At 42.7% G+C, this 60,948-nt stretch overlaps 2 protein-coding genes across 2 annotated transcripts; one reads left to right on the top strand and one right to left on the bottom strand.

Annotated features, from left to right (window-relative positions):
* Positions 1 to 1,859: 1,859 nt before the first annotated feature.
* LOC102972092 lies at positions 1,860 to 45,857 on the top strand. Its single transcript, XM_042998352.1, has 17 exons — positions 1,860 to 2,341; positions 12,403 to 12,437; positions 12,553 to 12,639; positions 15,148 to 15,204; positions 15,534 to 15,563; positions 18,995 to 19,039; positions 19,401 to 19,448; positions 19,813 to 19,859; positions 19,969 to 20,018; positions 20,293 to 20,510; positions 20,622 to 20,872; positions 23,924 to 24,058; positions 27,000 to 27,138; positions 39,228 to 39,281; positions 39,762 to 39,842; positions 42,628 to 42,897; positions 44,431 to 45,857. The coding sequence occupies exons 1-17, from the start codon at positions 1,860 to 1,862 to the stop codon at positions 44,448 to 44,450; spliced, it is 2,049 nt and encodes a 682-aa protein (XP_042854286.1). The 3' UTR covers positions 44,451 to 45,857.
* Positions 45,858 to 53,179: 7,322 nt separating this feature from the next.
* On the bottom strand, positions 53,180 to 60,468 carry IL12A (interleukin 12A). The gene is made up of 7 exons (XM_007086254.3): positions 60,141 to 60,468; positions 59,344 to 59,498; positions 55,890 to 56,003; positions 55,506 to 55,547; positions 55,389 to 55,430; positions 55,142 to 55,285; positions 53,180 to 53,390 (listed from the first exon to the last, which is right to left on the bottom strand). Exons 1-7 carry the CDS (start codon positions 60,154 to 60,156, stop codon positions 53,235 to 53,237), a joined length of 669 nt encoding a protein of 222 aa, XP_007086316.1. The 5' UTR covers positions 60,157 to 60,468; the 3' UTR covers positions 53,180 to 53,234.
* Positions 60,469 to 60,948: the final 480 nt, after the last annotated feature.

The following is a 60,948-nucleotide window of genomic DNA, read 5'->3' on the forward strand; positions in this document are numbered from 1 at the left end:
TAACTAGGCTTATCGTGGTGATCGTTTCACAATATATACAAATATCGAATCATTACATTGTATGCCTGAAATCAATACAATTTTATATAACAATTATATCTCAAAAAATACCAGTTCCTAGATACCACCCCCCTGCTTTTTGGGGGGTAGGCAAGGAAGCTGAGGTTGAGAAAAGTTAAATAACTTGCTCAAATTCCCATAGCTAGAAGAGGGCAGAGCTGGGGTTAGAGCTCAGGCGTATCTGGAAGCCAAAGTTTGTGTGGGTAAGCAACATACCAGCCTGGTTCCCCACAAGCCCATGTGAACGTGAACAAGCTCTCCACTAACAGCTGGTAGCCCTGTGTGAGTTCCAGTTATATGATCTATAAGAAGGTAGCTTATATGTAAAGAGAGTATAATATTTACCTTGTGCTGTTACTGCGATGATTAAATAAGATAATTTGTTTTTAATATCCTTTTGCCCAGAGACCACTTGGAATGCACCTATAGTTATACAAGCTGGATTACTCACTACAGTGAGGGAAATGCACACCATGGGAAACCTTGGAGGTGTCTCAGTGAGAGGGCGTGAGAATATATTATTAAAGGATTTGGGCTTTTATTAACTAACTAGGGGGCAGGCTTAAGAAAGCAGGGGTAGTTCTACGAATATGTATCTTCATAAATGTTATCCATAGAGAGGGCAGACTAGAGTGAGGCTAAGGCTGTGACTGGCCAAGAAGCAGCAGTCATTTTTATTAGCCAGGATAGCTATGTTTGGTATTTTGTGGCTTGGACAATGTTCACATTTTGTCTGTGTTCAGACAAGATTACATAGTGGTCTTGTTCTTGTCTTGATCCATCATGGTCACAGAGAGGCCATATCTGATGTTGATGTTCTGTGAAATTGTTTATGTTCAACAAAGAGAACATCAAGGCCCAATAACAGTGCCCCAGGTCAGTTCTTTCTTAGAATATATAAGTACCTACTATGGTGTTGGATTCATGGGTGCTCCACCTGTAGGGGCTAGGACTTTCATTGTACTCACCCACACTGCCAGCACAGGACCTTTGAGTCACAGTGAGGCAGGTGGGGGGCTGAGACTTTTGGAGGAATCTAAAAGACAGAGAGGTCTCTTCAAGCTGCAATGAGCCATCTCCCCCAGCTTCAGGCATTACATGAGGCCATTTCCATGAGCTCAGGGGTATTTCAGTCTGTGGAGAATTCCAAAAACAACAAAGAGAAGGCTGCAAGTTAGACAGCCCATCCTGGATTCTGCCTTTGCCGCCTTCCTGAATAACCCTATAGTGAGCACTACTGAGAGCCAGACCTGGGCTAGAGCCTGTGACACCCACCACTTCATGTAAGACAGACGAGCAACCATACTGAAAAATGGAATGAAAGAGAACAGTGTGGTGAGGGTCACCAACAGCCTAAGCAGTGGTTCCCACACTTTCCCGAGCTTTGGAATCACGTGGGAACTTTAAAACTATTGATGCCTGAGTCCCACTTCACCGAATTAATTGGTGCGGGATACTACTTGGGGCATTGCGATTTAAAACAAAACAAAACAAAACAAAACAAAACAAAACAAAAAACTCCCTTGGTGATTTAATGCATTGCAAAGTTTGGGAACCGCTGATTTAATCCATACACCTTCACGGTTTGGGGGGGGGGGGACGGGTCACGCAGCTGTTAATCGTATGAAAGCTGTGGCACCTCACTCCAGGCACCCGTACTTTGGATACAAAACTTGACCTAGAATTTCAGGGGGGTTATAGATCTTAAGAAGCAAATCGGGGAACACCTTGGGCGGGTATCTCGTGGTCCCCAGTGAAAATTCCCAGATACAGGAGTAGCTAACCCTAATCATGGTGCCATGAGTTCTCTGATCCCTCCAGAAAGAATGGCCCTTGTCCTTCTCCTTCACAGAAGCCTCAGCTTCGTCTCATCAAGCCGAGTTCCCTTAGGGCAAGGGCGCCGACAAGCAGCAAAGGCTAGGAAGATTTGCGCAAGTGTGCGAGTGTGCACGCTGGTGTGCACGCCAGTGTGCACGCGCGGGCCGCTGGCAAGCGTGCGTTTCCGTTACCGGAGCCCCGGCAGCCTCAGACTGCGGCTGCAGCTGCGGATGCGCGCCCGGCACCCCCTCCCAGTCAGTCCCCTCCCCCGGTGGCTCTCGCTCGCCCTCTTCCCTCCCCCCGCAGCGTCGGCAGCCTCCGAGTGTGCCGGGCAGCGCTCAGCACGCGAGCCCCTCCTGCAGCCGCCCCGGCTTGCACTGAGCGCGGAGCCTGGCGCGCGCGTGGCGCCCCCTCCCAGCGGCAGAGCGACGATGAGCCGCGGCGTGGGGGTCGTGGAGAGCAGGTGAGCGCATCTGCGGAGGTCGGGGGATTCGGAGGAGAAAGGGCAGAGCGGGATGGGGGCCGGCTGGGCCCAACGACGACGCGTTGCAACAGAAGCTCTGCCCCCTTGAGCACCCCCACCCCTCCCGGGGCTCTGTCCTTGCCCTTGCGGGGGAGGGGGCGAGGACTCCACTCCCGTCCAGGCACCCCCGCTCCGGCCACACAAACAAAGCTCACTTCGGTGGCGCCGCCTACCCCGCGCGGGCACAGAGCATGGGGGGAGCGTTGGCTCCCCCCATGCTCTACCCCAACCCTCTATCCCTGGCCGGGGGTCTGGGTGCACTGCACCGCACCTGCGTAAGGCAGGCGGCGCCGGGGTCGCGCGCAGGTGCCCGCGCGAGAGGCGGCGGCGCGCAGCTCCGGAGGCCCCGCGCTCAAGGCCCGGAGGCGGGGCCTACAGGCGGCGCTGCAGCTCCCTGCTGCCGCGTTTTCCCCCGGCACCTAGCTCCCCGGCGCTGCGGCGGTGTCAGGTGGGCCCGATTTATTCACATCCTCCAGGTGGAGGCGGCTGCGGGAGGCCTGCGGGTGCGGAGGAGGGCAGGTGGCGCTGCAGCGCCCCCTTGCTCCCCGCGGGCGGATTCGCGCTCTTCCCGCCTCCGCGGGTGACTCTCCGCCCCCCGAGGTTGGGTTTCTGCTGTCCTCATCTGCCCCTAGCTCCTGGGCTTCCGCTCTTGGGAGCCCCTGCACCCTCTGCACCTGGAGGAGGACTTGGGCGGTCGCTCCGGGCGGATGTCCGAGGTTTTGTTGAGCACTGTCTGCGCTTGGGCTCCCTAGCTTTAAAATGGCTTGAATCGAGGGCAGGATTAGTTCCCTTAACGCCCCCCTTTGCCCTTGTATGGAGGTTCTACCCCGCGGCAGGCAGTCCATCATGCCCAATGTGGCACTAAAACAATGCCTCACGCACAGAAGGCTCAAATCAGTATAAGCCTGAAGGATTTCTATTATTGTAAAGGTAGCCAGTGCCTCTGTTTGTCACCAGCGTTCCACAGACCTTTAAAAGCAGCTGCTTTTTACATGGGAATGTTTATTAAGAGCTAGTTTTGGGACGCTCTAACGGTATTGTGGTCGTGTTCTCCAGAGTTACTGTCATCTGCAAAAGGAGGCTTTTAGCATTGGATGTAGTGTTTCAGTAAGGCATGTGATGGGCGGTTTGTGAAATATATACTTTAGGTAATCCTCTCAATTGCAGTTAAGTGCTTGCAGGAAGTGACCCCAAGTAGGCAGAAACGCTCAGCAAAGATTCAGCCTGCAGAAAATTTTCTTTTAGGACAGTCACTGCTGCACAACAAAGTTTCTGCACGAACAACTAGAGCAAGGAGAGACTGCCAAGGTTTAAAGTGTCCACGACTTCAGTTTTTTGTGAATCATTAAACATTAGGCCCAGTTTCTCACAGGGTGGAGAGAGGTTTGTTTTTCTGCCACTGTCCTTTCTTTAAAACACTGTTGCAATCAGCAAGGCAGCCCGGAAAAGTCTGTGTGCAGATAGGTTTTACTATTTGATTTCTTGACGTAAGGCTCATGAATAAAACCACAGTGGGACACAGACTGAGTCCACATTGAACATCAAAAACACTTCTTTAGAGGGCTTCACCCAACAGTAAGTCTTGGGAATAATTGTTAAAGAGAACTTTTGAATTAAATTATGGCTAAAAGTAAAGTCCCCCCCAAAAGAAAACAATAAAGAGAGGAAGTGAAATGAAATATAGTATGTGAAATTAACACAGTTATTTACACAAACAGAGCTAACTGAACTTTTCTGCTGGCCACCCAGAAATACGAGCCCTTCCTGGTATTTCTGTGAGATATGGACCCGCCCTACCTCTTTCCATGAAAACCTGTTAGTTCACCATCTCTGATCTTTCTGGCCTCTCAGGGAGATTGTTGCTAATGTGTCATTTTCATGTTTCAGTATGGCAACAAAGTCGGTATAATTCTGTATCAGACAAGGGTGAGGTGCAAATTGTCTCTGTAAACTTATGTAAAGCACCCTACAGATGATGGCTATTGTTGCTTGTAATTTTTAGTAGCTGCACAGGATTCCATTCTCACATTTTTTGGCATTGTAAGCTGTTTGTTATAGATTTGTTAAATACTGAGGAATAGAGAATCTCTATGTCTACCATATTCTTTCATTTCTTTGTCAGTGAACTTTTTTTTTCAGTGCAAATTATATGCCAAACCATGTGTTGGATGCTGGGGATATGGAATCCTTGGCTATACACATGCCCTAACTCACATCTTTTTGTTTCTTTTCAGTTCCCAGACTTGTAAATAAATTACAGCAGAGCAGTGCAATAACCCCATTAATCCAGGTGTATATCAGATGTTGTTGGCTCAGGGAGGGGAACAGAGAAGTGATTCCTTCTCCAGGGCTGACTCATGGGAATTCCCCTACCGCATACATCGTCAGCTCAGGCAAGCTGTCCTTCTTGTCCACCCCGGGCACTTAACGATTTCTTTCTCTTTTCCGCCTACCCTCCTTCTCTTCTCACTGTTAGAAATGTTCTAGCTTGGTTCCAGTCCTTTTCTCTGCTGGCCCCACTTCCCTTTGGAGTATATTATGCAAAGTTCTCATTGATAGTTATAAGAAGGAAGAAGGGAATAAACCTCAAAACTGTTCCCCCCCAATTCCTGTCACCCCATAGCTGCCTTTTAGGCCATATCCCCAATGCAGTTTAGCATTGGTTTACCTTGCTCTCGCACCAGCCGGGGTCATCCTCCATTCACAACTGTGGCCTGTAAAGCTGAAGTTCTAAATACTTTACTTTTCCTTTCCGAAGATGATGAAAATCCCTTGTGTGTATGTGGGTGCGTGGGTGGGTGGGTGCGTGTACACAATCATGTAGAAAACACAAGCTTCTTAAGTGACATATCACAAAGCGAACACGTCTATGTAAACACAACCCAGGTCAAGAACTAAAACATGGCACCCCAAAGCCCCTCTCACTCTCCAGTCCCTCATAGTCGTATTTCTCCTCCCTAAAGGAAAGAGAGCTTAATTTTGCTTGTTTGTAAACTTTATAAACATAGAATCATACGGCATATAATCTTCATGCCTGGCTTATTTTATGTGACACTACATTTGTGAGAGTGATCCACATTGTTGTGTGTAAGTAGTTCCTTCCTTTTCATTGTTTACAGTATTCCATTTTACGATTGTATCGTGTTTTTTGATCCATTCTACTCTTGATGAGCATGGTAGTTTCCAGTTGTTGCCTACTACAAAAAATGTGCAATCAATCCTTCAGCCTTTCAATACCCAAAGGCCTACCAGTTTCACCATTATTTTTTCCTATTGGAGTAACCTAAAAAGGGATAGGGGTAGGTGAAGGTGCCGGCTGGGTGAGCCAGCCCTGTGGATTTTTCATCTTTGCTAGCGCTAAGTACCTTTGGAGGGACTGAAGACTGTGTTCTCATTCAGTGACCTAAACATAGAAGAAAAAAAAACCGTGGGATGGCTTCTTTCGTGAGTAAGCTGATTGGAAGTGGTGATCTTTAGAAAAGAAAGAAGAAAAGAAACTAGGTCATGATGGGAAACCAGCTTGGTTTGGGAAGTATCCCCAAAGGGATGGACAGCTGGTGGCCCAGGGTACCCACATCTCTCCTGCCCTCCTCTCTCTACCTTCCCTTTGTTGAGTCTTTCATCTACCCCAGGGCTAGTCGTGGAGGGCTTGCCTCAGAGGAAGTCTTTCTGTCCTGGCTTGTATGGAGGGGGACTGTTGGCTTCTAGAGCACAGTTCTGAATGAAGGCAGTTTCCCTGGAGTGTGCTTTAAGAATAAGTAACCCCCTGGAAGGTTTTTGTCACCTAGTACTACAAGGCCTTGGGCTTGGCTGGCTCTTGTGGTCTGGGGGACTGAGGTTTTCTTTAGAGAAAGTCTCAGGCTTCTGGGCTCAATACAAGCAGTGTGTGAACCTGCAAGTTGTCAGGGGGTCGGTTCTGACAAGTTTAGGCAAGTCCCCATGTGAGATGCTGAGGACAGTGGGTTCGGGGACCTGTACTATTGACTTCTTCCTCTGCTTTCAAGTTTTAAATCTTCCCAGGGTGGAAATGCAGAGACTACTCAGCAGACTGAATAATTGCCACTTTGCATCCTGGCAGTTGCTATCAGTTTGGTTATAGAGTTAGGATTTGTCCACCTCCCTGACCTTCCTCATCTCCTGCTTCTTTCCCTCTGACCACACTTCCTCTCCCCCTGTTCCTGGACCTTGATCTACTCCTTCCTGTCTCAGACAGGAGCTGCCCCCACTACTCCCATTTCTTCCCTCTTGTCCATTTCTGCTTGTCCTTTGTGGCCCAGCTTACATGTCACTTTCCCAGGGAGCCCTCCCCAATTCCTCAATCTTAGAGGAGCTCTCTTGTCATTCTCTCAAAGCACTTCTTGTCTCAGATACAGGAAGTCAGGCTTCCCTATCAGGCTGATGGGTTTTGTTGCTTTGTTTACTCGTATCTGGCACATACTCCACATGTGTTAGTTGAATGAGTGAATTGATGAGAAAACCAAGACCTGAGACAAGTTGGGAGATTGTCTCTGCTTATAACTTGTTGTGTGATTTTGGTTATTTATCCACGTACCCTCTCCTAGGTTCCCATCTCCTCTTGTAAAATGATGCATTGGATTGGAAGATCCTGTGGGTTCCTTTCATTTGCAGCTTTTTCTGAGCCTAACAACTAGAGGATTCTGTTTGTGGGGAGGCAGCACTCTTTGAAAATGCAAGATGGACTTAGCATCATGGTTTAATTGGCTGTTTTGTTAGTCACATGCTTGTGATCTTAGCATCAGAGCTCAGTTCTTCCTGTTCTCATAGCCTGCTCTGGGCTAACCTATAGCTTATGTTTGTTTTTATTTTGCTCTTCTGGCATCATATACATATGTATTTGTTTTCTGATTAGTTTCCCTTTTCCATTAGGGTGCTCCATGGGGACAAAGTTCATGTGTCTTGTGTTACTTTTATATCCCCTCTGCCTAGCACAGCACCTGTTGTACAGTAAATAGTTAGATGTTTGTTAATTTGAGTTGATAAAAAAGAGATCTGTATTACAGAGAATATTGATTGCATTGGGGTTATTCCCTGGGAAATATAGTTATTTCATGATTAACTCTAGTTTGTGGCTAACATAAACTCTTTTCCACTTTCCTTAACCCATTTGCTTATAGGTTTTACTTTGCTTTTTATGGTCCGTTTTCTAGAAGGTTAATAGGGGCTGAAAGGGGTAAGATACTGGTTGGTTTCATTCTGGTGAAAAGTTAGTTAGAGGAGGATTTGGGGCTTATTATGGATTTAATTATACCAAAAAAGTCTTTCCTATATTTGAAAATTACCTTCACAGGCAGTAGGAACCTTAGTAGGAAGAGAGACTGGTGCTCTGTCATCTGCTTGGCAGAATTTTTTGCTTTTGGTTGTAAAAAGGTATTGATAAAAGCTTGGGCTCTGCAGTCAGATGGACCCGGATTCTTGGGTAAGTTACTCAAGATCTCTGAGTGTTATTTCCTCACCTGTGAAATGGAGATAATGCTAGCCCAGTGACCGGCACTTGAAAGATTGTCGTGATGATTAAATAAGCTCTGATCGACGCATGCCAAGTCTTTGGCTGAATTTCCAGTACACGGTAAACATCTAATAAATACAGGCCATTGTCATATTAAGGTTTTATTTTTACCTTAAGGATTGTTAAAAAAAAATTAAGTGGAGAATTATTACTTCTTGAGCCAGATTTGGGTGAAATCATTCCGATGCCTGATATCAACCTGTCCAGGTGGCACAGAGTCAAGCCGGGTGGTGAGGTTGGAGAACGGGCTTCCTCAGAGGTTAGGATTCTTGAATTCTAGTTGCATCTCACCCTTCACCAGCCGGTGCCGGCTCAGCCAAGTGACTCAATACCTCCCGAGCGGCAGTGTCCTCATCTGCAGGTGGGGAGAGCGGCAGTGTCCTCATCTGCAGGTGGGGATGGCAGTACTGGCCCTGCTTCCTGCTTCCTGGCAGAGCTGGTATGAGGAGCTGGTGCTCTCATGAGTTTGAAAGCACTTTGGAACTTTTAAGGTAACTGCACCCATGTGAGAATTTGGTGTTGCTCTCAGGTTTCATTTCGTTGCAGCTGTGACTTAATTCCAACAATAATTGGTTTTATCCATTTGCACATATTTTACTATTTTATTTTATCTTTAAAGATTTATTTATTTTTGAGAGAGGATGAGCTGGGGAGGGGCAGAGAGTGAGGGGGACAGAAGATGCGAAGCGGGCTCTGTGCCAACAGCAGCAAGCCCAATGTAGGGCTCGAACTTAAACTCATGAAACATGAAACATGACCTGAGCCGAAGTTGGACGCTTAACTGACTGAGCCACGTGGGTGGCCACACATATTTTAATATTATCCACATTTCCCAACAAACATGCAATAAATACCCTCATTGAATATCAGCCCTTTGAGGTTTCAAGCCTGTTCTTTCAGTCCTGTAGCAGCTCAGGGATTTTACTGTGCCAAGATGCAGGGTGTTTTTGTTTGTTTCCCCCCCTCCTGTAAGGGAAAGCTCATAATCCTGGGAAGCTCATAGGTATGAGGCAGCATTTATATTTGATGTTGATGTTGGAACTGCAATAAAATTTTACCTAATAATAATGATTAAGTCCAGATCAAAATTTAAGGAGCTTTAAATGCTAAGTAAATGTCTGTGCCCCTTTCCAACTTATCTTCAGTCCCTGAATTACACTGAGAATATATGGAATGGGTGCTATCTCTCGATGGTTGCTGTGGTTTTAAGTTAGAGCAATGCACATGGCAAAAGAGAGTGTGGGGACCTAGCATTCATGTAGTGGTAAGGAGCCCTGTGGGTCCACTAGGGTCTGCCTCCTCCACGTGGCTGGACTGGGCAGGTGCGCTGCCTTGCGGGCGGGTTCCTCCTCGTCGGGTCTAAGCCCTTCCCCCTGAGCTGCTCCCCCTGAGTGTCTGGCCACTAATCTCATCTCAGACACCACTCACTCTCATCCACTTCATGGAGAAAATAAAGGATTTTATACAGAGGCTTTCTGGGTTTTAGCAAAAGTTCTAATATCTAAGTAGATGTATATATGTCTGGAAACAGAGATAAGCAGCTGTAGAAAGGGGAAAATGAAAGCGCTAGTGAAGAGGAAAGCATGGTTTTGTTGAGGACACAGAAGTGGGTTTTAACCAGGCATATTTTGTGCAATATGAATGGCTAACTTTCAATCCATGTTCGCATAATTATTTTCAAATTAAAAAGCATAGCGACTGCATTATAAGAGGCATGAGTCTAGAGGAAAAAAGATGTAATGGTTGACTTGTTCTTTTATGCGTCTCACTAAAGACCATATTTTAGCCATTCTTAGTTTCTTGAAGCATTTCCCAATTACAGGATCACCACCACCGCCCGACCTTTTGAGCAGGAGTTGAGGATTAAAAAATGAGAGGATTTAAGTCTGAAAATGAGAATATGTGTATCTCCTAGAGTCGTGGAATTTGGGAAATAGCAAATACTTGGGGAAGCTTACCAGTGTAAAATCTTGAGTCGAGGAGGTTTACCACGTCTGGGATCCCAAATAACTTGGGGGTGAAGAGGAGGGAAGGGAAAGCGGTTGGTCTGCTACTGCTTTAGCCGTCGTCACCCTCAGTTTACCACCAGGGTTGAGGGTTGGGGGTGGAGTGGTGGGCAGTGACAGAAGTCCTGGTAGCAGGCAAGTACATGGGTTTAGAAGTTCTAATGGCCTAGAGTCAAGTGCTGCTTTTCTAGCTGTTAGCTCTGTGGCCCTGAGGGAGTTAAGTAACCTGTCTGAGCCTCACTCTCTGCATTTGTAAAATGGCCTTCACAGGATTATTGGGGTGATTAAATGAGAAAATAAAGATTTTAAACACTCTAAGTGCAAATAGCATCATTGTTTTCTTCAGAATCATCAAAGATTCTGATTCAGTGGGCCCAGAAAAACTGTTTTTGGAAGTCACCTCCCATAGTTCTAATGTTCCTCAGACCATACTTCGAGAAGTGCTCTTCTTAAAGGATGAGTAGGAGTTTTGACATCAGCGGGAGGGCAGGGTGTCATTTACATGCACTTACAACTCCAGGGGGTGACCTAACATCATAGCACGTGTCCATGGAGCACCCAGAGTTGGGGTACATGACTTGGAAGGCCAGAGGCAGTGACCCTGTGTGGGGGATAATGATAGAGTGAGATGTGTGTGTGTGTGTGTGTGTGTGTGTGTGTGTGTGTGTGTGTGTGTTAGCCAGGGTGTGCTTGGGACACTGAAGATCTTTCACTCTGGGGGACCACTTAGGGTGGGAGACCAGGGAGCAGGGTGGAGGTCCTTGTGTGCCCTGCTAAGGAACTTAGGCTTTAGCCACAAAGCAGTGAGAAGCACAGAAGGGTGTAAACAAGGACATGATTAGACCTCACTGATGGTCACATGATGGGTAAGCCAAGAGAGTGAGACTGTAGTTATATATAATATTTATGAGGAAATTACAATCAGCTAACCAGGTGGTGAGAACCAATGAGAGAGAGAGAGAGAGCGCCCCAGTGAGTGAGTACACACATGAACTGAGATAGAGACAGCATGTGTTGAGGAGGGGGCAGATTGGAGAGATATATAGAGGGAGGCTCAGGAGGACAAGGACCAGCTGCCCGATGAGGAAAAGGGGGCAGGAGCTGGTGCTGGCTGGTTCCAGGTGGGTGATCTAGGGATGGAATTCTCTGCAAAGGCAGATCAGGAGGAGCAGGTTTTCATGAAGAGGGAAAGCAACGATTAGTTAAGTGCTGACCGTATTTAATTTAAAGTGCTGAAGTGACCACCAGGTCCCAGGCACCTAAAACTCCAAGGAGAGGCCTGGGAAGGAGGTGCGGATTTAGGATCTGAAATGTTGGCATGAAGGTGAGCCCCGAGGCAGTGTGAGGAGTGGGAAGAGGAGGGTGCACAGATGTGCTTCCGGGTTACATCGATGCTCCAGAGGCTGGAGCAGATGGGGCCAGGGGATGAAGCACACAGAGAAGAGAGGTCACTGCAACAGGGGAGGTGGGAAGTGGTGGCAGACCAGGTTAGAAGGGACGTGGAAGCTGTGGAGAAGCCTGTCACCTTGGTCTAATGAGACAGTGGTCACTAAGGACTGAGGAGGCCCACTGGGTCTTTTGGGCAGTAGTCACTGGTAACGTGGGAGAGCAGCAGCCAGGTGGCTTTGAGTCTAGGGGAAAATAGGGAGGAGAGTGGAGATCATGTGTTCTCTTGTGAGACTGCTGCATGTAGGGCACAGAGAGTTCAGCATTGGTGAGGACAAAGGAGAGACCTACTTACGGGGGAGCTATGTGCGCCCTCAGTACTCAGAGTGCCATATCTGAGGGAGGAGGCCAGAGAAGCAGAGCGAGACGACCTGGGAGAAGGAGGGTAGAGCGAGACGACCTGGGAGAAGGAGGGTGACTCACCGAACTGGATGGAGGGTCTAGAGGCCAGTGCAGGATTGGAGTTAGGATTGTGTTCCTGGAGAGGTGACAGAGGAAAGCCAGATGGCTGGGCGTGGATGGGCAATACTGTGAATCTTAAAGGTGCTGTGATGTCTCCCCAGGGTGTGACAGGACAAAAAGTCCATCAGGTGCACACCTGATAAGCTCCATTGAGTGTTTGGCATGGAGTCAGGCCATAGGTGGAGAGTGAGAGGGCCAGGAAATCTATTGGGGAAGGAGAGAGTTCTTTAATTTGCAACATTTCTGGAGAAGCATAGTATAATGATCATTTTGAAGATTTTCATAATTATTTTATGTAAAATTAGTATCCTGTTTTTAAGTTTATTCATTTATTTTGAGAAAGAGAGGGCTCAAGTGCATGAGCAGGGGAGGGGCAGGAAAGAAGGAGAGAGAGAATCCCAAACAAGCTGCATGCTCAGTACAGAGCCTGACGTGGGGCTCAACCTCACAAACCATGAGATCATGACTTGAGCTGAAATCAAGTCAGATGCTTAACAAACTGAGCCACCCAGGCGCTTCTAGTATCTGTTTTTAAAAGTCTTTTTCTTTTCTTGCTCTAGTGATGATCATCACAATGCCTCTTCAGAAGAAAAAGGTATGGTACTCTAAGTCATTGTTGAGTTATTAAAAAACTTAATCTATACTGTATAAAACATTTGAAGTCTTAGAAAATGATTATTTATTGACTGCAGCCACTTTGTTCCATTCAGGCGTTCACTGGCTGTTGGCCTGCAAGCCAGCCTCCTTCCATGGGGGTCAAGAAGAAACCGAAGAAGGAGCCAAACCACTCAAGATTGGTAGGTGGCAGTTTTAATAAGCAAGAGAACTGACTTATGAGGCTTGTCTCCATCTGCTTGGTACTTTTAAGCTGGGCATATGTGCATTCATGCATTGAGCGTCTGTGTCAGGATGGGTACTGGCGAATCAAGGTGATAAGACACAGCCGTGGTCCTCCAGGGACCTTGGAGGACCTCCAGACCTCGGTTTGCCAGTCGGATAAATGTGATAGGGTAGATCACAGAGGAGGCATGGCTAACTTGGCGGGGTGAGGGAGACTTTCAGCAGAAGTGACTTGGGGCTAGGTCTTAATGGATCCCTGGGAACTCTGGACCTGGGGCCTGGGAAAGAGACTTCCATGCAATGGGGAGGTATCTGTAAAGGCTTGGAGAAGGAGTGGCAATCATCCTATTTGGGGAACATTCAAATTTGGGGAGCAGGGGAGTAATTAAAATAGATTGATTCTAGCCCAGTGGTTCTCAATCCTGGCTACACATTGCAGTCATCTGGGGACTTTAAAGATCAATACTGCTATTCAGGCCCCACCTCAGACCAGCTAAATCAGAGGGTCTAGGGAGTGTCTGAGTCCTGGGCTTGGATGTGTTGGGAAAGCTCTCCAGGTGATTCCATGGTGCAGCCAAGGTTGAAAATCACTCTTCTATGCTTCCAGCCCTGGAGGACCAAGGCCATGTCCCATCAGTTGATTTCCTAGCACCTGTTCCTACACAGTCAGTGCCTCACCCTCCACTCAGGCATCCTCTCATGCAGGAACCTGCCTCCTACTTCCCCTCTACACCCACATCCAGTTAGTCACCAGCTCCTGGGGGTTGATCTGCTGAAGTAATAATGAGCATGTGTGTAAGTCTAACAACATGGTTGAGAGTGCAGGTTCCCACCAGACTGCCTGAGTTGAAATCTTAACTCCAGACTTCCTGGCCTGGAGTTGGGCGGGGGGGGGGGGGGGGTGGGTGAAGGGGAGGATGGTATGGAGGTGGTGGTCTTGCTTAAGTAAATTAACTGGCCTCAGCTTACATCACTGGACAGTTGTGAAGATTAATGTGTAAATATACGTAAAGCGTTTTATATAAGTATATGTAAAGTATATATACACAAAATGAGTAAATACATGTAAATACGTGAATATATATATCGATGTGCCTGGCACATGGAACACTCAAAGCCGCTCTTAGCTACTATTATTATTGTTCTCATCATTATTCTCAAATCTTTTCTTTCCTCCATGTAACTGCTGCCAATCCTTTGTTCTGGATGAAGGGAGGGAGGATTTGAGAGTGATGCTAATAACTTTCCATGTATGTGCTTGCTGAATCCTGATCCTGCATGGGGGCTGGGGCAGTGTCTGTAAACTGGGAGGAGGAGAGAATGCGGATTGGTAGTGGGGGCTGAACCTGGCCAACAGATTAGGCCTCGGGCACTTCTGGGGTCTGCTGGGAGAGTCAGGGTGCCCCTGGAGGTGGAGGTTGGAATCCAATTGGGAAGCGGGTGCGATTGAGGGCTCTTAAGGTGGAAGGGAGGCTGGGAATGGGGAGTGGAGGCTGGGGCGTTAGTAATTGGGGGGTGGCAGAGAGGAGCTGCAGGGTGGGCGGAGGGCACGCAGAGAGGTAGGAGAGCCAGGACCGACCTCACGGGAGCGCCATGTGAGAGGGGGTGGTAGGTGTCTACCTGTGGGAGTCATTTTCTGGGGGTTCATGGTCCTTCAGGGACATCACGGAGAGGATTCCTAACTAGTGATGGGAACAGAAGCCTGATTGCAATGGGCTGAGACACTGAGTTGGGGGTGAGGAAGTGGAAGGAGACCAAGGACACAAGGTCCCCATTCTTGGGGACTACTCTTTCCAGAAGTAGTTGCATAGTGTGGACTGCGTTTGTCCTGTGCTTCAGTCAGTGGCATTTACTCTCCAGAATTCTGCCCTGTTGTGTCATTGAACTTGTGCATGTGAGCTGTCCAGAGGTGCAAGTATAGGAGGAAGACAGGAGCAGTAAGGGCAAGTCAAGGCTGGGTAGGACTTGAGTGACAACCAAATAAAATGATTACTGCAGGCAAAGTGTGATTTGAGCTCCCACTTAAACAATCAAAGTATATTTTATCCATTTCCAAAGGAAAATCAGCCCCCTTTTATATGAACTGTAGTTTTGGACTCAGTAAGAATTTATTAAATTAAGAAGAAATTAGTTGAGTTTGAATCTGTTTTATAATATATATAAATACGGGGCACCAGGGTGGCTCAGTCAGTTGAGTGTACAACTCTTGATTTCAGCGCTGGTCATGATCCCTGGGTCGTGGGATCAAGCCCCTTGTCAGGCTCCATGATGAGCATGGAGCCTGCTCGAGGTTCTCTCTTTCTCCCTCTCTCTCTCTCTCTCTCTCTCTCTCTCTCTTTCTCTCTCTCTCTCTCTCAAATTAAAAAAAATAATATGTAGAAATTACTTCACAGAACCAGAATTAAAAAAAAATAGTTCCTATTTTTTGTTCACTGTGTACTTCCCCGGCATATGCCTCTATTCAGGAAAGGACAGCAGTTCTGAGGACAGCAGTTCTGAGGACAGCTCTGAAAGTGAATCTGGTGAGTCACATATGTCTTTTTTAAGTTATAGAATTCTAGTTAAACATATGAACCTTTATTTGTATTTTAAACTAATGCATACATCCCTTATACGGTGTGAGGACACATTACTAGTGTGGTTTTGTGAAGTCCTGAAAAAAAATACTTCCATGGTAAATACTTTCTAGCTGGCAAGCAAAGCGGCCGAACAGGATGAGCTGAAGAAGAAAGACAGGAAGTGGTTGCTATTGGCAAAAGGCAAACATTTTACCTATTCTCCCATTAGCCCGGGTTTCCTCTTGGTTGTCAAGAGAATTTGATTTAGACTTTTTTTTTTTTTTTTTTTGTAGATAATGAGGAACCAGAACCAGAAAAAACAAGTAAGTATATCCTTCCTCTGAATTTTATTTTTTGTTGTTGAAAGGAAGAAAGGGAAGGATCGCCTTTGTTGCCAACTGCTTGTTCTTTATCTTTTAATATGCAAAATTAAGTTAAACATTGGGAAATTTCTGTAAGCGTTTTGCAAATTTGAGCTCCCTGCACTAACAGTACGTGGCATATGTTCTTGATCTGCACTGACCGCAATCTACAGTGCGGCCACAAGCGGGCCTGGCTTCCTTCTGTGGTGGTCGCTGCTCACAGATTACAGCAGAGTGAACTCTTTGCTGCTGCAAATGTACCATTTGTGGTTTAGAGTCTCCTGGCATGCCATTCTAGTTATTTGTGAGCAACTTGAGTATGAAACCACTTGAGGGGCATGGATTCTAAATATAAAATACGGTTTTGGTCAAGAGTTTTGTAAGTGACTAAGCTTTTATTTTAAGTGATTTTATTTTACTGTAGGATTTTTTTCCCAGTTCTTAGACTGGGATCTGCCCATGAACACTGTAGCAAGGCAGTCAGAGGGCTCCTTTGTAATACTATTAAATAAATGAAATCACTTCACTCGGAAGTCCTGTGTAGAACCTGATTCTCTCTGCAGCTTCCCAGTGGGGAACCTGTGATAGTAACTGTAAGTTTCTTGCAATCGTGTTATGCATTGATAAGAACCTGTAATAATCTGTGTATCACCCTTGCAGAGATGTCATATGCTGATACCTATAAAGAAAAAATGTGTGCCTCAGGTCTCTATACATTATGGATGATTTTCATCCTTTAAAAATGCAGTCAAAAGTCTAGCCTCTATAGAATGGTTTAAGATAGAAATGAAATTAGAGAGCTGTGCATTGGGATCAGGTCTCTGATGTTATCCCTGGTAATAACTGGGTAAAGGGCCATAGGGGTATGGAGTCTGGAGGCAGGACGCTCAGGCTGCAGAAGCTAGGCCTGGCCCAGGGCCTCACCAGGGCAGGCAACCTAGGAGGAAGGCATTTGGAGTCGGTGAGGCTCAAGATAGGCTCAAAATTGGGTGGGAGGGTGCGGTCGTTCTCAGCAGGGTGTGTGTGGAGCAAGACACAAGCCCTGGCCATTGGCTGGATTAGACTTCTTGGTATTCTTTGGCAGTGAAAGTGGCCTCGCATCTTCTGTGGGCTGGCTGAGGATGCTTGTCCTAGGAGTGAGCCCCAGGTCATGTAAGGGGTCCTGCCTCCCCACAAAAGTATTCTCTTTGTTAAAAGAGAGTTTTTATCCTTCCCGTTAGAGGAGAGATCAGAGAGGTACCCACCCATTCACCTCCATTCTCAGGTCAGGTGGAAAGACTAGGTAGGCCACCTTGGAGTATTTGCTCCTCTGTGGGCTAGCAGGCAGCGCAGGCCCACTCACCCTCCTCATGAGTGGATATGCTTTCTACTCATGGGCATGAACTCTGGGGCCACCCTCGTCATATGGATTGAAGGGAAGCTGCGATTTACAAGTTGGGGAGAATTGCATCACTTTTCTCTGCTTTGGCTGGGAAGACCTGGTCAGAGACTGTGTATTTGCGGGCTGGTTAGGATTCTCGAATCTCTTTCCCTTTCTCTGCTCCCAAGGCAGAAAAACATGGGGTGTGGATGAGATACAATGTAGATATACAGCCCATAAATAATTTATAATTTTATGATCCTTCATAGGATAGTAGCTGAGGAAATATGATTGGAGGATTGTGTGGTGTAGGGTTTGGGTATTTCACATCTGTAGTATTCTGAGTCCAGGACTCTGAATATTTATAGTCTCTGTTTGCCACTTTATCTTAATGCTGTTTTTTTTTTAATTTTTTTGTGTGTGTTTTTATTTATTTTTGAGAGAGAGCGAGCGCGAACGGGTAAGGGCAGAGAGAGAGGGAGAGAATCTCAAGCAGGCTCTGCACTGTCAGCACAAAGCCTAATGTGGGGCTTGAACTCACAAACTGTGAGATCATGACCTGAGCTAAAGTTGGAGACTCAGCCGACTGAGCTACCCAGGAGCCCCTTAATGCTTTCTTTTAAAGCTGCTTCTGTCTTGTAAACCCTGGTCCCTGGATAGTGCCCCAGTAGGCCAGGAATCAGGCAACTTGTGTGTCTTGGGCTGGAGTGCTCTTCTGGGGAGTGTCTGTACCTTCTGGGCATTGTGATGGCATAGGACCTTGCATATGTGTTGAGGAGCGCCTTACCCATGGGGTGACCCTCCCAAAGGTTGTTCAGACCTTTAAAATATAAGTGACAATGTTGTTGTCTAGAATTCTTGAATTTTTTAATGAGTCCCGCTTATCACCAGAGCAAAATAATAGTTAATAATAGTTATCTAACACTTACGGAGCACTTAGGGAATGGTAATTTGTGTTCCTAAATTTTGGGGGGTGATATTATTCTAATCCCCATTTGACAGATGTGGAAGGCAAAGCATGGGGAGACTTAGTAATATAACTGCAGAGTCCAGGCTCATGCAACTAGTGGCCAGTGTAAATAATAGAAGAACTTATTGCTTGCTTGCTTTCTCTTTCTTTCTTTCTTTCTTTCTTTCTTTCTTTCTTTCTTTCTTTCTTTCTTTCTCTCTTTCTTTCTCTCTCTCTCTTTCTTTCTTTCTCTCTCTCTCTCTCTCTCTCTCTCTCTCTCTCTCCTCTCTTTCTCTCCTCTCTCTCTCTCTCTCTTTTCTTTCTCTGTTCCCTTTCTTAATATTATTTTTGTATTATGGAATTGTAATCATTCAGAAAAAAGTCACTGAGCGCTTACCAGGCCCTAGAGATACAGTCCTCATGAAGCTCACATTCTAGCAGGGAGAGAGACAGGAAGCAGGAAACACTAAACTGTACAGTGTACCTGGTTGGGGAGATGCCCTCAAGGAAAATGAAGGGCGAAGAGTGAGTATGTCAGGCAGGCCCTCTTGCAGGGGAGTGTGTGTGTGTGTGTGTGTGTGTGTGTGTGTGTGTTTATGTGTTTGTCAGGAAAGCCTTTCAGATACAAGGATGTTTGAGAGAGACCACAAGGAAGTGAGGGGAGGAGTAGCATGAGCCTTTGTAAGAGGAGACAGTATGGGCAAAGGCCCTGAGTTAGGAGTGTGCTTTGGGGATGGAGAAATGGCAAGCAGTGACGGGAGGGCAGTAGGTGTGGGGAGGCAGGCAGGAAATGAGGTAATGGGGAGCCAGATCATATAGGGCCTTGAGCCATATGGAAGGAGTCTGCATGCTGTATCAGAGAGTCTTACAATAGTTCCGGTTTAAATATGCTTAAAATAGGATGTTGATTCCTTTCTCCCAAGCTAATCTCTAACTCTAACAGCTTGAGGGCTGACGCCAGCCAAGCATTTATGATGGGCCACGAAGGAGTCTTCAGTGGGGCTGCAGCCCTCCAGGAGAGACACTGGCCTAGGTGAGGAATAACTAATGAAGAGATTGCTCATGCCCCTCTTGTCTCCACAGATGGGGAGCCAGGAGAGTCTTCCACTGAGGAAGCTTCTGCTCAGGGTAAGAACCAGGCAATATGCTTACCCTGCCAGTTTCCTCTGTTTCTCTCCCATGACATGTGGGTCAGGTTTGCAGGATGGGGACAGAGCCTTCACTGCTGCATAAAAAGATCACATAAAGATTTATGTGCCAAGAGGGGGTGCACTGAAGTCACATTCAAGCTAATTTTCACACCTTAGACCTGCAGTGGGATTGACAAACATGATGTGTCATGTGTCATTGGATTAACTCCTGCAAGTGTTTAAATACATGTTTAAACTCCTGTCAGTTGGGAAGCTGAAGGTGGGTAGGTACTTAAGTAGTACATGACTTACCCTGTGGATGACTTGTGCCAATACATGTGTGATGATCTCTTTCACAGTGCAAGAGTGGGAGGATAAAGACTTGCCCAAGGATCATGTACATTCAGGTATAAACTTACATGTTCCAAAATATTCTTTTAGATCTTGTTATCGCTGAGGGGCATGTACTTTTGAATTTTGTGATCTGGTCATATCACATATATTTATTAAAAAATTTATCTTTGAGGGGCACCTGGGTGGCTCAGTTAGTTGAGCATCCAACTCTTTACTTCAGCTCAGGTCATGATCTCAGGGTTGTGGGATCGAGCCCTGCGTTGGGCTCTGAACTGAGCATGGAGCCTGCTTAAGATTCTCTCTCCCTCTGCCCCTCACCCCTGCTCTCTCTAAAATAACAAAAAAATTAAATAAAAAAATTTTATTTGAAAATGCCAATCACATTCATATAAGTAAAACCGTTTTTCTATTATTTAGAACTTAATAAAATCCAACCTTCCTGTGAACACTGTAATGCTGAAAATGTAAGTATCTTTTAATTATAAAATATGATTTCCTAGTTTGCTTTAAGAAAACAACATTTACTTATATATTACTCGCTTATGTGCATATGTGTGTATACTTTTTCTTCAGAAACAGAATGAGCAAGTGACCCCCAGGCTCCTTTCCCGGGAACAGTTTTTGTAAGTAGTTGTGAATACAGAAGACTTAATATCGTTAGTAATTTAACTTTGTACATAAAAATGACCCCAAATAGGGGAAACACAAAGCAATATCACTAATTTCACACATTTTATGTAACTACTTGGGTTGTTTTCTTTGATAGTGATGCTTCTTCAAAATGTGGTAGAATTTCATTAGTGCTTTTGAATGAAATTAAAAACCTAAATAATTTTAAAAAGTCCTTTGCTGACCAAATGTTAGGCCTAAACAGGTGTTCTTATCTGTCCAATGCAGGCTAAAGTTGGACGCGGAGGGAACTTACCAGTGCACAGAAACTGGCCTGATATTTGAGGTTAACAGAAAAGTTGACATCAAGTATTGCGTTTTGTCCTGGAGCAAATACGCAGACCTGGTTGTTAAGCCCTGGATTGTTGGTGGACCCTTGTTTGATGTTAAATGTGACCCAAACTGTCTTACTTCCATTCAGTTTCCACATTCCCTCTGCTTGGGTCGTAAGTACTCGTTTTCTAAAAGTCTCATTAGTGTGTGCATGTGCGTATATAAGAGTATGTGTGCCATCCGTATACTGCCTGGAACACTAATTTACCTTCGTGCTTTAACAGACCATGATGCCAATATGACGTTCAAAGTCTTACATGTTAAAAGTTCTGGGGCCTCGTTAGAATCCACTGTGGATCATTCTGCAACCCATGTCAAGTGGCATGTGAGCTCTCTTTCTCCGGTGGGACCTGTTATTCAAAGTGAAGAAACAGTATACCACCATGGGGCCGTGATTCTCTACAAAGCCATTGACCATAATCCATCCTTGTCTTTTCGAGTGTACATAGCAACCAATAATGAGTCCTTCATCAAGGTAAAGTTAATGAAAATGAATAATAAATGTTGAATACTCTGTGTTCAAACGTTATGCCATGTTTATGTGGGTCCTGTCCCTGTTCATTTAAGTGTCCCCCCACTGTGGGTCTAATTTGGCATAAGGTTCTAAGGTCAGTGCCTCGGTGTGTGCCAAGTCCTCAGGTTTATGGGGTATGGTTGTCTGTACGTGTAAATAGTGTCAAGAAGATAACAGATGGGGAAGTAGCTCTCCATAGATGAGGATGGCCCAGACAAGTAGGCCTGGCTTTGGAGAGGGTTGGCTGATGTACAGTCTAGGCCATTTGTTTTCTATAGCCGTGCTACTCAAAATGTGGTCTGGGACCCAGGGGGCCAGGAATGTTGACATCAGCAGGGAGCTTGGTAAAATGCAAAAGCTCTAGCCCACTCCAAACCTCTAGAATCCGAGCCTGAACTGGGCAGGATTCCCAGGTGATTTGCGTGCACATTAAGAGTTCGAGGAGCACCTGTTCTGGAACACACGGGGGAGCCATTTGAGGCCTTTGGGTCAAATGTAGGATGACTTGAGGTTTCTCTTTGCCTGAAGTTCCTCACATAAGATCCACCTCCCAGGTTAACTCATTGCAGAGGAAATTTTTGGATAAAAATTGGCCTGTGGTTCACATTCTGAGTTTTGTAGAGCAGATATTCATGAACCACTTAACTGTGTTTAAGGCAGCGAGGCCTGAGGGGTGGGGGTTTGGGTGTTCATAATGGAACCAGTTTTCCAGAATCAGGATGTGGTGATTATCCCGCTTTCTGAATGCTTACATAGTTAGAGCTGTGGCAGTTAGATCTCCTGTTATACCTTTAACCATTTTCTGTACAATTGTAATGGTTTAGAGGTGGATGGAGAAATGAAATAAATAAAGTAGACAGAAAAAACCATGACTCAAAATTGTCCTTTCAGATTTGAAATGAGAGTTTGACAGAAGTTAAGAAAATAAACATAAGATCTGTGATAAAGTGTACAAAATGATAAGTTGTAGTTTGAGTTACAGAATTTACATTGACAAGGAGGAAGAATTTCCTCTGCCCTACAAGATCCTTCTGGCTGCCCTTCAAGAATCAGGTTGACATGAGACAGATTAACAGGAGAAAATCTAATTTAATTTTGTATGTATGGGGAATCCACACAGATGTGGAAATTCCAAAGACACTCTGGCAAAATGAGGTATATATGTCATTGTGAACTAAGGAGAAGGGGGCAGCATTCTGGGACTTCAAAGGGAAGGAATACACTTTGCAAGAAAATGAAAAAGTAAATGCTTAGTAAACAAGTGCTTGCTGGGCCCCTCAGAAGCAATGGAACATAGAGGACTTTGATGAAACAGGCCTTGCAGGGTTCCTCTCTGTCACCATACCTGGTTCATGTCACGTAATGTAGTTTTCTCTGGTGATAGTTCTCTTCCTGGAGGAGGTCCTCTATCCAACTTCTTCTAGGCAATTGTAGGGGAGGTAAAGAGTGTTTCCTGAATCTGCTGGGTTTTGATTGCTTTTTCAAAAAATTTGTTTAAATTAATTTTTTTAAAAATACAAGTATAATTAATATACAGTATTATATTAGTTTCAGGTGTACAATACGATTCAACAATTTCGTACATTACACAGGGCTCTTCATGATAAGTGTACTCTTTAATCCCCTTCACCTATTTCACCCACCTACCCACCCTTGATTGCTTTTTAAATCAAAATAGCCTTCATGCCAAAGTAGTCCATCTTGGGGTAGCCTTCCCTTGGCCCCCTACAACATGAAACTACCTATTTCCAGTGTTTTTAGGTTGTAGTGTTTGCACAGCTTTAGAAACGTAAGTTATATTGATTATAATTGGCAATATATATTAAAATTTAAAAATTCTATTAAGTAATAGGTTTTTAGTTTCTTCCTAAGGTAAAATATGCTTCCTTTAATCTTACTAAAGTTAATACTTTCAGTTGGGAAGCTAGTCTTCAAAATAGTATAAAAATAACCCTATCTAAAGTAGAATTACCATGGATTTGGAATAAATATATATATATATTTTTTGAGAGCAAGAGAGAGCCAGTGGGGGTAGGGGATGAGGGGGTGAGGGGGGCAGAGAGAAAGGAGGAGAGAATCCTAAGCAGACTTCCCACTGACTTGGGACTCGAACCCATGAACCATGAGATGATGGCCTGAGCCGAAACGAAGAGTCGAGCTCTTAACCAACTGAGCTACCCAGGCACCCTGGAATAAAGTACTATTATTTAATGAAGTTCATATTTCAGGAAAGTAAATACAAGTAATTAAAAGGGTATTATCTGTACTTCCTGGGAAGCTGGGGTGAGGGGCTGATTGTATCAACAAATGTAGAGGAAGACACCACTAGAACGATAGGGAGCATAGCATGGTTAAAAGGCAGGATGTGCTTCCTGTTGATGTTTGGTTTTTACACCTTCCTGGGTTGTTTTTTTCCCTACATAGGAAGAACTCCTTGAACTTTGTCTTCAGGAAACCTAAATTTCATGTTCAGCTACTCAGCTGCTTTACAAGTGAGCCTGGGCCAAAGTTTCCTTTAACCTCTTTGGGGCATTCAAGCTATACATATAAAATCAGGGACCCCTCTGGGACAGTTGTGAAAATAAGGATGGGAACATGTAAGGTGCTGGGTAGAAATAAACTTCAGGTAAAGCAGAACTGTTGACAATAAAGTAGCTGCTCTCTGTTCACATCATTGGCATATAATCAATACGAATGTGTAACACTAGCCCTAATTTAATTTTCTCAAATCCTTCAGAAGCAAATTTTAGGTGCCATGCAGGGTGGGTGCTTTGGCTGTAGTGCTTTGGCAGAAAGATGTTTGGGCACCTAGAAGCCTGAAGTGCAGATCAAAGGTGCCTTATTCGCCTCTATGGCATTTCTTTTCAGAGCACCGTGAAAGTTTCTCCCTTGCTGTCATTTTGTACAGGGAAATGAAGATAATGCAGGGCAGCACATGCACTGCTCGGATGCTTAGAGTCCTTACAGTTGTTGCTGATGCATTTCAAAACCAAAACCTATTTCTACCTTCAGGATATTTCCAAGTCTGTAAAGCACTCCTCCAAGAAATTCATGAAAATTGACAAGCCTCCTGTTTGCCAGAAGTTATTGCAGAATGGGAAGAAATACAGACTGATCAGCGAACCGGAAGCCGAAATTACCCCAGAGGTATATATATTTTGAAAACCACTTGGAGTAGCAGCAGGATGTATATTTTGTAGATATGTATTCTGAAGGTTTTAAAATAATGTGTTTTGTTCTCATTTTTTATTTAAAAGAAAGCAATTGTTTTGCTAAACTTGAAGCTTATTCCAGAGATGCTGTTGAATTTCAGAATTAATCTGAAAAATCGACTTATCTAATCTCTTTCCCTTTAAAAAGGTTTTAAATTTTCTCGAGTTTTTTTTTTTTTTAATTAAATTCAATGTTAGCTTCAAAGGAATGAAAACCTTAAGCTTGATTTTAAGTCACAGAGCACTGAAGGTTAATGGAAAAGAGTTGCTAACAAGGGTACTGGCTTTTCTTACTGGAAGGCATTTGAAAAATAGTTATGAGAACAAATTGTCACTAGGTTTCAACTATTCACTGTACACATGACATTTGTAAGTGATTTTGGTTTCCTGTAAATGACTAAGTTATTTTTAAAACTTATTTTCATTATGTGCTCTGATTGTGTGCCATACCTTATCTAACTAGACATCTGTGTGGAAATTCTTTTTGTACACCTTTTTATGTTTGTTTTATAGTTTATGAAAAGTTGAGAACAACGTTTTGATTCCATTACATTAAAAGATGAAGCAAGAGAGAGCTGATTGCAGTGGCCCATGTTGCATTATTTTCTTATATTCTCAGGGGCCTGGTGCCCTGGAGAAGTAGTCAGGTTGATCAGATGGCCTTCTATGACCTTCCTTTCCAGTTTCAAAGGGTCTCTTTCCACCTGGTGTGTTTTGAGCCTTACAGTAGCATGGCTGAAGAAACTAATGTGCAAAGTGGGCCAGTGAGCCACTGAGTCCCATGGCCAGGCGGTGGGAGAGCCTGGCCCTGAGCCCCGTCTGCCCTTGGGTCCTAATTCCACAGTCTTTCCACTGGGATCTGAGAGGTTCTCAGCCCTTGCAAGCTGATCAAGCCCTGGCAGATGCTACCTCAAGATGATCACAAGAAGCCAACTGCGGTCTTGCCTGGGAGGTGGAATTAAATGTGAAGGGCTTGCTTAGAACAGTGTGATTCTTGGCCTTTGCTGCAAAATGGAATTCCTAGGGGAGCTTTAAAAAAGTCTGTGGCCTGGGTTCCATCTCCAGAGATACTGACATAATTGGTTTGGGAGTGGCTTCGGCATCGGGCTTGTTAAAGCTCCCAGGGTGACTATAATGTGCTGCCAGGATTAAGAGCTACCAGGAGAGGGAATAGTACACATTCAGTGGGTAAATCTGTCTAGGAAAGGACTGAGATCGTCCCCAGAGCTCTCGTTTACACAAGATGATGGTGGGAGGGCTTTAAATAGTCTAATTCTGCCACCAGTTGTGTGCTCTCTCTCAACCAAATTTCTGGGCTATAAAATGGGGGATAATCTCCTAGTATTGCCCAAAGGATCATAGAAAGGTAATGGTTTTGGGGTTCTCTGAGAGTTGTGAAACTCTGTAAACCTAAGGTATTCTTGCTGATTTTATACCATTAATGATGTGTTTAACAGTCATTTATCAAAATTACCTATTAAAAGTCAGTCTGGGATAAGAGCTAAGAGTGTCATGATCTTTTCCTTCAAAAGATGCCAGTATAGAAAGAGACATACTATATTCATGTAAAGAAATAATTTTAACTTGTCATGTGGTATTACCATAGAGATGGGTGTGGTGAATTTCAGGAAGGGTTCCCATGTGGTGACATTTGTTCTGGGTTTGAAGGGAGAGAGATTCACCGGGGAGGCAGCTCTCCCAGAAGAGGAAACCATAAGTGCCCAAGTGAGGTGATGGGGATGTGCAGCTGGGCTCAGGGCACCAGAATAGTTCCAGGAAATGGGAATGCAGAGGGCTTTGGGAAAAGTGGGGCCACAGGAGAGAGAGAGAGAGAGAGAGAGAGAGAGAGAGAGAGAGAGAGATCTTTGCTTTGTAGGCCTTCGTGACCTATTAAAGGTTGTGAGGATAATGCTAGTGATTTGTAATGGGAAAGAAGAGGGGCAGATTAAGATCCCTGGTTTTTAAAGGTGGTGCCTAGTACATTCCAGTGATTTTTTTTTTTTTTTTTTAAGTAGACTTCTCCCTCTAGGCTTGTGAGTCAGTCTGCAGAGGAGCAGAGGAGGTCCAGGACAGGAATCAGTCTCTGTAGTAGTTAAGAGGAGTCAGAAGGTGGGGCACCTGGGTGGCTCAGTTGGTTAAGCATCTGACTCTTGGATTTTGGCTCAGGTCACGATCTCATAGTTTGTGAGTTTGAGCCTCTCATTGGGCTCTGTGCTGATGGCGCAGAACCTGCTTGGAATTTTCTCTCTCCTTCTCTGCCCCTCCCCCACCCGTGCTCGCTCGCTCTCTCTCTTTCAAAATAAATAAATAAACTTAAAAAAAAAAGAGGAGTCAGAAGGTGTGGATTCAAATTCAGTTCTACCATTTCCTAGATGTGGATTTAGGCAAGTTTATTAGCTTCTCTGAGATTCTTTATCCATAAAATAGCAAAGAAAGGGTTTGTTGGGGGAAAGGTGGTATTCAGTGACAGAGTGTGGCTAAAACACTCAGTGTAGTTCTGTCAATGTTTTAAATCAATTCCGGGCTGTGGAATGATCGAAGCAAAAGGTGGTGAGGAAGTTTAAAAGCACCTACAAAAGGGTGATTAGTTTGGGAACGTGAAACACTGAAACCAAGAAAGGGCTGAAAAGTTACATCTTAAAAAAAATAGGGCCAACATACTGGAAGCCTCAATGAAGTAGAAAAGCAGGTTGGAGTAATGAGGGTCTAGAAGCAAGAGAATAAGAGGGTCTGTGATTAAGGAGTGGCATTTCGAGCATCAGAGTTTCAGTAAGCGTTCAGGTCAGCACTAACCCTTCTAGTATTCCTTATTTGACATTTGTTATTGTCAACTAATGCAACTTTTAATTTTAAAAATCCCCCCCCCTTTTTTTAAGGAGATCGAATTTGTTGACGGTTCACTTTTAAAATTGAAAAGTTACATTGAAGTGTATTTGGAGCAACCAGTGGAGTTTAAATTACTTTTGGTTGAAATGGATTCTGAGGAAATTGTATGGAAAGCAAAGCTGAGAGAATGTAAGTGTTTTTGTGTCTTGAATGAAAACTCTGGTTTGTGGGTTGGTTGGGGTGGGAAGACAAATAGAGTAATTGTCTGTTTCATTACCGTAACATTTAAAAATGTGATTAAGAGACACAAAAACCCCAGCTAGGCTCTGATTCTCAGGCACCAATGTCCAGACCCCTTGGTCAGTGGGTATAGTTCAGTGAGTATGTGGAAACTTCAGGCAGTGGGTGGGCATAGCCAATAAAGTGTTGTTTTTTTCCCCCCTTACCATTCTGAGGTTTGGGTCTCAGATATATATATATATATATATATATATATTTTTTTTTTTTTTTTTTTTAAATATTTATTTATTTTTGAGAGAGAGAGAGAGGTGGGGAGGGGTAGAGAGTGAGGGAGACACAGAATCTGAAGCAGGCCCCAGGCTCTGAACTGTCAGCATGGAGTCCGAAGCGGGGCTCAAACTCATGAACCACAGGATCATGACCTGAGCTGAAGTCAGATGCTTAACCGACTGAGCCCCCCCGGCGCCCCATGGGTCTCAGATACTTTAATGTGAATTAGGGGTACCCTGACAAAGTCCCTCTCGTGACCTGGAGGTACATCGATGTTTTGTCCGACCGCCTGTCTCGTTTGCCTCACGAGCTGGTGGCTCCTGCTGGGTATGATCACAGCTGTGCTGTGGGAATGCATTTCCCTCTTCTGATATTTTGGTGCTGGGAAGTCCTCTGACAACCACCTTTTCAACATGCTCTCCTGCTCTGGGAGGAGTTGAAGAGGACTGCTGCTGCTGTGGACCGCCTCTGGGAGAGGGGAGACTCAGGGGGATACCCCAGATCTGCCCCTGGCCTCCTCCTCAGGCAGGTCTGAGCTTGAACTCCAATTCTATTGAAGGGAGTTATTAAAACAGCAGAAATGTGTATAGTGAGCACATTTTGGACCCAGAAGGGAGGCAGAACAGTGGGTTGGGAGTGAGGTCCTATGGGTTCTAGTTCCAGCCCTAGAATTGACCAGCTGTACGTGGGAGTGTGGGCAAGTCTCCCAACCCCCTTGTGGCTGTTGTATCCTCATCTGCAAATGGCACTGAGGTCCCTCCTGCCACCGTCATGTGTTTGTAGTAGAAATTATTTTTGCGTCATTTGCATTTTGGATTATGATACCTTAATTCTGTCCTGGTATATGTAATACAGTGTCATTTCAAAAAAGCAGCACAAGTTAGTAAGTGCCACTAGCTGGATTTTAACCCACTCTCCTATTAATTTCATTCTCCAGAATTTTAATTTTGTTGTACAAATGTAATAACAGTGAGGATCTGTTAAGTATTCTATAAATCTCTTTATCATCTGAACAACATTTGAATCAATTTTCAGCTAGTTTCTTTTGTATCCACTGGGTTATGTGTAGACAAAGGAATTTGGTAACTGCTAATGGTAACAGAATGAGTGCTGTGTGTGGGTCATATATTCATGTCTTTCCAAAATACAGATTTCTGTCTGTTAGAGTCTGTATTTCTTGTCATGTTTTATACTCTAGAAAAAAAACCTGATTTAAGCATTTTGGAATTCTCAGTCCTAGTTTAAGCATGAACCTTTTTGGTAGATGGGATTGATTCTTTTTTTTTTTTTTTTTAATTTTTTTTTTTTCAATGTTTTTTATTTTTTTATTTTTGGGACAGAGAGAGACACAGCATGAACGGGGGAGGGGCAGAGAGAGAGGGAGACACAGAATCGGAAACAGGCTCCAGGCTCCGAGCCATCAGCCCAGAGCCTGACGCGGGGCTCGAACTCACGGACCGCAAGATCGTGACCTGGCTGAAGTCGGACACTTAACCGACTGCGCCACCCAGGCGCCCCGATGGGATTGATTCTTAATCTCAATATTATACTCTTTGTTTGTTTGTTTCTTTTTTTATTTATATTCAGGTTAGTTACCATACAGTGTAGTCTTAACTTTAGGAATAGAACCCAGTGATTCATCTCTTACATAGTGACACCCAGTGCTTATCCTGAAAAGTGCCCTCCTTAATGCCTGTCACCCATTTAACCCATCCTTCCACCCTCTCCCCCCTCCAGCAACCCTCAGTTTGTTCTCTGTACTTAAGAATCTCTTACGGTTTGCCTCCTTCTCTGTTTTTATCTTATTTTTCCTTCCCTTCCCCTATGTTCATCTGTTGTGTTTCTTAAATTCCACATATGAAATCATATGATATCTGTCTTACTCTAACTTATTTCACTTAGCATAATACCTTCTAGTTCCATCCATGTCCTTGCAAATTGCAAGATTTCATTCTTTTTCATTGCCAAGTAGTATTCCATTGTATATATACACCACATCTTCTTAATTCGTTTATCTGTTGGTGGACATTTAGGTTCTTTCATAATTTGGCTATTATTGATAGTGCTGCTATAAACATTGGGGTGTATGTGCCCCCTTCGAATCAGCATTTTTGTATCCTTTGGATCAATTTCTAGTAGTACAATTGCTGGGTTGTAGGGTAGTTCTATTTTTAATTTTTTTTTTTTTTGCTTTTTTTTTTAAATTTTATTTTTTAAAATTTACATCCAAATTAGTTAGCATATAGTGCAACGGTGATTTCAGGAGTAGACTCCTTAATGCCCCTTACCCATTTAGCCCATCCCCCCTCCCACAACCCTCCAGCAACCCTCAGTTTGTTCTCCGTATTGATGAGTCTTTTCTGTTTTGTCCCCCTCCCTGTTTTTATATTATTTTTGTTTCCCTTCCCTTAGGTTCATCTCTTTTGTCTCTTAAAGTCCTCATATGAGTGAAGTCATATGATTTTTGTCTTTCTCTGACTAATTTCACTTAGTATAACACCCTCCAGTTCCATCCACGTAGTTGCAAATGGCAAGATTTCATTCTTTTTGATTGCCGAGTAATACTCCATTGTATATATATACCACATCTTCTTTATCCATTCATCCATCAATGGGCATTTGGGCTCTTTCTATACTTTGGCTATTGTTGATAGTGCTGCTATAAACATTGGGGTACATGTGTCCCTTCGAAATAGCACACCTGTATCCCGTGGATAAATGCCTAGTAGTGCAATTGCTGGGTCGTAGGGTAGTTCTATTTTTAGTTTTTTGAGAAACCTCCATACTGTTTTTCAGAGTGGCTGCACCAGCTTGCATTGCCACCAACAATGCAAAAGAGATCCTTTTTCTCCGCATCCTTGCCAACATCCGTTGTTGCCTGAGTTGTTAATGTTAACCATTCTGACAGGTATAAGGTGGTATCTCATTGTGGCTTTGATTTGTATTTCCCTGATGATGAGTGACGTGGAGCATTTTTTCATGTGTCAGTTGGAAATCTGGATGTCTTCCTTGGAGAAGTGTCTATTCATGTCTTTTGCCCATTTCTTCACTGGATTATTTGTTTTTTGGGTGTTGAGTTTGGTAAGTTCTTTATAGATTTTGTATGCTAACCCTTTATCTGATATGTCATTTGCAAATATCTTCTCCCATTCTGCTGGTTGCCTTTTAGTTTTGCTGATTGTTTCCTTCGCTGTGCAGAAGCTTTTTATTTTGATGAGGTCCCAGTAGTTCATTTTTGCTTTTGTTTCCCTTGCCTCTGGAGACGTGTTGAGTAAGAAGTTGCTGTGGCCAAGATCAAAGAGGTTTTTACTTGCTTTCTCCTTGAGGATTTTGATGGCTTCCTGTCTTACATTTAAGTCTTTCATCCATTTTGAGTTTATTTTTGTGTATGGTGTAAGAAAGTGGTCCAGGTTCATTTTTCTGCATGTCGCTGTCCAGTTTTCCCAGCCCCACTTGCTGAAGAGACTCTCTTTATTCCCTTGGATATTCTTTCCTGCTTTGTCAAAGATTAGTTGGCCATATGTTTGTGGGTCCATTTCTGGGTTCTCTAATCTGTTCCATTGATCTGAGTGTCTGTTTTTGTGCCAGTACCATACTGTCTTGATGATTACAGCTTTGTAGTATAGCTTGAAGTCCGGGATTGTGATGCCTCCTGCTTTGGTTTTCTTTTTCAAGATTGTTTTGGCTATTGGGGTCTTTCCTGGTTCCATACAAATTTTAGGATTATTTTTTTTAGCTCTGTGAAGAATGCTGGTATTACTTTGATAGGGATTGCATTGAATATGTAGATTGCTTTGGGTGGTATCAACATTTTAACAATATTTGTTCTTCCTATCCAGGAGCATGGAATCTTTTTCTATCTTTTTGTGTCTTCTTCAATTTCTTTCATAAGCTTTCTATAGTTTTCAGTGTATAGATTTTTCACCTCTTTGGTTAGGTTTATTCCTAGGTATTTTATGGTTTTTTGTGCAACTGTAAATGGGATTGATTCCTTGATTTCTCTTTCTGTTGCTTCATTGTTGGTGTATAGGAATGCAACCAATTTCTGTGCATTGATTTTATATCCTGCAACTTTGCTGAATTCATGAATCAATTCTAGAAGTTTTTTGGTGAATCTTTTGGGTTTTCCATATAGAGTATCATGTCATCTGTGAAGAGTGAAAGTTTGACCTCCTCCTGGCCAATTTGGATGCCTTTTATTTCTTTGTGTTGTCTGATTGCAGAGGCTAAGACTTCCAATACTTTGTTGAATAACAGTGGCGAGAGTGGACATCCCTGTCTTTTTCCAGACCTTATGGGGAAAGCTCTCAGTTTTTCCCCATTGAGGATGATATTAGCATTGGGTCGTTCAATATGGCTTTTACGATCTCGAGGTGTGATCCTTCTATCCCTACTTTCTTGAGGGTTTTTTTTCAAGAAAAGATGCTGTATTTTGTCAAATGCTTTCTCTGCATCTATTGAGCGGATCATATGGTTCTTGTCCTTTCTTTTATTAATGTGATGAATCACGTTAATTGTTTTGTGGACATTGAACCAGCCCTGCATCCCAGGTATAAATCCCACTTGGTCGTGGTGAATAGTTTTTTTTAATATATTGTTGGATCTGGTTGGCTAATATCTTGTTGAGGATTTTTGCATCCATGTTCATCAGGGAAATTGGTCTATAGTTCTCCTTTTTAGTGGGGTCTCTGTCTGGTTTTGGAATCAAGGTAATGCTGGCTTCATACAAAGAGTTTGGAAGTCTTCCTTCCATTTCTATTTTTGGGAGCAGTTTCAAGAGAATAGGTGTGAACTCTTCCTTAAATGTTTGGTAGAATTCCTCTGGAAAGCCATCTGGCCCTGGACTCTTGTTTTTTGGCAGATTTTTTATTACTAATTCGATTTCCTTACTGGTTATGGGTCTGTTCAAATTTTCTATTTCTTCCTGTTTCAGTTTTGGTAGTGTATATGTTTCTAGGAAGTTGTCCATTTCTTCCAGATTACCCATTTTATTGGCATATAATTGCTCATAATAATTTCTTATTATTTTTATTTCTGTTGTGTTGGTTGTGATCTCTCCTCTTTCATTCTTGATTTTATTTATTTGGGTCCTTTCCTTTTTCTTCTTGATCAAACTGGCTAGTGGTTTATCAATTTTGTTCATTCTTTCAAAGAGCCAGCTTCTGGTTTCATTGATCTGTTCTACTGTTTTTTTTTTTGTTTTTTGTTTTTTTTTTTTTGGTTTTGATAGCATTGATTTCTGCTCTAATCTTTATTATTTCCTGTCTTCTGCTGGTTTTGGGTTTTATTTGCTGTTCTTTTTCCAGCTCCTTAAGGTGTAAGGTTAGGTTGTATATCTGACATCTTTCTTCCTTCTTTAGGAAGGCTTAGATTGCTATATACTTTCCTCTTATGACTGCCTTTGCTGTGTGTCAGAGGTTTTGGGTTGTGGTGTTATCATTTTCATTGACTTCCATATACTTTTTAGTTTCCTCTTGAACTGCTTGGTTAGCCTATTCATTCTTTAGTAGGATGTTCTTTAGTCTCCAAGTATTTGTTACCTTTCCAAATTTTTTCTTGTGGTTGATTTCGAGTTTCATAGTGTTGTGGTCTGAAAATATGCACGGTATGATCTCCATCTTTTTGTACTTACTTAGGGTCTATTTTTAATTTTTTGAGGAACCTCCATATTGTTTTCCAGAGTGGCCGCACCAATTTGCATTCAACAGTGCAAAAGGGTTCCCCTTTCTCTGCATCTTCACCAACATCTGTTGTTTCCTGTGTTGTTAATTTTAGCCATTCTGACAGATGTGAGGTGGTATCTCATTGTGGTTTGATTTATATTTCCCTGATGATGAGTGATGTTGAGCATTTTTCATGTGTATGTTAGCCATCTGGATGTTTACTTTGGAAAAATGTCTGCTCATGTCTTTTCCCATTTCTTCACTGGATTATTTCTTTTTTGGGTATTGAGTTTGGTAAGTTATTTATAGATTTTAGATAATAACTGTTTATCTGATATGTCATTTGCAAATATCTTCTCCCATTCTTTCCGTTGTCTTTTAGTTTTGTTGAGTGCTTCCTTTGCTGTGTAGAGCTTTTTATCTTAATGGGGTCCCAATAGTCCATTTTTTTTAAGTTTATTTATTTCGAGAGAGACAGAGACAGCGTTGAATGGGGGGGAGCAGGGAGGGAGAGAGAGAATCCCAAGCAGGCTATACGTTGCCAGTACAGAGCCTGATGTGGGGCTTGAACTCACGAAACTGTGAGATCATGACCTGAGCCAAAACCAAGAGTCAGACGCTTAACTGACTGAGCTACCCAGGCACCCTGCCCCCCTCCAATAGTTCATTTTTGTTTTTATCTCCCTTGTCTCCAGAGACATATCAAGTAAGAAGTTGCTGTGGCTGAGGTCAGAGAGGTTGCTGCCTGTTTTCTCCTGTGGGATTTTGATTCATTCTTGTCTTACATTTAGGTGTTTCATCCATTTTGAATTTATTTTTGTGTATGTTGTAAGAAAGTGGTCCAGTTTCATTTTTCTGCATGTTGTTGTCCAGTTCTCCCAGCACCATTTGCTGAGGAGATTGTCTTTATTCCATTGGATAGTCTTTCCTGCTTTGTCAAAGATTAGTTGCCCATATATTTGTGGGTCCATTCCTGGGCTCTCTATTCTATTCCATTGTTCTATGTGTCTGTTTTTGTGCCAGTGCCACACTGTCTTGATGTTTACAGCTTTGTAATACAGGTTAAAGTTCGGATTGTGATGCTTCCAGCTTTGGTTTTCTTTTTTCAACATTGCTTTAGCTATTTGGGGTCTTTTGTGTTTCCATAAAAATTTTAGGATTGTTTGTTCTATCTCTGTGAGGAATGCTGGTGTTATTTTGATAGGGATTGCGTTGAATGTGTAGATTGCTTTGGGTAGTATTGACATTTTAACATTTGTTCTTCTAATCCATGAGCATGGAATGTTTTTCCATTTCTTTGCATCTCCTTCAATTTCTTTTATAAGCTTTCTATAGTTTTCAGCATACAGATCTTTTATCTCTTTGGTTAGGTTTATTCCTAGGTAACTTGTCATTTTTGGTGCAATTGTAAATGGCATTGATTCCTTGATATCTCTTTCTGTTGCTGCATTATTGGTGTATAGAAATAACTGACTTCTGTACATTGATTTTATATCCTGGCACTTTGCCAAATTCATGTATCAGCTCTAGCAGTTTTTTGGTGGAGTCTTCATGTTTTCCATGTAGAGTATCAAATCATCTGTGAAGAGTGAAAGTTTTGACTTTTTCTTTGACAGTTTGGATGCCTTTTATTTCTTTGTGTTGTCTGATTGCTGAGGACTTCCAACACTATGTTGAGCAACAGTGGTGAGAGTGGACATCCCTCTAGCGTTCCTGATCTTAGGGGGCAAGTTCTCAGTTTTTCCCCATTGAAGATGATATTAGCTGTGGGCCTTTCATATATGGCTCTTATGATGTTAAGGTATATTCCTTCTATCCTGATACTCTTGAGGGTTTTTATCAAGAAACGATTTGCTGTATTTTGTCAAATGCTTTTTCTCCATATATTGACAGGATCATATGGTTCTTATCCTTTCTTCTATTAATGTCTTGTATCACATCGATTGATTTTTGTATATTGAACCAGCCCTGTAGCCCAGGAATGAATCTCACTTGATCACAGTGAATAATTCTTTTCAATTAATTTTTTTAATGTTTTTATTTATTTTTGAGAGAGAGAGAGAGAGAGAATGAGCAGGGAGGGGCACAGAGAGAGAGGGACAGAGGATCTAAGTAGACTCTGCTGACAGCAGCAAGCCCCATGTAGGCCGTGAACTTACAGATTGTGAGATCATGACCTGAGCTGAAATCAGCCGCTCAACCAACTGAGCCACCCAGGTGCCCCATGAATAATTCTTTTAATGTACTGTTGAATTCAATTTGCTGGTATCTTGTTGAGAATTTGTTTTATTAAGTTTTTATTTATTTGTTTTGAGATAGGGAGAGAGAGCACAAGTTGAGGAGGAACAGAGAGGGAGGGAGGGAGAGAGAGAGAATCCCAAGCAGGCTCCACATGTCAGTGCAGAGCCTGATGAGGGGCTCGAATTCACGAATCTTGAGATCATGACCTAAGCCAAAATCAAGAGTCAGATGCTTAACCAACTGAGCTACCCAGGCGCCCCTTGGTGAGAATTTTTGCATCCAGCTTCATCAAGCACATTGATCTGTAATTCTCCTTTTTAGTGGGGTCTTTGTCTGTTTTGGAATCAAGGTAATGCTGGGTTCATAGGATGAGTTTGGAAGCTTTCCTTCCATTTGACTTTTTGGAGCAGTTTGAAAAGAGTATGTATTAACTCTGCTTTAAATGTCTGATAGAATTCACCTGGAAGCCATATGGCCTAGGACTCTTATTTGTTGGGAGATTTCTGATAACTGTTTCAGTTTCTTTTTTTCTTTCTTTTAAATTTTTTTTGATGTTTATTTATTTTTGAGAGAGGGAGAGCATGAACAGGGGAGGGGCAGAGAGGGCGGGAGACACAGAATCTGAAGCAGGCTCCAGGCTCTGAGCTGTCAGCACAGAGCCCGATGTGGAACTGGAACTAACAAACCAGAGATCATGACCTGAGCCAAAGTCAGACGCTTAACCGACTAAACCACCCAGGCACCTCCCGATTCAATTTCTTTGCTGGTTATGGGTCTGTTCAAAGTTTCTATTTATTCCCGTTTGAATTTTGGTAGTGAGTGAGTGTCTAGGAATTTGTCCATTTCTTCCAGATTGTCCAGTTTGTTGGCATATAATTTTTCATATTATTCTCTTACAATTTCTGTGGTGTTAGTTGTGATCTCTTTCATTCATGATTTTATCTGTTTAGGTCCTCTTTTCTTTGTGAGGAGTCTGGCTGGGAGTTTATCAATTTTGTTTATTCTTTCAGAAATCCAGCTCTTAGTTTCATTGATCTGTTCTACTGGGTTTTGTTTTTGGATTCTTTATTGTTTATTTCTGTTCTAATCTTTATTATTTCCCTTCTGTTGGCTTTGGACTTTATTTGGTGCTTCTTTTCTAGCTTCTTTAGGTGTAAGGCTAGGTTGTGTATTTGGGACCTTTCTTGCTTCTTGAAATAGGCCTGAGTTGAAATGTATTTTCTTCTTAGGACTGCCTTTGAGTCATCCCAAAGGGCTTGGACTGTCATGTTTTCATTTTTACTTGCTTCCATGTATTTTTTAAATTTCTTCTTTAATTTCCTGGTTAACCATTCATTCTTTAGTAGGATGTTCTTTAACCTCCATGTATTTGGGGGCTTTCCAAATTTTTTCTTGTGGTTGATTTTAAGTTTCATAGCATTGTGATCTGAAAATATGCATGGTGTGAAATCAACCTTTTTGTACCTGTTGAGGGCTGTTTTGTGACCCAGTATGTGATCTGTTTTGGAGAATGTTCCATGTACACTCAAGAAGAATGTGTATTCTGCTGCTTTCGGATGAAATGTTCTGAATATCTATGTTAAGTCCCTCTCATCCAGTGTGTCATTCAGAGCTGTTGTTTGCTTGTTGACTTTCTGTTTAGATGATCTGTCCTTTGCTATAAGTGGAGTGTTGAAGTCTCCTACGATCATGGTATTGTTATCAATGAGTTTGTTTATGTTTGTGATTAATTGATTTATATATTTGGGTGCTTTCACATTGGGGACATAAATATTTACAACTGTTAGTTCTTCTTGATGGATAGACCCCTTAGTTATGATATAGTGCCCTTTATTTCTTGTTACAATCTTTGTTTTAAAATCTAGTTTGTCTAATATAAGTATGGATACTCCAGCTTTCTTTTGATGTCCATTAGCATGATAGATTGTTCTCCATCCCCTCACTTTCAATCTGCAGGTATCTCTTTTAGGCAGCATATAGATGGATCTTGGTGTTTGTTTTTTTATTTATTTATTTATTTTTATTTTTATCCATTATGATACCATTTGTCTTTTGATTGGGGCATTTAGTCCATTTACATTCAGAGTGATTATTGAAAGATACGAATTTAGCGCCATTGTGTTATCCGTGGATTTCATGTTTGTTGTGATGTTCTGTGGTCCTTTGTAGTCTCTGCTGCTGCTTCCCACTCACAGAGTCCTTAGGATCTCTTGCAGGGCTGGTTTAGCGGTCATGAACTCCTTTAGTTTTTGTTTGTCTGGGAAAGTCTTTATCTCCCCTTCTATTCTGAATGACAGCCTTACTGGATAAAGGATTCTCGCCTGCATATTTTTCCTATTCAGCACATTGAATATTTCCTGTCACTCCCTTCTGGCCTGCCAAGTTTCAGTGGACAGGTCTGCTACTACTGTTATATGTCTACCCTTTTTTGTCCCTAGCTGCTTTCAGAATTCTCTGTCTTTGTATTTTTCCAGTTTCACTATGATATGTCATGGTGTTGATCTGTTTTTGTTGACGGTGAAGGGAGTTCGCTCTACCTCTTGGACGTAGATGCCTGTTTCCTTCCCCAGATTAGGGAAATTCTCAGCTTTAATTTGTTCAAATAAACCTTTTGCCCCTTTCTCTCACTCTTCTTCTTCTGGGACTCCTGTGGTCCGGATATTGTTTTGTTTTATGGAATCACTTAGTTCTCTAATTCTCCCTTTGTGATCTAGTAATTTCCTCTCCCTCTTTTTTTCAGCTTCATTATTTTCTATGATTTTATCTTTTTTTTTTAAATTTTTTTTTTTTTTAACGTTTATTTATTTTTGGGACAGAGAGAGACAGAGCATGAATGGGGGAGGGGCAGAGAGAGAGGGAGACACAGAATCAGAAGCAGGCTCCAGGCTCTGAGCCGTCAGCCCAGAGCCCGACGCGGGGCTTGAACTCATGGACCGCGAGATTGTGACCTGAGCTGAAGTCGGACGCTTAACCGACTGAGCCACCCAGGCGCCCCTCTTGGTAGTTTTAAAGACCACTTTATAAGACTTCTCATGTTGGTTTTTAAAAACATATTTAATAGTGCTCTGCATTATGGGGTGTCTGGGTGACTTGGTTGAGCATCTGACCTTGGCTTAGGTCATGATCTCACGGTTTGTGGGTTCAAGCCCTGCATCAGGCTCTGCGCTGACAGCTCAGAGCCTGGAGCCTGCTTCACATTCTGTGTGTGTGTCTCTCTCTCTCTGCCCCTCCCCTACTCGTGCTCTCTCTCTTTCTGTCAAAAATAAACATTTTTTTAAAAACTTTAGAAGATACTCTTGTTGTAAGATGTTTCTGGTCTCCACTGTATTTGGGGGGGAGGAATGGCTAAACTAATGGTTAATTGAGATTGCTCGTCACTATTAAGGCATCTTCACTAAAGGGACCCAAAGAAGGCCTGCATGAGGCATAGACTCTTCATGGAGCAGGGATTGCATTTCAAACAGGGAAGGTGGCATAAAGTCACAATGATATGTTCAGAAGGAACTCCCCACGTATGGTGTTCCCAAAGTGCAGAATGATAATATATGAGATTGTTTTCGGTGGAGTACATATAAATACATTTAAAATAAGAAATATTTATCTTTGTGTCTTCCTTATCCATACCACAAGTGATACCAGTGGTCTGTTTACAGTGGTTAGAGATGTAAAGAAATACTGAGTAAGTAACATTTCACTTGGCATATGGGTTTGGCAAAAATCGGGACAGTTGCAGTGGATGACTGGAGGGTAGGAAACATTTGCCCTGTAGGACCTGTTGAAAAGAGTACTCGTTATTTATCTCAAAAAATTGACTTAAGTCAAATTTTGTACTATTTCCAGTTGATGTGTATTGTACTTTAACAGGTGACTGGGTTCAGCATGATCAGAATCAGAACATTTCAAAAAGCAGCACAAGTGGTAAGTACTAGTTAACTGGACATTAAACGAGTTTTAATCTATCCCTTTATTCCTTCTACCTACTAGAATTTTTATTTTACTGTGCAAATGTGGCTTCATTATCTGCTGGGGCACCTGGGGCCTCAGTCAGTTAAGCGTCCGACTCTTAATCTTGGCTCTGGTCATGATCTCACAGTTTGGTTCATGAGTTCGAGCCCCACATCGGGTTCTTCACTGACGGTTTGGAGCCTGCTTGGGATTCTCTCTTTCTCTCCCTCTCTCTCTGCCCCTCCCCTGCTTTCTCTCTCTCAAAAATAAACTATAAAAAAATTTTTTTAAAAAAAGATCTAAGTGTTCTGTAATTCTCTTAATCATCTGAACAAACTTTGAATTCATTCTCAATTTGTTCGTACCTGGATGATGATTTTTTTTAAAAATTCAGATTAAGGGTGGGTAGAAAATAATATAAGGAAAGCAAATTTGTTGATTTTTTTTTTTAAGGTAACAGGCGGCGAAAAATGAATAGCAGCTTATCTGATGAGGAAGTCTATGACAAAAGAATGAAGCAGGTTGATACTTCAGGTTTGTAAAAATGTCATCAGTGGCTGTAAATTATTTTCCCTGCTTCCCCCCGTTAATATTTATCCAAGCCTGTGCTGTTGGGCCAGTCTTCTGGAGCCACATGAGTTGAGCCTGCCCTCCCAGATATCTTCCCTCTGTGTCCCAACTCCTCCTCGGGCCCGGATAAGGGTCCTCCTGGGTCTGCCCCACCCTGTTTCCAGCTTGAGTCCCCACTCCACCCCTTCACTCTAAATAGAAGGGGGCACCAGGGGGAGCTCCCTTCCAGTCTATAAGGATGGGGCCACGAACTGTCCATCTTTATATTTTCTGTAGCAGTGACCATGGAGCCTTCTATGTAGAAGATCATGGATGCTGATTGAATGAATAAAATTGTGAATGTCCGTGTATGCCTTCATTGGTGTCATGGTCACTAGCTACATCTGGGGAAAAGAGCCTCCAGCTCAATTATTGGAGGCGAGTCTCAATTTCTTCCAAATAAATGGCATAGACCAAGGCTTGATCATTGTGAAAATACAATAGATACTGAAAATGTTTAACAACAGTACTCCAAGGCACCAGAAGATGGAGTATGTAGCTCAAAATTCAAGCCCAGGCAGAATTTACAAACCTAAGTTTAAAAACAGACTCAAATTATATGAGACTCAAGGTCTCAAGGCTTCAAGGGCCTCATATAACTCCCTAAATTAGCTGTTTCTTCAGAATACCTTTTCTTTTACTATTATTGTAAGATATGAATCTCTGAAAGCAGATAAGCCCTCTATAAAGTGATGTAAGATTCTCTCTACTTTCTAGAGCAGGAGACTGTGAGGACGACATGTGGATGCCTTTACTGTATATCACTACAGAAACGCATATTGTTTTTGCTAAGTAAACAGCAAAATAAATGAGGTTCTAGAATTACTTTTAAAACGTAACTGGAATATAATTTTTTCTAGTTTTATTGAAATATAATTGACAAATAAAATTGTTTATATAATGTGATGACTTGATCTACTTACACATTGTAAAATATTTACCAATAAAGTCAAGTAACACATCCATCCCCTCACTTTTTTTTTTTTTTTTTTTTTTTTTTTTTGGTGGTGATGGTACATAAGATCTACTCTCAGCAAATTCCGAGTATACAACATAGTATTATTAACTCTAGTCACCATGCGGTACATTAGATCCTCAGACCGTATTCATCTTATAACGGGGACACACTTTTATATTAAATTGATATATAGGAAAAGTTTCTCTTGTTACATGCAGTTACTTTTGGCTATTTAAAATGAGCTCCGATAGCAAGCAGCTAGAAATAGAAATAAAATTATTAAATGCTACCTAGAAAGATTAAGGATTTCCAACCTTTTTGGAGTTGACAGTGTGGTATCTAAATAAGTTAATAAAGGGGCGCCTTGGTGGCTCATTCAGTTAAGCGTCCGACTTCGGCTCAGGTCATGATCTCGCGGTCCCTGAGTTTGAGCCCCGCGTCAGGCTCTGTGCTGACAGCTCAGAGCCTGGAGCCTGTTTCAGATTCTTCTTCTCTCTCTGCCCCTCCCCCGTTCATGCTCTGTCTCTCTCTGTCTCAAAAATAAATAAACGTTAAAAAAATTTTTTTTAAATAAAAAAAAAATAAGTTAATAAAGATTTACTTCTGTTAAGGTATTTTCACAACATTCTTTGAAATACTGAGTCACTGTCCTGGTAGTTTTAGACTCAGTGTATCAGTGTGATGCTTTTTAAATATGGCCAGTACTCAGTCTTAATAGAATCACCTTGCGGTCTTGTTAGAATTTAGGTTCGGGATCGGAAGCAATAAGTTTTATGATGGTCCTGACAACTGGCAGTTTTCATAGGCTGCCTGTGCAGCTTTCATTGCTGCCGCTGTTGAGAGCTGGGAGCAGGGTACCGCATCTCAAGAAACCACTAGAGAGCGCGGGCCATTGTTTAGACCTTTTCTTCAATCTGGAAGGGATCTGTGAAGTGGGGAAGGGTTAGTACAGAGATTAGATTCATATTAGTAAATTGTTGGCTGTAGAGTTCTGTGGTCCTGAAGAAGGGGCAGAAAGTATTCTGCCTGTCACTCCCTTCTAATTTTGCCTCCAGTATTTTGTAATGCCTTTATGATCCTTGACGGAATCTAGGCAACCAGTGAGCTTTGCAACACTATTGTGCAACTAACTACAAAACATAAAAGTAGCAAATCTAGATCAGTGATAGGGCTAGTATTTTTCATGGGGCCAGTAGTTTACGTTGACAAACACATGTCCCTCCAAGATTATGATGCTGTTTCATAGAGATTAATAGACATTACAGACCATCTCATGACTTTTCTGTAAGTTGTGCTTTTTTCCGTAATGCCAGGAGATGGCATAATAGAAATTGGGATTCAGATGTCTTGCTGTGTCTTTAGTGACCACTAAGATAGCGTTTATATGTGGCACTAACATTCAGGTAAAGGCACGAGCTGGGCGAGGGCAAAACTATGTATTTTTCTTTTTTGAGCCATATAAATTATTTTTGGTGTCCGATCTTTTTATTCCAACCCAATCTGTGCTGCTTTGTAAAACAGCTTCATTCCCTGAATTACTGAATTAACATTGTGAACGTTGTACCCTGGTTTAACGTTATTATATGAAATAGTTCCCTTTAGTCCATATAATAGTTTGGAAAGGAGAGAGTTTTTGACACTTAAATATATTTTGAAGTTACAAATCACAGATATAAGGAGAATGCATTTTCATTATAAATTGCTATAAATGATGTGTTGAGAGCAACTGCAGACTTCCTTGTCTGCTTTTAGACGGAGCGAAGACCAGAAACCTGCTAACAGACACACAGCTGATTATCCTTGCTGCGAAGTTGGGGAAGGAGTGGATGAAAATGGCCATTGCCAACTTGGAGTTGGAGAGGAGCGATATTGAAGATATCCAGGAGAAGAAAGAAGATGTTACGATCTATAACTTTAGGGTGCTAAAGAAGTGGCAAGAAAAGGAGCAGAGTAATGCCACAGCCCAGAATTTATACAACTGCTTGAAAAGCATCTCCGTTGAAGTCCAAGATGTGCTGAAAGGTGAGCAAGAAATTCTCTTAGTCGTTTTACTTCGAATCAAGCTCTGTCTTTCAAAGAGCCAGTTTCTATGATAGAATGTGTTGCTTGCTTATTTGTGAGCTTGGATTCAGAGAATTATGTTAATGTAGGGTAAGCACGTGGGCTGCCACAATCTAAGTAAAGGTGAATGGTTTGTGTGTGGGATCAGAGGAACAGTTGAGATCCCATCTCAAGTGCTGGCTGGCTTTGTGACGGAGCAAATGCTCAACCTAACTTTAAGCCTCTCTGTTCCGCTTTGGCAGATGGATGCAAAAACCCCTGTGTCCTAAGTTTATTGTGAGAATGATAAAAGATAATGCGTGGAAAGCTCCAGGCAGGTAGTAAGGCTCTCTAAGGGGTAGTTAAAAATGTCATTATGGTACTTGAGACATTCAGCTTTCTAGGCCTCCCGTGGCACTGAAGCAGTGCCGGGGGAGGCCACTGGGTGGCACCAGTGAACCTCAAGTGGCAAAAGTGGAGCCCAGAGGAGGGCTCAAGTTTCTAGTCTCAATCCAGAAAACTGCAAGTTCCTTCCTTTGTGTGTAAGCTCGTCTTTTTTTGTGTGTATGGTTTGATCTAGCACATCAGTGAAACCAACTCTAAACTTTATTATACATTCTTACCATAGTTAACAAATGTAGTGTTACTTCTCAAAAGCCTCAGTAAGTCAGAGAGAGGTTTTTATTTGGAATTCTAGTTGGACTTTTTATTCCAAAAAGAATGTAAAAATGTGTATATGCCCCACAAGTTTGTATGAAAAGTAAAATCACTCTGTGATCACTCAGAATGCTTTTGAGATCTTGTGGGCTTATCTCCCCTGTAGATTTTGGGTGCAGAAGCCTCAAGTAAATAGAATATCTGGTTTTAGTGCCAAATTTTTCATTCATATTCCTGGAAATGTTGACATTTTGTAAATTACTAAGGCTCACATGTGGAAATCTGCTTATTTGCATATAGACGCTTCTGCCTATTGACAACAATGGCCTCTGTGCTGTGATAACCAAATAATCACAGCCTCTTCCATCAAAACAACCTTGAAAAAAATGTCTCTCACAAACTCTATATAATGGGTTATTTTGTTTTCTGTTTGTGTCTGCTCCTGATCTCACTAGACACTTGACTTGTTGATATATTAGAACCATAAAGGGGTTTGTGAGATTTTTTTTTAGCCTTGAAAAAAATCATGAAAGCTAGCTTATTAGTCCAATTCCCTCATTAAATAGAAAAACAAAATTCTTCTGTGAATTAAAAAAAAAACACGCAAAAAAAGCAAAATTTACCAATATTTTGTGCCGTTTGTGGCCAGAAATTGGTGGAATTTTGTATTTTTATCAGGATGTTTTAGCATCTTGCAACTAGTCTTTAAATTACAGTGGCTTATCTTCAGCTCAGGAAAACCCAGCCACTTGGAGAAGTTCCTTTTTGAAATGGATGGGTGATTTTTCTCTAAAAGCATGCCTCTGTCTTCCCCTAACAGTGAATCCCTGAATTTGTTTGTATTCTCTCTTTTGTTAGGTTTCTTACAGGAAAGGTGAAGTTTGGAAGATGGACTGAAAAAGGAAGCCTCAGGAACTTTTACCTGTAAAGACCAACTTCAACTGGTAATTGGGTATGGACTTGATGAGATCTTGAACTTCACAGTCTGTGGAGGCAGCTCCTTTCACTGGGGGCCATTCTGCAGCTCGCATTATTCAGGGGTAGAGAAAATGTAAAATATTTGGAAAACTTAAAAAACCTCTAGGTTTAAAAAAATTTTTTGCACCTCCTACTCACACCATCCTGCCCTGCTTCCCCACCCAACATCTGTCCTTAACAAAGGTGCTTAAAATGACTCAGTCAGGTGAGAAATGTGGTAATTTTCCTTTTGGAGTCTGTGAACTATGAAATTCATATCAAGTATTTGAAACCTTTTTAGCAACTCAGTGGTAGTGTGCTTAAACTTGCACCAATGTAGTTGAGCTTTTCTCATACTGACATTAATAATGAGAGATACCTTCCTGTTCTTTTAGCCCCCACTCAGGCATACATGCCCCTGGGTACAATGTATCTTTTTATGTGGGATGATTTCCATAGATCACATTACCAACCTGTCTGGCTAGTGGTCTGTTAAACCGTTAAACCAATCATGTTACCTTGTCCATGAGTGATGAGAAAGGAATATAATCCAGTCCCCATCCCGTGTTGAGGTGCACGCTCAGAGGTGATCTCATCTCAGTGGGGAAGTTCAACTGGATGGATGGTCAGAGAGTCCCTTCAAATTTCATTAACCTTCCAAAATCACAAGGCTAAGCACTACATTTCTTGACTCTCAGCCTGGAATCGTTTACTTTCTGGTGGGGGGAGAGATGCTACTCAGAAATAGCCAGAGCAGGACCAAGGGAAAAATGTCATGTCTTCTTGAAGAAGACTTGCCCCAGGGAATAATGAGCCACATTGGCTCTTGTTAATTGGTGAAATGGTTTTTTGGGTATGTATAGATATTGTCACTCTCCTAGAATCATGCATGTGGCGATTAACATTTCGGATATGTTTTGTTAACTTATTTCAACTAACTATAAATTACCATTGGTCTTCTGTAGGAATTAGCTGGAGAATAAAATAAATCTCAATGAATTAATCAGAGAAATACACTTTAACTATTGTTTTGCCTGTGAAGAACAAATTCACTTTATAGGGATGAACATATTTTTAATTGTCAGGGATCCTGTGGAATTCAAGTCAGTGTCACTTTATGAGTTTTTTTTTTTTAAATTGTACTATACACTAGGAAACACATGGAGTTTTAACATTCAGGAATGTAAAATACTTAAAGGACTTGAATTTTTAAATGTTCATTATTTTTTATAAGTTTTCCGAAGAAACGCATAATTCCAGAGGTGCTTTGTATGTAAGCCGGTTTCCTAACAATTTTTCATAGTATGAATGAAAGGAAGAAAAATAAATCTGCATTTGTACAGTACTAATACGTGTCCTTTGTATTTTTATTTACTTATCAATTATTTTTTTAAAGCATCTTATTTCTTGATTTCTGTTACCTTGGCCATTTGGGCATTAGTTGGTTTTGTTCCCAGCTCTCCACGTCATGGACGGGGGCTAAGTGTAGAGCAGGGCAGGCTGGTTCACCCAGGAGTTGGCGGAAATTTGGAAGAACCTGCCCATCCCCTTGTTCCCTTAACTGTCCTCACTCCAGGAATGACTGAGTGTATGACTACATCCCTCCGCATCTTGTTACTGGAAGGTGCATTTTTATTTAAAACTAGGTGGGTTCCTCTTAGTTCTTCACGTGTGCATCTCTCTAGAGGGGTTTTCCTGCACATTTGAGGCTCATTTTTTAATGTTATTGAATTGCTTTAGGGGCAGATTTTCCTCCCCTGCATTGTCATGTGGAAACACATTTTCACTCCATTTCCTGAAGAGGACATCATATTTGCTGATAAGGTGTCCTCAGTGAGGCCGTTGGCCCAGCCCTTTGCCTGTTACTGGAAGTCCTTCTTGGGGTAAAGCAGCGTACTGCTTGCTGGGGGGTGTGATCCCAACTGGGTGACCAGGGATTTACTGCCGGGATTGTGTCTTTTCCAGCCCACATCCCGAGGTTTGAGTGTTTACGACAAGGGCTCTGTAAGCTGCTGATATTAACACAGAGGCCCTGGGGTTTATTTCTGAGCATGGAGTTCTGAGGTTTTTCCTCAGGTCCTGGGGACCTCCAGCTCTGCCCTGAAGCCTGCTGGAGGATTTAGATCCAGTCTGTTCCAGTCGTGATGTAGATTCCTGGTTAGACAAGACAGCCTGGAGTTAGTCAGACATCTTTATCCTGTGGCCGTCCATTCTTGCTGTCTGTTGGAACCTCTAGCTTGCGTTCATTTTTAGATTAGGGTATGCTCTGTGCATTTATAGGACTGTTTTATGTTCAAGCAAGTTGGGAAGTCTAAGAGATGGTTTTGTTACTTAATAAAAACTCAACTGCAGGCAGGACTTGGACTAGTTTGGTGAGTTTTTAACTTTCCCTGATCTATAGAGGTCATTTGTGAGATCTTATCTGTAACCTGCATCGATAAAGCATTCAGAAGTGGAGTTTCTCCAAGAGGGGTTTACCAAGGGATTTGGAGGGGGTGTTGAGGAGCCTGGCTGGACCTGTGGCCCACTCCTGTCAGGGGCAGTGTGAGAACCAGCCGATGAGATGATTGCCTGGGCCTCTCGGAACTACCATTGAGGGGTTTGTGTGGAAGTCACGTGCAAGGGGAAGTAGACCACTCTTTGGTTCACCAGTGTGAAGTGTTGGCATATGGCTTCTAATGGATAGTGACCACATCATGCCAAACCATAGATACGTGAATTGCATAAATCAACAGGCTTATGAATTTTGGATTTTTCCCCAGTCTAAGCATGTACAATTGTTTTGAACCAAGCAAACATATGCATTTTATAATTAAAAGAGAAAAAAATTTTTTTGGTAATTGGGAATGCTATGATTTTTAAAGACAGAAGACTTTCTCTTTATTCCTAGATTAGAAAAAGAAATGAGAAACATATGGGAGCCCATGAAGATTGGCCATTCTCTCGCTTTCTACCACTTTTAAGTGCCTGGGCCTGAGAACACATAGACATGAGTAACATGACATTTTCCATACTTGAGGTTCGCATGGTATGGTGAGTGGAAGCGAAGATATATAAATAACCCTGGTGATGTTTGTATGGTTATGACAACGATGTCCCTTGACTCACTAGGCCCTTAATATAACCAAAGGCAAAGGGTACAATGGTTGCACAGGCTGGAACCAGGCCTCCTGGAGTTAAATCACAATGCCTGCCACTTACTCATCATGCGGGATTATATGGTTTCTTACCTTAGTTTCCTCGTCTATAAAAAGGGGAAGGTAGGGGGTGCCTGGATGGCCCAGTCGGTTAAGTGTCCGAGTTTGGCTCAGGTCATGATATCGCAGTCCGTGAGTTCGAGCCCCGCATCGGGCTCTGTGCTGACAGCTCACAGCCTGGAGCCTGTTTCAGATTCTGTGTCTCCCTCTCTCTCTGACCCTCCCCTGTTCATGCTCTGTCTCTCTCTGTCTCAAAAATAAATAAACGTTAAAAAAATTTAAAAAATAAAAAAGATAAAAAGGGGAAGGTAGGGATGCCTGGGTGTCTCAGTCAGTTAAGTGTCTGACTTCAGCTTGGGTCATGATCTCATGGTTTGTGAGTTCGAGCCTTGAGTTGGGGTCTGTGCAGGCAGCACGAAGCCTGCTAGGGATTCTCTCTCTTTTCCTCTCTCTCTCTCTCTCTCTCTCTGCCCCTTCCCCGCTTGCACTCCCTCTCTCAAAATAAATAAATAAACTTAAAAAAAAAAGGGTTGGGGGGCAGATAGTAGTTTCTCCTTGTAGGATTATTGGGGGAATTTTATACATTTTGTGGTAAACACTTAGAAACACACCTGGCATTTAGTTAGCACCCAGAAAGCATTAATATTGCTTCTTAAAAAGGTTACATGAATATATTGGCTCTGATGTTATACTGATGTCCTAATTCATATTCATATATTTAAGTAAGCTCTGTGCCCAAAATGGGGCTTGAACTTATGACCCTGAGATCAAGAGTTGCATGCTCTACTGACTGAACCAACCATATGCTTCTCCACATTTGTATTTTTAATACCATATTGAAAGATAACATAAATACAACTAAAGTTTTTGACTTGTTCTCACCAAATACATTTCAACCAAAAAAATGGATACAAATCAATTTTTGAAAATGTGGTTGGGGTTTTTTTTTATTTAAAATAGATTTCTCGGGGCGCCTGGGTGGCTCAGTTGGTTAAGTGTCCGACTTCAGCTCAGGTCACGATCTCGCAGTCCGTGAGTTCAAGCCCCGCGTCGGGCTCTGGGCTGATGGCTCACAGCCTGGAGCCTGTTTCCGATTCTGTGTCTCCCTCTCTCTCTGCCCCTCCCCCATTCATGCTCTGTCTCTCTCTGTCTCAAAAATAAATGTTAAAAAAAATTTAAAAAAATAAATAAATAAAATAAAATAGATTTCTCGGTCAGCTCAGACTGTTACACCAAAATACCACAGACTGGGTGGCTTCAACAGCAGACATTCATTTCTCACAGTTCTGGAGGCTGGGAAGTTTGAGATCAGGATGCCGGCAGATTTGGTATCTGGTGAGGGCTCTTATCCTGCTTTGTACACAGCCACGCGTCACTGTGTCCTCATGTGGGGGTCAGAGGGTCTCTCCCAGTCTCTTTTTTCTTTAATTAAAATTTTTTATTATTTTTTTTATTGATTGATTTTGAGAGAGAGAGAGAGAGAGAGAGCACATGTGCATGCAAATGGGGAAAGGGGTGGGGAGAGGGAGAGACTCCCAAGAAAGCTCCCTGCTGTCAGCACAGAGCCTCACACGAGGCTTGATCCCACTAACTACGAGACCATTACCTCTGCCAAAAGCAAGAGCCAGATGCTTAACCAACTGAGCCACCCAGGCGCCCCTCTTCCAGTCTCTTCTTACAAAGGCACTAATCCCATCATCAGGGCTCCATGCTCCTGACCTAATTCACCTCCTAATGCCTCATCTCTAAATATCATCGCACTGGAGAGCAGGGCTTCAACATAGGATTTTTAAGGGGACACAAACATTCAGTCTGTGGCAATATTGTAACGTATTTTGTCTTAAACTAGGAAGCCACATTATGCTAGCTAGAACCGTATGTTTAGTCTTCAAACAAGGACAGCACCTGAATGGTTTGTTCAGGGTGTTATGGCAGAGGACTCACCGTTTCTGTCAGTGCTGGGCCCCAGACAAAGCTGTTCTTTCTTTCCTTTCTGTCCCTATGTTTTCTTTCCTCATTAGGGTATCTAAGGTCCTTTTGCATCACTTGAGCTGTCCAAGACAACCCTTGGACGTCTGGCCAGACTGCTCCCCAGAACTGTTCCCTTTTCCTAAAGCTCTGGGCCCTCAGTGGGACAACTGTCAGCTGTTTTTCGTGTTCATTCTCTGATTAAGTCATTCTCAGGTGTGAGAAACACTTTCACTTTTTATTTTCTTTTAAAAATAATTTGTTAATCAAATGAATCTCTAACAGACTAGGACTGGGAAATATTTTTAGTGGGGGAACCTCGGTCTTAAGCCGAGAAAAACTTTTTTTCTTTTTTTTTTAATGTTTATTTTTGAGGGGAGGGAGGGGTACAGAGAGAGGGAGACACAGAATCCGAAGCAGGCTCCAGGCTCTGAGCTGTCAGCACAGAGCCCGACACAGGGCTCAAACCCATGAACTGTGAGATCATGACCTGAGCTGAAGTTGGATGCTTAACCGACTGAGCCACCCAGTCGCCCCTTTTTAAAAAAATTTTTAATGTTTATTTATTTTTGAGAGAGGAACCTCAGTCTTATTAAGTTACTTTGCTCCCCATCCTTTGTTGTGTGAAGGCAGGGTTGCCCCAGACACCTGGCACACGCCTGTGATAATGCTGCGCGGGGACAGGGCATCGCTGAAATCTTTAAACAACCTTCACACTTCGAAAAAATTAACAGTGAGCATTGACTAGACGCCAGCACTGTCCTGTGCCATTTAATCCTCACAACAGCACTAAAATAGGGGCTACGGTTTTCTGACTTTAACAGATAAGAAAACAGTAGCAAAAGAGAGTTTAATTGATTTGGCCCCATCACCAAGCCCAAAGACTAATAATTTTCAAAAATGGCTCATATTTATGGTCAGGTGCAGTGCCAGTGCTTTGCAGGAGCTGTTCCATTTAACCTTCACTTTGATCCTCTGAGGTAGGGCCTACCATCACCTTCACTTCATAGAAGAGGAAACAGGAGAGGTTAAAACAACTCGGTCATGTTATACAACTTGTAAATTGTAGGCCCAGGCTTAAAAGAAAAGAGGAAAACGAACCATGTAATAAAGGAATTAGTTGTAAAGGGGTTTCTTGGGTCAGTCTTGTTTTGTTTTTTTAATGTTTGTTTATTTATTTTTGAGAGAGAAAGAGCACAAGTCGGGGAGGAACAGAGAGAGGGAGGGAGACACAGAGTTTGAAGCAGGCTTCAGGCTATAAGCTGTCAGCACAGAGCCCAACACGGGGCTCGAATCACAAAATGTGAGATCATGACCTGAGCCGAAGTCAGATGCTCAACTGACCGAGCTACCCAGGTGCCCCAAGGGCCAGTCATGTTTTTGAAGCATATGTCATGGTAATTTCTAGAACCAAAGTAGGGCTCAGTTGGTTGAGCGTCTGACTTTTGATTTCAGCTCAGGTCATGATCCCACGGTTGTGGGATACAGCCCCGAGTTGGGCTCCATTAGGAGATGGCTTAAGACTTTTTTTTCCTTCTTCCCCTCTCCCTCTGCCCCTCTCCTCCATTCACGCTCTCTCTCTAAAATAAATAAAATTTTAAAAAAGAACCAAAGTAACACCTGTATTCCTCTGTACTCATCCTGTCCACAGATGGACGATCTGCTTGCCTCTCCTTGTTTCTGGGCACAGACAACCGGCCAGACAACAGACAAGTCACCATTCCAAGTGAGGGATGGCAGCAAGTCTATGGCTCCAGCCCCATCAAGCCCTCGAGCTCTTCTAATCGTAATCAAAGCTGCTGAAACCCCAAACCCAACACTTAAAGGCAAGAAATTCCTGTTTGTGAATCCCTTGAAGGTCATTCAAATTTGTGGAGGAATCCCTAAAGAAAAGAGGAGATGTATTGGGATCTAGTTTCTGATGGTTTCTACTTAATTGTATATCAAGGGGGGTGAGAGTCTGAACAAATGAGTCAGTTTGCCACACAAATGAGGACCTGGGGTGGCCAATACACATCCCCTCTTGGTCCACAGGGATCCCAGCTAGGATGTGATGAACAGGAGTCACGGGAGGAAGGGGGCGGGGCACACCAAATCTTTCCTTTCCTATGGCCTTTTTGTGTTAAGGAGGAAGACGATTATCAGAGTACTAAAATTACATGGTATTCTGCCAGGTGAATCTTTTAAAATTCACATGGTTTAGAGAATTAAAAAGATGGAATTTAATATTTGGATCATTAAGAGCACATCTCTTAAGCCAAAGAGAGGCAATTATCCATGTGGTTCAGGCAGAAGTTCTATATAATTTAAAGCAAATGGAGAGTTTTTCTCATTGTAATTTAGAAACAGCTTCCCCTGAGGGCCCAAAGTGTCACAAAAATTAGAATAATTTAACTAGAAGGACTCTTAATGATGTTTTTCCCAGTTGGAGGATATTATTATGTATTTGTCTAATGCACAGCATGTTATGGTTAACAGGGAAGAAACATTTTTATGTATTTTACTTTCAGATGTAGATGCTGAACAAAATATACTCTCAAAAACCATAACTCATTTGATGGCCTTAGTATTAGAGCATATCTAGTCTAATGAGTCTCCCTTTAAGAAATTGGGGGAAGAGGTGCCTGGGTGGCTTAGTCAGTTAAGTGGCTGACTCTTGGTTTTGGCTCAGGTCATGATCTCACAGTTCATGGGATCGAGACCCGCTGTTAGTGCAGAGCCTGCTTGGGATTCTCTGTCCCTCTCTCTCTCTCTCTCTCTCTCAAAATAAATAAATAAGCTTAGGAAAAATAAAATAAAATAAGAGATTAGAGAAACTAGGACATGGGTAAGAATATTGTGGCATTCTTTCTAAGGGAATGTTGTTCACATTTCATTGGAGTTTTCAGTTTTCCCACAACATGTATTTTAACACTTAAAATATTCCAATTACATTAGAAAAATATGAGAATTACTTTATTCAATCATTTTATTTTTAGAACATAAGGTATTTCTCAAATCCATTGGATAATAAATATTTTAATAAATATAACATAAATAAATATAAGTTAGCTCACATGCTTTCATGAACACAAAATTATATAAATAAGTATTTTAAAATAAATTATGCTTGGGTGTTTGTGTCTACAAACACTTAGGTACAGAAATAGCTTATAAATTCTTGCTTTTCTATTAAAGGGAAAAGAAAAACATGTTCAAGGAAGGACATTTTCCCTCTTTAGCAATTTGCTCATGAAAACTTAAAAACAACTTATCCCTCCCTAGTAAATGTGAAATAGACTTGGTCAAAGGCATCACGTGGACATAACAGTCATATCTTTCAAATTTTGGGTGGCAACTAATGTAAACAAGTATGAGAATTATTGTACTAGCTTAAGGAGGACCAGGTCAAGCCACCCACTCCCTGGTTCTTAACCCACATCCTGTGAAATATATATATATATATATATATATATATATATATATATATGTTTTTTTGGTTTTTTTTTTGGTTCACATTTCTGTAAAAGTGGCTTTAAGGTTGGGAGAGACTTCAGCTTTTTAGGAAGAATTCAGATAGTTCATCATTCTATTGATGGTCACTGCACGAATTCTGAAAGCATGAAGAAGTATGCAGAGCTTGATTTTAGTTTTATAAAAATCCGGTTCTTCCAGGGAGGAGTTCTGTGGCACAGTCACACTGTTGACATTCAGGGCCTAGGAGAATAAATATTAAGGATGACATATACAGTATCCCAAAATTAAAACGTTCATCCGTAAAAATGGGTGAAGCCAATACATGTCTCAGAGCCTGCAACCCACTCACTCATTACATCTCCTAAACCCGACCCAAATCTACTCCCATCCAGATGGCCAGGCAGAACCTGAGAGAAGAAATACTCATTATCCAAGCACATGGATCTTCAGTGAGCTCTGAAAAGACCCTTAAAGCTATTTAGAAAATCATCAGTGGGAGTTACATTTTAGAAGGGAACAATTCTGTTAAGATGACATCTGCTGCAATATCTAATTAATTTTTATATGTTCTACTAAGAAGCTAAGTCCTTTTTAGAACAGAGAGGTGACGGATTGCTATTGATCGGAACTCCATGAGTAACAGACTTGTTTGGTGCACTCATTTGTGACAGATAAATAAACCTGGCAATGGATCTCTCAGTTTTAGCCTGTTAATTTGCCAACACAATGCAAGATCTTATATTGGCACAATGATCAATGCTTTCACTTATTCCCTGCAAAAAGCCTAAGAGAAAGGCGGGGTGGGTAAAGTCATCCCATTTTGCAAGGAAAAATACTGAGCCCCCAAGTTGTGAATGGTTTGTGCATGGCTGGCTGATTCCCGGGAGAATGGATTCCAGTGCCCAAATCACCTGACTCCAAGACCTGAAAATGAAATATCATCTACAACTCTCTAGGTGGTAATGTTCTTTGATACCTGCATGAAGTTCACTGCCTTTCCAACAGTAATTTGGCACAAAGAAGGAAAGAAAGGAGAATAAATTCTTTTTCAGACAATGATTTCTGACATCATACTTCTTTTTATCCCATGCCCTGGTCACCAAGATAGTCACACGGCTTTTGCTTAGGTGAATATTTCTATGTTTTGTATTAGCATCACATGCTATGATGATTCAGAAAATTACAAAGCAAGCTCTTGTCTCTGAGTAACATTGTGGATATTAGGGGATAGGTCATTCTTTTTATTTAATGCACATTTTAGTTCAAAATGGGTCACACCCAGGCATCAGCCTCAGTTGTTTTCTCTGACAATTATATGCAGTTACGCATGTTGGCCTCTCAATGCACATCATGGAGCTTTTTAAAAAAAAATTTTTTTTTAATGTTTATTTCTTGAGAGAGAGGGAGAGACAGAGTGTGAGCAGGAAAGGGGCAGAGAGAGAGGGAGACACAGAATTCAAAGCAGGCTCCAGGCTCTGAGCTGTCAACACAGAGCCCAATATGGGGCTCGAACCCAAGAACCATGAGATCATGACCTGAGCTGAAGTTGGAACGCTCAATTGACTAAGTCACCCAGGTGCCCTCATCATTGGAGCCTTTTGAGTGACAGGATAAGTGTAGTGGAATCCCTTTGATGGGGGTTTAAATCCTGGCTCTGCCACTTATAAGCCATGTGGACAAGTGGCTAACTCTAAGCTTTGGTTTCCTCCTTTGTACATACCCCCTGGTGGTTGTGGAGACAACATAAGAAAATATATGAAAACATCTGCAAAGAGCCTGGTATATACCATATCATCAACAAGTGGGAGTTTGCTTTTCTTACGGTGACCTGCTCACCACTGGCCTTTGTCAAGAGGCTCTGCATGGTATATGGAAGGGCAATTTCAGGCCACTCCCAATCCAAGAAGGGGAGATTTTACACTTCATCAGGGACCGTGACTAGCTGTCTCAGCATGAAGAAGGTGCTCTTACTGGTAGTATGAAGGTCTTACCTGTAACAGCTCATCAATAGCTGTCAGCATGTTTTGATCCAGAAAGATCTGCCTTTTAGGATCCATTAACAGCTTTGCATTCATGGCCTTGAACTCCACCTGGTACATCTTCAAGTCCTCATAGATACTGCTAAGGCACAGGGTCTAAGTGATATGACAAAACGGGAAGGAACCATTGAGATGAGCTAAAAATGTCTCCCTCCCCGCCACCATTGCGTTTGAGGAAGGAAAGAGTTTTGTATCTTACCGTCATAAAAGAGGTCTTTCTGGAGGCCAGGCAACTCCCATTCTAGAAGAAAAGATAATGAGACATCAATGATATGAATACATCATATGAGCTAAAACCTTTGATTTTCTGACTTACAGTTATCAGAGAGATCTCTCTGGAAGCCAGGCAACTCTCATTCTAGAGGGAAAAAAAACATATCAAAGATATTAATTCTCAATATACATTTTCCTTACTTTTCTTCTCAAACATATCTTTTTATTGTGGTAAAAAACATAGAACATAAAATTTGCCACCTTAACTATTCTTAAGTGTACAGTTCAATAGTGTTAAATATATTCACATTGTTGTAGAAAACGTATTTGTTTTATATATATATTTTTCAAGTCCAACTTCTGAAGTGGGACCTGTTAAAGTCTCACGATGATGGAGACCTGAAACATGCACATTTTTAGAAGAAGATGAGGTTTGATGCACAGCTCTTCACTGTATTACATACTTTGAGAAGAAAATCAACAATACCATGGTTAATTCCAGTGGTAAGCAGGCCTCCACTGTGCTGGTTTTATCTTTTGTGATATCTTCATGATCAATCTCTTCGGAAGTGCAGGAGTAAAATTCTAGAGTTTGTCTGGCCTGTAAAAAACAAAGAGTAACCCGGTTTATAATATTAATAAGGCACCTGGATTCCCATGAGGCTGGCACCCCACGGTACCAGCAAGGTGAGAGCTGGCTGTCCTTGCCATCCATCTCTTTGACCTGCAGGAAATTTGGGATCTTCTTAAGACAAAAAGAAACCAGTTATTTACATTCTCCCTCCCTCCCTCTTCTCTCCCTTCGCTTAGGACATGTTTCTCTGGATGATGTGTTTTTCCCTTATGTACACACTATAAATCATTTCAACAGGCTGTGCTAATCAGCATCCACACCACGCTGTGACACTTGCTTCTGGTGAAAACAGTTTTTGGTTTTTTCCTTTTGCCAAAGGACCTGTGTTTTATGAACATCCTTTTCAAGTATAACTTGTAAAGGCGGAACTGGTGAGGTCACAACTTGAGGGATATAATGAACATGTAACCCTAAAGACAAGTGGAGATTTAATTTGCGGTACATACACACACACAAACGCACAGATGTCACCCTACAAGCATGTTGGAAAGCACTGTTGAATGTAACTATGAAACTTATCTAAGAAGTCAGTAAATCTGATTGAAGATTGACATCTTTTTTCCATTCATCAAGCCTCACGTGTGCAAGCAGAGTCCTCCCTCTTATCGGTGCCTTTGCTTCCTTGGTTTCCGTTACCTGCCTGCCAGCAACCATGGTCCGGAAGTAGACGATCTTCCGATACACGGTCAAAAGGTTAATAGTAGCCTAACACTGTGTCACAGTGCCCGTCATTCACTTCGCTTCATCTCATCACATGGGCATTTTATCATCTCACCTCATCATAAGAAGGGTGAGTACAGCACAGTAAGAGATTTAGAGAGAGACACATTCACGTAACTTATTATAATACATTGTAATTGTTCTATTATTAGCTATTATTGTTAATCTCTTATCATAGTTATGTGTGTAGAGGAAAAAACATAGTATAGGGTTCAGTATGGTCTGCAGTTTCAGACATCCACTGGGGGGGGTCTTGGAACATATCCCCCTTGGATAAGGGGGTACTTACTGTACTAAGGAACATGACAAAGAAGAGGACTGTGTTATGTTATGCCCCCTTAGGATCCCAAGTTCAGCTGCAGAGACAGCAAAGCGCCCAATGATTAGGAGTCATGTCAGCAGGTGAGAAGTGCTGAGAAGGGTATGAAGGCTTCACCAGTGATGGGACATCTGCATTAAGTGGATCAGAAGACTGACAGGCAAAGGAGAGAGAATTTCAGGCAGAGGGAACTGCATGAACCATCATCAAGGCTTGAGATACAGAACATGTTGCCCCATCCCCCCAGGTCCCTATCCATTTCCCAACCCCTGGAACCTGAGAATATGTTACACGGTCAAGGGGAATTAAGGTTGGTGATGAAACGAAGGTTGCTAATCAGCTGACCTTAAATAGGGAGGTTATCTTGGATTATCTGGGTGAGTCCAATGGAATTACTGCATTGTTATAAATGGAAGGAAGCAGGAGAGTCAACGTCAGAGTAATGGAGCACGAGGACAACTCAACTGGCCATTACTGGTTTTGAAGATGGAAGGAAGCCATACACCAAGGAATGTGGGCTGCCTTTAGAAGCTGGAAAAGGCAAGAGAATGGAATGGACTCTCTCCTGGAGTCTCCGGAAAGGGACACACACAGCTCTGCTCACACCTGGATTTTAGCCCATTTCAGATTTCTGAACTCCAGAGCCGTAAGATAATTAATGTGTGTTAACACTTAGTCTGTGGTAATCTGTTATAGCAGCAACAGGCAACTATACACTGTTCCTGGAGGTATTCACACGGACGTGGGCAGCCACTCTCCCGAGCAGGCTGTAAAGCATTAGATTTGGAAATACAGGCCCTCTGTTGTAGTTCTTCAGAGATTTTCAAGAGAAGCTGGAAATTTGGATTCTTATATGGAAGGTCCACTTTTTCAATGGCATCAAACTCAAAATCAAAACCAAATACAAAAGCTACAGGCCAAACTCTACAAATCCATGGGCTGTGAATCGCATGCACTTGCCACCTCTTTCCTCTGCGGTAGCCAGCTCGTGTGTTCTACCAAATTGGACAAAGGAATGATATTAAAAAATATCAGATTGAGTTCTGCAATCTTTTGACCTTTGGCGCTGTCCTGGGGAGTAGAAGAGTTAGCTTTTTCACGTAAAGCATCTACTGAAATTGCAGCTTCTAAATTTTATCCACAGTGAAACTTTCTTCAGGAATTAAAGCACTTTTCTCTGCCGTTTTCATCTGCTGAGTTGCCTTTTTAATTAAGATCGACTGAACTGTGAGGAGCAACTGGCAGCACATTGTGAAAGATTAGAAGAGGAAAAGAATTCTTTAAGGCCTTGTGGCATTGACCTCGTTTTAAGATATTCATAAAACAACAAGAAATTCAGGCAAGATTTACTAGAGAACAGGAAGGCAAAAGGACCGCTTTTAAAACATCAGTCTTGGGTTGCTTCAGCAAAAGCTGTAGGTATTGAAGCACTTTTGAAAGGAAAATAATTTTTTTTGCATTAAAATATGAAACCTAAGAAATGAATGAAGCTGTCAATAATATTAGGTAAGTTTCTCCCTCGAAAATGAAGGCAGGGGCGCCTGGGTGGCTCAGTCGGTTAAGTGTCCGACATTGAATCAGGTCATGATCTCTCCGTTCCTGAGTTCAAGCCCTGCTGTGGGCTCTGGGCTGACAGCTCCGAGCCTGAAGCCTGCTTCAGATTCTGTGTCTTCCTCTCTCTCTCTGCTCCTCCCTCACTCACACTCTGTCTCCCTCTCACTCAAGAATAAACAAACATAAAAAAAATTTTTTTTAAAAAAGCCAGAAAATTGAAGGCTGGACGTGCACTGTCACAGGCCCCCTGAAATGTTGCTCAGACAACAAACTGGGTCACTACACTGGAAGCTGGCGAGCAGTGTGAGGGGCAAGCCTAATTCATCTTTGTAGCCCCTAGGGCACAGAGGCTGCACCTAATAATGGTTTCCTGGATTGATAAGTGTGTCAGAGAAACAGTGTGGGCTTGACACAATTCCATCTCTGTTGGCAGGCTAAAGGGAACACTGTAAATATCCACTTTCCTCTGCGTAGACACAGCCAAAATGAATGCCATTATAATTTATTACCACTCTTGCTTTCTCTGGAGACACAATTTCATTGAGACTCTTTAGCTAATAGTTGGGCCCTTTATAAAGTTCCCTCTCCCCTTCTTGACAGCTCCTGATTAAAGTCCACAATTTCTTTGCAGTTCTTTCGGGTGACCAGAGGTTCAGAGAAGCCCCCGTCCTTAGAGAGGCTGCAAAGTGGGAACAAGAACACTGGAAAACTCACCTTCTGAAGCGTGTTGCTGATGGCTCGCAGCAGGGTTTGGGAGTGGTTGAGGCACTGGAACATTCCTGGGCTTGGTGTGGGTGTGGGGAGGCTCCTGGCCAAACTGAGGTGGTCCAGGTGGTTTAATAGGACCAGGATGGTTACAAGGAGGAGGCCTGGAAACCAAGCGAGGAGCAGGCTGAGCTGGTCAGCTTGGTTTGGCCTGCCTCTACCTTCCACCCATCTCCACCTATCCACATCTTACCAGCATCCACCTCCCTCCCCAGTCTCCAATCTTCCTTCATCACCTGAGAGAGGAATCAAGTTCTTGGAAAGTAGTGCTCTATTCTGGGGCTAGAAGCCAACTCCCTGTGAAGGCCCCCTGTTGAGCTCGGACAAAGGTGTTGGACTCATAGCTCACACAGAAAAGGCCTCTATTTCACTAGTAGGGAAACTGAGGCCAGGCAGTGAAGTGACTGGCCCAGACTCCTAGCCTAGTGTTTGGAAACAGTGGGGTGACAAAGCCTCACTTTGAAGCTGGCTGGGATCTGCCCTTTTCTAACTGTAGCTGAGGGACCCTGAGGGAGAAACGCAGCGCATGGAGCCTCAGTTTCAAATCTGTGAAGTGGGCAGATAAGGAGACAATATCCTATTTAGTGCATGGTAAGCACGCAGTCACGCTTTTTTTTCACCTTTGCACGAGGCTGCTGACAGCCTGCCAGTCTCCCCCACAGCGGGTCCCAAGTTTCTGCCTCCTCTTCCCTGGCTGCCGCCCTCCCCACCCCAGCGATGAGTCTCCAGTCGGGCTGGTTACTCACCACGCGGCGGGCACATGCTGAGCGGGCACTGGGCGGACACTGGGCTGGAGCTGGATCCGGACGGTGGACGCAGCAGGTGAGGGCGATGGTGGGAAGCCGACCCAGGGGATCACATTTTTATAATTGTCCCGAGGCGCGGCAGGACTTTCCCGGGACTCTGGTCTCTTGCTTGCTTTCTCTCTCTGTCTCTCTCTACATCAGCTTCTCGGTGACACGCGGAGTTCGGCCCGCGGGGTTTGCGGCGCTTTCGGATTAACTCCACGGGTGCCCGGCCGCAGGCGTTCAGGGGACGGCCCCGCCGCCTCCGGCTGGCCCAAAGCGAAAGCGAAATTCATGCAGAGTCGTGGCGCAGGGTCCCCGGGCAAGCCCGATCACTTGCGGGTCTCGGACGCCCCCGCCCCCAACCCTCCAGCTCTCGTCCCGCCGCCCTGCAGCGCCCCCTCCCGACCGAGCGCCTGTTGGTGCCACTCAGTTTCCATCTATACCCAGGATGTTCCCTGATCGTGACATCCCACCTAGTCCTGAAAGGGCTTGAGCAAATCATTCATTCATCATTCATCATTCAACATTTATTCATTCAGATGGTCCACAGCGTGTCAGGTTGACGTTGCGCTAGGCGTGGGACACCCACTGCTGAACAGGTCCTATACTAAAATCTGACTCAGTGTATTTTATTCATGGGTACTATCTTAAATTTTTTTTTAATGTTTCTTTTTGAGAGAGGGCGAGAGACAGACTGCGAGTGGCAGAGGGGCACAGAGAGAGAGAGGGCGACACAGAATCCAACTCAGGCTCCAGGCGGGGAACG

Source organism: Panthera tigris, chromosome C2, assembly GCF_018350195.1.
Source record: "Panthera tigris isolate Pti1 chromosome C2, P.tigris_Pti1_mat1.1, whole genome shotgun sequence".
Lineage (NCBI taxonomy): Eukaryota > Metazoa > Chordata > Mammalia > Carnivora > Felidae > Panthera > Panthera tigris.

Coding starts and splice junctions, on each gene's coding strand:
- IL12A (XM_007086254.3), bottom strand. Junction 56,004..59,343: donor TCAGCAACACGCTTCAGAAG/GTGAGTTTTCCA, acceptor TGTTTTTTACAG/GCCAGACAAACTCTAGAATT. Junction 53,391..55,141: donor CTATTGATGAGCTGTTACAG/GTAAGACCTTCA, acceptor TTATTCTCCTAG/GCCCTGAATGTCAACAGTGT.
- LOC102972092 (XM_042998352.1), top strand. CDS start 1,860: ATGAGTTCTCTGATCCCTCCAGAAAGAATGGCCCTTGTCCTTCTCCTT. Junction 12,438..12,552: donor TGCCTCTTCAGAAGAAAAAG/GTATGGTACTCT, acceptor TGTTCCATTCAG/GCGTTCACTGGCTGTTGGCC. Junction 20,511..20,621: donor ACATTCCCTCTGCTTGGGTC/GTAAGTACTCGT, acceptor GTGCTTTAACAG/ACCATGATGCCAATATGACG.